We start from the raw sequence: 56,941 nt of genomic DNA, 5'->3' as shown, positions 1-56,941 counted from the left end.
GGTTCGAATGGTATATTAGGCTTTAATTAAAATACAAATAATTTAGGTAACGGTAATTTTATTTTTGCTCTGAAATAGGCTATGTTTATTATGATATTGCAATATGTCAATGTCCAAAGAAAGATACCAAATGATTTCACTGAGTTTAATGTAATAAAATAAGATTTGAGAATTAAATTTAGAACTAGTGGCTTGTAGGGGCACTGGCCCCTATAATATTCTAGTAATTATTTTGTACAAATTATTAGTCTCATGGGTTACCCTAACTTGAATAATTGTTTAACATTTTTATATATTATAGCCTAATATGTATGATAGTTATTACATAGCTGCATTAAGCATTTTGATGTCTGCTCTGTTTAAAATAAAAATTCCAAAGGACTGTTTATGCGGTGTGTTTATAATTTAAACTTTCTAATCGTAATACAACTAAAGAACATTTTCAATATTAATCTTTATGACTATTAATTAAATACATATAAATTTCGTTGAATATAGACAAATTCACTTCGAAAAAACACATAGAGATAATGTCATCCTCCAAATTGTAAAATGCAAACACTCTCTGTTTTACAGTATCCATATTAAAGTAGATTCCTTGGTCTTTATTTGGTAGTATTTTAACATCATCTGGCCGCTTTACCCGGCTAAAAGCAACATAAAGCTGGCCACTGGGTAAACATTGGTTTTTTTTCCAAATAAATGCCAACTTTTGTGAAGGTTTGGCCTTGCGCTTTATATAGAATAGCGAGAGCTAATCACAATGGGAATTGAATCCTTGTAAACTTAAACGGCATATATTAGCATCTGTAGATATTAGTTTTATTTTGGCATCAAAAATATGTTCCCTTTGCCTACTCCAGTAATTCCTTCTAACTTTTTTCAGACATACTTAACACAACCAATCGTACTCCATTAACTAACTGATTCAGATCCTTAAAATTGTAAAAAAGTCTATTTCAGCTTTATAATACAGTAGTATACATATTACAGTACATATTACAAATTACCATATGCTTTAAATAATGTTAAACCACATGTTTTAAAGTAAACAAAGCAGACATGACCTTGGATTCCCATGCTATTTAAATGAGAATTAATTTATTCCGTAATAACCTTTTGGTGCATAATTAAGGAAAATGGCTAATTTTCCCCAAAATTTCATGCCCAGACCTTTAAAATGAGACCTCTCCCAGCTTTCTACGGCCTCCCGTTCACTCACAATTTCATTGTAAAATTTTGGGCTTACAGAATTAGATATATAGATAGCGGTTTTACAAATCCACGCGACACGCTCTTTCCAATGAGACGTCAATGGTCAAAATCAGAAATGGTGGAGGTGTTCAAAAGACAAATTTCGTGTTGGCGTATTAATTACATAGATTAACAAGGAGAAACATTTTAAATAACTGATAACACATTATTAGGAACATTAACAAACATTATATGAGAAAACACATAAAATAATAGAGAAATTAATATTAATGATGAATGAATGACATGTAACATTACATGAGTACCAAGTTGTTCAGAATTCATGTGATGAGTCAAATGACAAAACTGCCATTGAGATTTAGTTATTTCAGTTACGAAGTTAACACTGTACAAGACAGTCTGTGTAAAATAAAATTTATTTAGCTTTAATCAGTGACATATAGTACGGTGCAATTAGAGCTAAACCTCAACATCCAAAGTAAAAGCTAACTTTTCAACGGTGGTTTAACGTTGAAAAATTTGTAGGTGTTTTTTTTTTTGCCTAAGGCCCTAAACAGTTGCAGGTCTACAGTGTCTATGATGTTTTCACCAAGCGGAATGTACTAACATTAAAGTGGATTTTCTCACCTCTCCAATAAATGGAATTATTAACACTCGATATCATGCATACATTTCTCCATGAAAAAAAATCATAAAAGCTAATACTTTTTACGTAATCCGCCAAAAACGTGAACTGTGATTGTAAAGCAATGTACTGATCTGATCTGAAATTGCATGATTGTGCCATTTTTATTTGCGTAGCCATGCTATGGAAGTGATTAATCTTTTCAGGCACTACTGATATTTTCTTTTGAGCACCCATTATTGAGCGGAGCGGAGCGTAGCAAACTTGCTAACACTAACTCAATAACGGCTGAACATATTTCAGCCAAACTTACCAAAGTTGTTTTGACAAATGTTTGGAAGGTTTAGACGAAACCAATTTCAATTTTTGATAAGGCCTATATAGTTTTAAAGTAATAATTCGAAGTTTTAAATTTTAACACTGGCCTTATAGGTTGTCATGATGGTTACAAAATAACAACGTAAATGTAAACAAAACAAAGAATCATAGCATATACTGTATTTAAAATCAAGCCAATATACAACCTAAACACAGTGCAACGGGTGATGACCATTGATCAAATAATACAGAGAAAGTATTACACGTTATTTGAAAAGTACCACTGATAGAATAGGTACAGTATTTTACAGATTTTATTTATGTAATCTAAATTAGGTTATAACAAATAATATTAAATGTAATTTGTAAGATAAAGATAAATTGTATGTTATGTCATTTGGAATGAAAACAACTACATGAATAATAATCAGTATTAAATAACTAGATTATCTTTGATATTATCAAATCAATATTTTTATCTCAATATAGGCTATTATGAAGATGCGGTCTTATTATTTACTTTAAACAGTACAAGTACACTTCTTATCCTATTGTGAAATTTTATGCGTAAACATTTGAGTGTGCCAAAGTTTACTAAATGTAGCCTATTCACATGTGTTTGATAACAAATATATAATATTGATCTTATGAAAAATGAGAGATAAACAAACTATTTAATACGCTTTTTAACTCTAATAAAGCATATGGTTAAATTAATCTTATACAGTATATTAAATTACTGGACCGAATTACACGCGGTTGGTACCAAATGAAAGATATTATCCTGTAGATGTTCAGAATCCCTTTATAAATTAAAATAAACTAAAAATAAGCACGAAATAGTATATTTCATCACTAGGGCCTAAAGTGAGTCTTTTTGACCCGAGGCCAAGTTTTTGGAAAATGAGCGAGGGCTAAAAAGTCACTAAGTGGTGGCGGGCAGTGTGGTGAACTACTTACAACTATTTACAACAGCTGATTTTTGACCAAGGGGCGAGCTCTCGTGTTATGTAAGTTTGCTATAATCAACAAAACACGTGGTCTACCACTGAATTTAAACAACGCATTCTATACTTCCCAACCTATTGTAAAGTTTGAAATACTTTATATGACAATATCGTGTTGGCAACACACTTGATAGTCATGTTGTATTGATCAGCACGTGTTGGCAACTACTTGGGGTAGGCCTTTATAATTGCCCGAATAAGTAAGCCTAAAGTAGTTTTCGCGTTATCTTTTTACAAGAAAATACCTAATCCGCATAAGAGTGTTACATTAAGGAAAATTTTAGAATGCATTCTCAAAAACTGCATAATATCTGTTTGAAATTAAGACGATCAATTAACTCCCGAAACGCACGAACAACTACTTCTAGTTCTAACAAGTTTTGAGATTATTGAACGTAGGCCAATAATCTTGAAAACGATTTTTGGCTTGCTTGAAAACGATTCTTTTCATGTGTTAAATGTACAAAATTTAAGGTATAGAGAAAACTATTCGTAAAATTCTCTCAAAGCCGACAAGTCTTTAAAAAGTTACATCTGCTAAATATGGATCCATGCAGGATTATTTAATTTCTGCCTGAATTGCCAAATCTGGCCAAGGTTGAGAAAATGAAGATTGGTCTAGTTTAACTAGAACTGTTGGTTCACCAGATGACATTACCTAGCAAAGATAGAAAAAATACTTAAAAATACTGATACAAAGCATGTATGAAATGTCCACATCTTTACTTATGAAACGTTATAGATGTTGATAGTTCTGAGACTGATGAGTTAAATTGATGCAATAGTTGTATTATACCTATAAACATTGTTTTATTTTTTTGTGTTTTTAAAAACCATGAAACGTGATCGCTCCGCTCAATTGGATTTCACTGATGTGAAAGAAAACCAATTTATTAAGGACAACTTCCTAAGATTAATTTATGTAGCAAAAATGTCTAAAATATACTAACACATAGCATGGCGGAAGTACGGTAAAACATAGTTTAAAAACAACAATGCCAACTTGACTCACCTGATAGCTGCAAGGACGACTTGCGACTGTGAAGCACAATCTTCGCTCTCCCTCCCTCCCTCTACATCTCTCCACTCTCCTTTCTCCTGTTATTCCTTTTCTTCCATGCAGATCCTGCAGGACGTATCTATCAGGACTTGTTATTCCTTTTCTTCCATCCTGCAGGACGTATCCATCAGGACTTGTTATTCCTTTTCTTCCATCCTGCAGGACGTATCCATCAGGACTTGTTATTCCTTTTTTTCCATCCTGCAGGACGTATCCATCAGGACTTTTCGTGTTTTCCTCTCAGGCTTTTCCTTTTGTTTGTTTGGGTTTACTTTGTTTTTTTTTCGCTATGTCTGTTCTTTTTGTCATATGATTTATTTGTGTTTGAATATGTTTTGTTGTCAGATGGTTTTTGTAAACATTGGTTTAGTCACAGACAAAGAGAATTAGTTTTTAAATAGAGTTTGTTGAAACAAGATTCATTCAGCTTGATTCAGCTCGGTCTGCCTAGACAATTGCAATCTATATAAATAAAATTAGAGTTTTGTCTGTACATTGCTCAGAATCATACATTTTTAGGTTATTTTTACGTTTTATACATTAAAGAAGCCGAAACAAGTCTCATCTAAATTTCTGTCTGTCTGTCTGTCTGTCTGTCTGACACACTCAAGATGGCATTTTACGCAATCTTCTCCAGGAAAACGAGAGTACCTATCAAGACCCAAGTCATTTTAATGTATTCACTGGATTGGCGAGAGTGTCTTTAGCCATTAAAATATGGTCTCACTACTTTGTAATTAAAATTACGGCCGTTCAAAAATGCAGTTTTGTGCGATTTTAGTCAAGTTTTCTTCCAATTTGTATCACATAATCATCTATGAAACAACGAACAGCTGTTCGGATCAAGATTATTTTTTCTAGCTGTCACTGAAATGTTTACAAATGTTGTTTACAAACACCACAACCATTTCCGATCACGTTTTGAAGGCAAATCCCATTCAAGTGAGATTACGTTTTTATTACATAAAGGATTTAATTAATCGCAAGTGGAATAATATAGTGTAACCGTAAATTAAATAACTAGGCATCATCCACATCCAGGTCAGGAACCAGAAATATGTGTATAAAATTGTTTTGGAGTTTTGATAACCAGAAAGAAGACATTGAATCAAGATTGAATCAGTGTTGTATACGGCTGGGAAACTTAAATTTACTAATGACCGTCGCCAATAGCTTAGAAACAATGTTCCACTCATTGACGGCTCTTCAATGGCGGTTGTGTAAAGTGTAAAGCACAAAATTACAACTGCAGTGGGTGATTGTAACAGAGGTTTACGGATGATGCTGAACTCGATTTTCCAATGTGTCACTTTCTGTTCCTACCATTGACTATATAAAGTCAATAGTTCCTACTCACCGTGTGATGCAATCGCTGGACCATACAGCCAATAGGCCCATAGCCCTTCTCTTGGGTACGTGTGGTACGTATGCTTACCCAATTATTTATAACAACCCTTTCGACAACGATCCTTGATACCGGTACTTTTCCATAGAATACACGGCCTACCTAGGTACTTAAGAAATAAAATTATAAACGTCCAAAAACCCAACGTTGTGTGATTTTTGTCACATTTCCTTATAATGTTAATATATATACCAGCAACCATTGTTTAGAGAATACGTAATCTATTACCGGTAAATAACAGAAAGTTATGTTGTATAAGGTTTTTTTTTCAAACTGACACCGATAAGTTTACATTAAGAGTTGTGTACAAATAAAGCAATTAATGGGAAATAACTTTGATTACCGATAACTTTTTACGAGAAAATCCAAAACCAAGAGATCAATAACCTTGATTAACGCATATAATTGGTCGGCTGTACTACAGTTCTTAACTGTAAACGTTGGTTTTTGGTACGGTACTGGTTCTTTTCCTTTTAACCTTTAGTAGCAGCAAGAATCATTTTTACGTACCAACACATCACAGTAATTTACAAATTAGTTATCGTTGGTGTTGCACCTTATTTATTACAGGCGTAGGCCTATTCAATTTAATTGATGTCTTAACTGTATAATTTTTGCTTTTTCTGTCTGGATTCCAAAATGTTATGCTAAGAAAACTATAACGCATTTTAGTAAAACATTTATTCAGCAAATCATCATGAATTGTTCAAACACTTTGAACGTTGTTTATGTATCAATAGTTCCTGGCCTATTTTGGTAATTTTTATTACAAATTACCAATCTAAATCGTCTATAGTAGGCCTACTGTACTTCATTTCATATAGCAAACCGATTCAGATAGCATTTCGACAGAATTTCGAGTCATCTCCGGTCCAAGCAAATATAAATTGTTATGATCAAATTTTATGGCATTAACAAAGATTTAAAGTACTAATTTTATATGTACCTTTTTATGCTTAAAGCGTAGCAGATTCCCTAATTAAGTTCGGTATTTTTGTGTGTATGTATGATGGTAACGCATTAATGTCCTTGTTTCTCAATGTTTCACGGAAAGGACAAGAGCGCCTTTATAATGAAAATGTCAACCCGAATAAAGTGTTAAATTAAGAGGTTGAGGTAGTACCTTAAATAGGCCTACTTTTAACCATTATGTTATAGTCCTTTAAATTCTGAACAAAATTGTACAAATCCCATTTCCGTATATTTACTCTCACCGCTTACACATGATAAAGGTTGTTGACAAACTTATGGGAGAAAGTATGTGTCAGAATGCTGATACCGTTTATTTAGTTTAATCATTGGATATAACATATGGACCAAAACAAGATCCGGGTGACATTTAATTGCGAAGCATTAGCTTTGGCTTGAAACTGTCAGATACTGTATTTGCGAAGGAATAGTTTTGTCAGCATATCTGAAAGTATGCAAACCAACTGCTGTGCTTTATATAAGAATGTTTTAACTGACTATGATAAGATCCCCGTGCGTAGAACGGGCACACAGCTAGTACTAAAATAAAACTACAACAACTAGCTGTTACCAGAGAGCACAGAATAGTTTCTATTCTGTACTCTCTGGCTGTTACCCACGGGCTTCATCCCTTCACCCCGTTTGACTTCATAGGTTTTAATAAAACCATTGACTATACACAGAATAAAACTATTGATTGGTTAAGTTAAGCTGAAATAAACAAAACAGAACACAGTAATACAAACAAATAATCACACCTGATTTTAATCTATATATTAATTTGAAACTGTTTTTCTTTGTGACAGCTAATTTGAGAGAACGGCTGGGTGTAGAAACTCGGTAGGGGTCTCTAAAGAAAGGTCTTGGTCTGTAGATGAGCCATCAAAAGAGAAACGTGGCAAATTCCCTTGGGGCTCTGCCCCAGTGGCCTTTAAATTCCCATCCCATGTTATTCTTATGGAGGAAAAACGGGGTTTTGTCACAGCTAATTACAGAGAACGGCTGGGCGTAGAAACTTGGTAGGGGTCTCTAAAGAAAGGTCTTAGTCTGTAGATGAGCCATCAAAAGAGAAACAAGGTAAATTCCCTTGGGGCTCTGCCCCAGAGGCATTTAAAGTTCCCCTTCAGATTTGTTTACATTACGACCATATGCATACATTTACACTGCTTTTGAATGAAACAGCTGTTAATATTTAAATTGTGATTTGATTTAGATTTAACTAAATTTGTCAAAATGAAGTATTTGCAATGGTTTTTTTCTAATTTTAAAATCGATTTTCTTCTGAATCGTGCCATGTTTTGCAATATAATGTTCTATTACCAAATCAGTGGAAAATCCTAATATCACAGTAACTCTTAAAATTATTTCTTATAGAGTTAACTTATATCTATTGTATGGGTTGGTTTCTGCCTTTTTTACCACTTCTTGGAGATTGCACGTAGACGATATTCTTTGACGTATTGCACCAGTAGTAGACGATACTTGGTTGGTGTAACTTTTAAAATTACAATTGAAAAAGTGAGAAATACTGGACAATTTGATATACTACTAGGTGTACAATGCAGTTTTCTGCTTGCAATATTGAGCGGAGCCAGCATATTAATTTAATGTCAATGATATATTTGGTTCGCATTTTAAATAGAATGCCTATTTGCAGTAGGTATCCAAAGTCAATCATATGTCAGGATTAAGTGAATGAATTGTCTACTTGCAGGAACCATATTCTATGTTTCATCTGGTTCTCATAAGTTAAATGTCTACTTTCAGTAACCAATGCTAATGATACATTTGGTTCGCATAAATGGAATGCCAATTTAAAGATTCTAAAGTCAATTGTACGTCCGGTTCACGTAGACGGATTGTTTACTTGTAGTATCCAAACTCAATGGTACATGTAAATCAATAGTCTACTTGCAGTATCCTAAATCATGGTCCATTTATTTCGTTCACTTAAATAAAATGCCGAATTGCAGTATCCGAAGTCAATGGTAGGCTTAGGCCTACTTCTGATTCACTTATATGGGATGTCTATGTGCAGTATTTAAAGTCAATTATGCGTCGGGTTCATGTCAACGAATTGTGTAATTGCAGTATCGAAACTATGAGTGTTATATTTGGTTCACCTTAATGGAATTCCTATTTGTACACTGCAAATAGGAATTGCAGTACATATTCAAAGTCTACATTAATGGCACGTCTTGCTCACATAAAATACTGTAAAAGTTATTTACAGTATCCAAACGCAATATGGTGCATTAGCCTAATTCTGGCAACCCTTATGGTTATTAATTTTGTAGTAAATTATGCTCAATGCTATTAATCAAAAGTAGGAGTGTAGTATAAGAGAAGTTATAAAGTCAATGATAAGAGCTTCGCTACGCTCTGCTCAATAATTTCTATATCCTGCAAATGAATCATGGTAAACCTATGCGATACCTAAATTATTAAAAGACAATAACGTGCATTATTTGAGATCCCAGGTTCGAATCTCCTCGGCGGCCTTAAAGTTTTGCTTCTAATTTTGTTAAAATATGATTTTCTCTTAACTTCACTAATCAGTTTTTTTATCTGAGACATTTATAATTTAATTTTGTGATAAGAATGCATTTTTTATATAAATACATTAACTTTTTGTTTGTAATAATTTCCTAACAGCGAATAATTGAGATAGGCTAATCGATAATATAATTAGGTCTAGTTTTATTTCAGCAGTTAAAAGTAAGAAATATATTGTCAACCACTTTCAAAATTTCCCTTTGGTGCAATACAATTGATCAATACGACTATAATGTAGACTACAAAGAATAAGTGAAAACTTTAGGAATTGGTTTACCGGTACGTTACATAACTAATGGCATCAAAATAAGCAGTTTGCTTAACTTGAAACCTTATTATTCCTAGTAGCTGGAACCTATATATTTTTTCCAACCTAACTTTAGACTACTACATGGCAATGTTTAAAACTATTTTGTAAGTTAGTATCGCAGAGTAAAGCGAGGTGGTAGACAATAGGCCTACCAGTAGGCATATTTGGTTTAAAACGACGTTGTTACATCTTCTCATGAATTTGACAGAGGAGCATATAGTCCTAATTTAATTAATGATTAATTCTTTTTGAAGTGCACACAGCAATATTAGTGTTAATCCTTTGGGATTTTATTGTCTAAGTTACACCATTTAGTTGTAAACCTTATCTGTAAACCAAGTGGTTGTGATTTCATTTCGTAAAATTATTTTGTATTTTTAGCTACAGGTACATTTTTTTACAAATTTACTTGCAAATCAAGGGCAGTGTGATTTTTGTCGGTATAATTATGTTATAGTGTTTTTTAATGTCCTCGTTTTAACTTCTCCTTCTCCACGCTACATAGGCCTAGGCCTAATTAGTTGACTATTCATTGTTAAAAAGAACAGAACGATTATACAATTAAATATAAACGTCATGATTTTAATCACTCAATATATGACTGATTGTTAATCACTTCGTATTACATGCAATTAACTAATATGCTCTTTAGTATTCATCAGATTTTTTCTTTTGTACTGTATTTATAATGTGGTAGATTTGTTGACTAACATATGTCGAGGCTCTTGTTTACTTTTTATTGTTTACTCGCAAATAATGTCATGGCAACCAATTAACCCATAAGGCCCATGTTAAATTTCTAAAAGTTTGCATTCATGTAGGGAATATTCCTATGGTCCGATTTGTACCATTTCAGATTTATACCTTCCCATGGTTGGGTACTATGACTGTGTTAAATTTCGTGAAGATCGCTTCTGCCGTTCAGGAGGAGTATTTGTAATAAAAAAGCAGGAGTGTAGTATAAGAGCTTCGCTCGCTTCGCTCGCTCCGCTCAAAAAATAAAACTTAATTAACACTGTGCTACATTTCTTGAGCAATAATTGAAAGAGCCGATTTGCAAACAATGGAAACAGGAAAGTCATAGAACACAACCAAGTGCAGTAGAAGAAATAGAAATAATGTTTTTTTTTTCATTTGTAATCGTTATTATAGACAACCTAATGCGGCTACGAGTGGGAAAAATTTGTAGAAAACCCTAAAAAACAAGGTCAGCTTTTGAAAAAAGATAAGATATTTACAAAAAATTGTGATTATGTCTAACTGCTGTGTACATCTTGAGTATTTCGTTGTTCGTTTTAAAATAACGCCTGTAATGCTTCGCAATTGCTCGAATTCGAGCAACAGGTACACTAGTAAGGTAATAAATTGAAATAATAACATACAAATAAAGTACAGCTGAGGTATTTTTAACATAGGATATGTGGAAAGTTCCCTTTAGAAAGGAATTACGACCTTAAAGGGCAATTTATGGAATAATGGATAGTTTTGTGCAAGGTTTCTCGCCATGACGAACATTTTAAGTATATGATTTATGGGGAGTGACTTGCAGTTTTCTCAAAAGTTCTTGGGTACTTTGGGATTTATATAGATGAATAACTACTTGATACATGGACAGATTGATTCTCAAATGTTACCATCTTTCTTCTATTACAAACAGTGTGTATGCAGAATGTACCGTTCCACAACCTTTTGAGAGTTTGTGCCTGGTATTCAGACAAATATATTTTACAATAAAACACAGCCCGAACGTAGCCTATCTATCCATGAATTTAATTTTTGACTAAACTCTTAGTAACTAAAGATCCATCTGAGCAACAACATGAAACATGGTAAGATTATTTTAATATGTTCTGTATAATAAATAAGAATTTGTATGCATTAAATTACACGTTTCTAGTTGTCTCCGTTTTAAAATGGTGGATGTTTGGAAATTTTTTAGTAATGTATGTATGAAAATACCAATGTACAATTATATTATTCATGTGATACGGTCAAATTTGTGGCCATCATTAAAGGCCATTATCCAAATAAAAATAAAGGCATATGGCACATAAAAGTGAAGCTCAGAATTTGTAGATTTGCCGAAAACTATTGTTATGAATGACTTCCCTAAGAGTTCTGCCCAACAGGCCAATTTTCAACCGCTACAAAAGAGGCTTGACTAAATTTAAGAAGTTGGGTAAAATATTTTTTATGAACCAACCTATAAGTACTATATCACTTATTTAAGATGGGACTCTGTAATTGATTTTATTGCTACGGTAGGTTGTTAGATCCTTATATGTATCTAATGACTTCAAATATAAAGTAGGGGTTTAAAAACAAGTAAATCTACACTTTTAAATAAGATTTATATTTTCAAATTATGACATGGAGTTAAAGTATTTTTATACACGCATAAGTGCCACTTGTGTAATGTACTTGGATACCTACAGAATTTTTATCTGAATTTAAATAGATAATTTTACACTAATTGGTGAAATACTTTAAGCTGTTTAGCTTTGTTTCTAAAGTAAATAATAAATGTGTGGTTATTTTATAGAGCAGATCTAAAGAGCACAATTATTCTCTTTTTCGTATCCCCCCGTGGCGAAGCATTGTTTAATTATTTTTCTTGCATTTTTCAAACCAAACCTATGGCCATCGGATTATAAATAACCAATTATTTATTACACTTATGGCAACTATTGCCTACATTAACAATTTTCTGTACAACTAATATAACCCACGAAATTCACCTTAAACGATAAATGTACCCTTTACCTTGAGAAAATGTAGGTGTATATGTTCAATCTGAGATAATCGTCTATAATAATAATTATTATCTTTCTACATTGAAACACACAAGAAATTTATTTTTGACATAGTTTCAAAGTAAAAATCAAATGTCAGCCGAAATGGCACTTGCCCGTGAAAGTGATCTGTCAAAGTCACGACAAATGACCGAAGTGAAAGTAGTTCTCCCAGTGACCGACACAAGACTAATCTGTTCTGGTAAGTGATACTGATGCTGTGGTCTGACTGACTAACAGATGACAAATTATAATTACATGACTATATAAATGGTCGATAGATTATGTGTGTATGATTATTTTGCAACAGAGTTATTAGTGCGACTGGATGATAACTCGTAAGTTAATGTAGTGGTTGAGGATGGACTGAACGGTTATCCGCAGTTGTTGAGGGTGGACTAGATGGTTATCCTTGAGAATAACCATCCTTGAGGATAACCTATCCTTGAGGATGACCATCCTTGAGGATAACCTATCCTTGAGGATCACCTATTTTTGTGATCATTGACTGGACGGGGTTATATTTAGGGTCATCTGGGTGGTTATCTCGGTTACTACGGGAAGACTGAATGGTTAACCGATGGTTACTGAGAGTAGAGAATATCTACAGTAATTTATGAGTTTACTATAAGTTTATAGACCGCTGTTAGTGGTTATTAAGCGTAGGCCAGTTGTTCATGGTTGTTGTTGTTTTTCATCAGATTGGATGGTTATTAATTTCTTAGATGGCAAAAGGAAAACAGAAGTAGTACTCACCGTTTGTCAAAATTCTATATGACAATAATCAATAAAAGGGGCGTCATTTGGGGGGATCCTGGATCCTGGGCTAGAGAAAAAAATATGCTGTACTAGCCAATATACAAATATTTTCTCCTGACAAATCCTAAAAAGCACAGCAGACAAAAATCTGTATATTCTTGTACAGTAATTTGAAACAAAAATTATTATTGATTATTGTCTTTGTTTTATTGTCTTAGATAGCACATTACGAGTTTACATAAATTAGTAGTTTTGTTATTCATTTACTTTTTCTGTTTGGTGCTGTACGATAAACCACTTACTTCTAGTTTATATATACACTAGCTGTAACCCGCGGGCTTTGCCCCGTTTAACTTCTTAATTTTCAAGATGATCTCGTTCGCATGGCTCAATCACGTCCTGGTTGAAGTTCGTTCGCTACGCTCACTCACCTTTAGGTTGGAGCTCGTTCGCTACGCTCACTCATCTTTAGATTGGAGCTCGTTCGCTGTGCTCACTTGCCTTCAGGTTAGCTCGTTCGCTACGCTCACTCGCCTCGAGGTTGAAGTTCGTTCGCTACGCTCACTCACCTTTTGGTTACAAATTAGCTGTTGTCATAAATGTAAAAGAAATAATGGTGCTGCACCCTGTTGGTAATCCTTTGTAACTTTAATGCTATTGAACATCATAGAACAGAACCAACTTGTTTAATTGAAACAGCTGTTAAGATTCATTAATTCCATTTAAATATAAGTACTCATAAGATTAACATGGGAAACTCCAGAGCCACTGGGGCGGAGCCCGAGAGTCCGATCAGAATAAAAACAACTTAGTTTTCCTATTTAATGCCTAAAGAATCAGTGTACCAAATTTCAGCCTCCTAGGTAAATGGGAAGTGGGAGAATTAGTGATGAGTGAGTGAGTGAGTGAGTCAGTGAGGGCTTTGCCTTTTATATATATAGATAAAAATTCAGATTTTTTAGAAGCATTGCTTTGTCATTTACTTTTATGAATTATTCAAGCATTAAAATTAAACATGTGTATACATTTTACGTAATTTATTTTGAAAATTGTAGACTACCAATTTAATATAGTTAAATAGAACCTTTTGTACTTTTGTGTCAAATTATTTTATTGGTGATAAAATTTGATTTGCTTTTAAGTTCTTAAATACTTGTATTTGATTTAAAAACCTAAATAAACTGTTATAAACTATAGGCTATGAACAACCGTATTCATTGCTAAATGTTGTACAAGAGAAATTGGTCATGAATCTAATAACAAACATAATATCAATACATCATTGGACTATTGATCACGTTTCTTAGATGACTAACTTAACAACATTAAATTATTGTGTTTCTGTCTGTTTAAATTTAAATAAATTTTACTCATAATTTTTTTTATTTGAAGTGCTTTTGACAATTAAAATAAGCTTAAACCCCTCTTTTTTGTTTCAAAACTGCAAAATTTCCGGTGGGGGACCCCCGGACCCCCCTTGTTTGCTGGGGGGTATTCCATACCCCCCCCCCGGTGTTTGCCCCCCCCCCCAAGGATTTGGTGAAATGACGCCACTGATCAATAGTTAGGGCAATTTATCAGCTATGAAGTATAGTTTTGATTCTTTTGGCCAAGGACATCACGGAATCGTTTGGACCACGTTGGCCTATTTTCCGTTGTGCCAGATTCCATTGTTCTGTGGTTGTGTTGGATCGCATGTGATAATTGTGTAACTCCGTTGTCGCACGTGAGCTCCAATCATCACGCAATAAACACTACCTTTGACTATTCGTTAATTAAACTACACACAGATCGTTGCGTTTATTCGTAAGATTTCTGTATACATCACAGTTCCTTGTACTTGGCACTAGGCTGTATATAGATCACGTCTTGCTTATTTGGTGTAAACTTAAAAAATAATTGCTGTGGCTTTGAAAGTGGGGTGATGACATTAGGGGAAAGCTATATATATAATAGGTTACGTACCTTGGTCCGTCTTCAGTCTTATTTTAGTCAATGGATGACTAGTTTCGGGTACAAAGACCCATTGTCAAATCCTTTTCAAAACATCATGTAGAAGCTAGTCAAAAATCCGACGGAAGTCTTCATCAATATATAAATACAAGTTGACACATAAAGTTCATTATTTAAAAAACACAAGTTACGGAACATATAAGACGATTGATAGGCCGGCCATAATCATCGAACTAAGCTTCGACAGGTTAGTTCTGTCGTGCGAGGAACTAACCTGAAATTACCAAACAGGTTAGTTCAGGTTAGTTCTGTCGTGTCCGCCGTGTAACCTGTGTCGGTTTGTCCCATGTTAAATGTGGCCGGCCTATCAATCGTCTTATATGTTCCGTAACTTGTGTTTTTTAAATAATGAACTTTATGTGTCAACTTGTATTTATATATTGATGAAGACTTCCGTCGGATTTTTGACTAGCTTCTACATGATGTTTTGAAAAGGATTTGACAATGGGTCTTTGTACCCGAAACTAGTCATCCATTGACTAAAATAAGACTGAAGACGGACCAAGGTACGTAACCTATTATATATTCGAATATCAGTCTTGGTGGCAAAAATGTTTAAAAAAGCTATATAGGGATGAAGCTATGCAGTAGGTACAGGTACTACGTTGGAACGTCAGAGCGGGGCCATAGAATTCATAGAATACACTTAATAGCATTATTGCCCTGTTTTTAGAGTGTTACGTTCCCAATTGGCATTATCAAACTATCGTAATTTAGCTAGTTACATATAATTTACAGGTATCGAAAAGAATTAAACCAGCACACGAGTCTCTTTTCCAGCTGCGCCTCGGTTATGGTCGGATAATGAAAATGTTATCAAAGCGACCACTGTGGCGGGTGGTGTTATTTCAGCTTTCAGCCATGGTAAACGGCAATGTAAAACAGGTGCAGCGCTATATTATCTCAATTTTCAGAGGTTTATATATGTAATAATCCATGCCTGCCGTCTTTCTTATTTAAATGAAATAACATGTTTTATTAATTATTTTATGATTTTGTAAATATTGTCCAACTTTGTTAAATACACTTCAAGTTCATTAATTGTCTTTTAGTCTTGTCTTTGAAATTTTAACATTGGTGCCGAACCCCGACTTATAAATAATTATGTAAAGAAATATGTCAATATGAAATTCAGGGAGAGAGAAACATCCTCCAAATAGATATTCCCCTGAAATTGTAAATAATAAGAATGATGAACCCATAGAAAAGAGATAGTCAACCTCCAAAACCCCCTTCTAAGTCAAAAACCACATCTTCAACTTCCAGCAAGCGCCGGTTACTTCAATTGCAACTAGAAGAAATAGAAGAAATGAACAAGCTTGAAAAAATGCAGGAAGAAAAATAATTGCAACGCCAAAGAGAATTAGAGGCTAAAGAAGTAGAACGGCAACGTCAAGCTGGAGCAAGAGAACTAGAACGACAGAGGCAAAGAGAGGAGAGGGAAATGGAACGACTACGTCATGCTGAGGCAAGAGAATTAGAACGACAGAAGTGTCTGCTGAGAGTAAAGACCGAACTTGAGTCTGCTTCGGTCTTGGGAAGTAATCAGTCCGCCTCAGTCTTGGGCAGTCGTCATTTGGCACAAATCTTATATATTTAAAAATTGGTTTTCCTTTTCCGAGTTCGTTTGGCTCTTCTACCCGACCAATTTTCATGACTGATGTCTCAAATTGAAGGTATGCATGCACAGATTTGCCATCAAGCATCGTCATATATTTATCTATAATTTAACTCGGTGTGTACTAAACGAAATTTGCTCCCCATGTGTATTTCTTATGGGAGTTATAAATTTAGTTTTTCTTTGCCAAGTTCGTTTGGCTCTTCTACCCGACCAATTTTCATGATTGAGGTCTCAAATTGAAGGCATGCGCACCAAGTTTTCACATAAAGCATCGGCAAATACAGGGTGATTGGTACTCAGTTTGACAAAAAATTTTTGGTGTAAGGACAAAGTAAATGAAGTGTGATGATGCATATAAAATGTTCCAAGTCTGAAAATTTGCTTCCCAAAAAATTATTTTATGTTTTTCAAAAATAACCATGCTTTTAAACTTGATACAGAGATTTCTCAATTACCTGTATATGGATTTGAGTAGATAATGTCATTTTCGTGTTCTACATCAAATTTTGAACAAGAATAATAGAAAATGACGGAGGATCAGTTGTAAAACTCCATTGTAAATAGATTCAAAAATAAAAATTAAGATGTTTGATAAAAATTTAAAAAAAACAATGGTCTATTGCATTTTTAACACCCTGTATACAAGAAAGTGTCGGAATATATTAAAAACTGCCCCATTTTATAAGCTTTCCAACCATATGCCACACTATTGAGGTTTAGGAAAGCTTCCTAAACCAATGAATGTGAATGGCATCTTCACGCGTTCCGGTAGTGTTATTATTTAAAAGGTAAATTATTGACCAAACCATCAACCTAATACAGTAACGCACTAGCTGATAAGCTATAAGTAGTATTTATAAAAGTGTTTTCTACCCCTTCATTATTATTATACACTTTCATCTAAATCTTTCCTATTTGTCTGCTCGTTGATACGCTAAGTTTCATGGAGAAAAACGTCAAGATTGCTCCTTGTTGTCTGTCGCCTGTCCTGTCGGCCTGGCTTGTCGGGATTCGGGAAGTGAAGTTCAGATCTCAACTACTCAACTCAATCTCAATTTTCGTTGGAAATCGAAACGAAAGAAAAGAAGTCTACTTCTTTACTATATTATAAGCAAGTTTTTGTATTAATTACTTAAGTGTTTCTTACTTTAAGTTGTGAGATTAAATTCCAGGTAAGTTTATAAAATGTTCAAACCATTAATAAAAAAACTTATTACTAGGCTAGCCTTGTTTCGTAATAAACGGTGGTACCAAAAATTAAGTTTGGTATTCGATTTTTAATTTGTTGTTTGCTTATCTGAATGTGACAACACCATTATTGCATACTGTAAGTTAGTTGCAGCATAGTGCAAAATACAATATATGATAATATTGGACGTTTATTTGATTTAATAATTATAATATAAAAAATACCTTAAAGATTAAAGCAAATTAAATATTATTGGTTGCCGTCACAACAAGAAACTGACATCAAATTAAGGAGGTTAAACCATAATAACTTATAGGCTAGGCTAACTAATGTGTTGGGTTGTGAAAACAGTTAAAATGTCAGGGTAGTCCCACTTAAAATTAGTCTTTAATGCTTTCTTTAGCCTTGTGTTTTCCTTTTTTAAAGAGGTATAGAATGCAATATTACTGAAACTATGTTTGCTGTTTTAAAATTAAATAGGTTTAACTTAGGCCTATGCCTATTGAAAAAGCCTTTAAGTTAAGTTAGGCCTTGGCAATCATGCAGTTTGGGCCAAACTGCCTGAGAAGCCTACTTTATCAAAATAAATAAATTTAGTTCAGTCTTTCGCTAGCCTATCTTATGCAGGTGTTAACCCTAGCAGTGGCCAACCGTCGTCTGGTGACGGTTTGACGTTGATGCTTAGAATGGTCAGCCGTCGTCTGGTGACGGTATGGGCCGAAATGATTTTAACGGTAAAAAAAACACTTATAATCAACTCAGATGAGAATAATATATATACCATTCGAACCCGCAGGGGGCCCACGCTTGCGTGGGTACATGGCCTAGCGACCACGCGGACCCTAGCTAGCCCCCAGAGGGGAGGTAACTGTCCGGTGTTGGAATCGGCATTTCAAGTAGGCCACAGACATGGACGACTGGGCATTGGGTCCCAGTGACATTCCTTCATCCAGGATGGGGGGGGTGTTTAGCTCTAGGAGAGATGGAAGTGCATCATAATCTCTAACCTACCTGTGTCTGTGGTTCTTTGGGTTTCGGCCTGCTTGTTGTGTGCGACCAGCATTCTGTGTGGCAAATCCTCGACTTTGGAAGTAGCCTTTCCTGGAGGTGAAAACGGGCAAGTACCCGTAGCTCATGGGGACACTCAAGGGAAACGTAACTTTCCGCAGTGTGAGGGCAACGGTTTGTAGGCACTTATGCAAACCAATCCCTGTCTCTGATCACGGACGGTATGGTTGTCTTGAGTGTGGGGGGTTCTTCCCGGAACCTCAATTGAGTTAAGGGTGTCGCCACCTTTGGTGGATAGGTTCATCCGGGTGGGTTCCACTTCTATACCTGCCTCCTTTTGGGAAACCCTGATGGCCTGGCAGTGATGTTGGGTCTGACGGGCAAACGAAGTAGATCGGGTGCTGGGTCCGAGCCCGCCAGGGGTATACGGGGATCTATCGCTCTGGTTATCTCTGGTTTCCCAGCAACTGGGTAAGGCCTCGATCGGGTAGTGGTGTAAATGGGAGGTTTGGGGTTCGGTCCCCTTCCTTCTGGCTATGATGGCGGGTTCTGCCTGTCAGGGATTAGATAGGTCCCGAGTGTTGCTTGCACTAAATGCGTCGGGGCGCTTCATTATGGTCCTCTAGGGCCTTCTACCTAGTGGAACCCAGGTGGAGTGACGCTTAAACAAGTAGCCGGTATCCCTGGTTAGGATTGAGGGGCAACCCTCTTTCCGAAGGGTCTGCTTCGGCAGCCGGTGAGCCTGATGACCTTAAGTCATCCTCCCATGATGTGCTAAAGGTTGATGCGTAAGCTTCGGCCTACATCATGGGGCCCGGGTATGTCCTGAAGGATAGGTACCGGGTATGCAGTCAGGGGGCTTCGGCTCTCATGACAAGAAATCGAAATCGAATCGAAATCGAATATACCATTCGAAAAATCACATACTGAACTTTCGTTTTATTACATAAACAAACCCTGTAGCAGGTAGGTATATAACAATGTCATGACGATTAGAAATCAAATGAATTTTTGGCGTGGCATGACTTTAGCAGCCGACCCTTGGGAACTGGCAAAACACGTCTTGTTTGGCATTACCCTGCTCGGGTAATTTTCAACTTGGGATGTTGCGGGTAGTACCACTGGATACTACCCAGTAATGTACCATTGATTTTATCTTCATTGTGGTAGTGATATTTTAGAACTAAATATTGATTGGACAACCGGTACGATTTTATGAAAACAGCTGTTTTCGAAATTTATAACAAATGGCCAACCGTCGTCAGGTGACTGTATGGAAAATACAAATCAGGTACATACAGTGTAAGTTATTATTACTAGTCATGTAATATGTCATTTTGAAGAGGAAGAAATGTACTAGAGCTTGTGGTTGTGGCAGCTCTGCGCTCAGGGTTATTTTCGGTTTCTCTCACTAAGACGACGAAAGTGTGTCACTACTGTCAAGATCTCATACATAAAGTGCCTTGTATTCGCCATTGCGTGTTGTTGCCGGTGAGTTTTCGCTATTGTTTTATCCGCGATTGATTACTAAATTCGTTATTATTTCGTATTTTTTGAGAAATGTGTATGTGTAGCCTATTTAACAGTAATCTTCATGTATTTTATTATGCATGAATATTTACTGAATAGTGTCAAATTGTGTTTATAAAAGGTTGTATTTTTCTTTTGGTTGTATTTTGAGGTTTTCCGTTTATTTATATTAGGCTATTATGCCCCTAGCACGTAAAAACAAAAATTTTTACCCAACATGTTATACATTTTTATGTAGGTAGGTAGGCCTAATTGAATACACTACAAGATGTTTATGTTGGTTTGAAGTAAAAACATTTGGTAGGTACAAAAGTTTTATACTAAATACTATGATTTATTTCTCACAAAATCGCTAAAATACAAAAACATTATTTTATTTCTAAATAAAAAATATTTTTACCATAAAATTTATGACTCTTTTTGATTCCTTACTTCATTAGCTGTACGGTTTTCAATTTTTTCGGTTCTCCGTTTGTTATTATATTTTGCCCAATATTTTCCTAACATGTTATATTTCTCTATGTAGGGAATTAGATTGTCTACAAAATGTAGGCCTATATAGGTAATGAATTTCCCATAAAAAAAATCAGTAGAAAAAAAATACCGATGCCGCTTTTGAAATTTAAAAAAAATCAAATTTTTTTTATTTTTTCACTTTACCGAAGAAATGCACTATCTAAATCATTATTATATTACTATTTCTAGATTCTCCTGTTCTTTCCGAACAAAATGAATATGAGGTTGGCTAGGTTTACTTGTACGGTTGAATTTTTACGAATTTAAAAAAAATGGTCTGCAAAATCGCCCAAATGGGTTGGCCATTCCCCACTTCTAACATTGGCCACTGCTAGGGTTAACTTAGTAGGTAAAGTTCAAATGAAGTTGACAATTCAAATTATGCCTACATTTATGGACAAACGATAAGGCTCGGCTGCACTTTAATTTACCTATGTCCTACACTCATTCGATGTATCAAGTTTGGTTAGTTAGGTTAACCTAACCAAATTTACCGAATGATATAATCGATATTCGAATGAGTGTGGGACGTAAACTAAAGTGCAGCCTTAGGCTCTGTTAGCCTACTAATCTCTATCAGCAGCATGGTTGTTTGTAATTTGGTTGAACAGAGGTACTGACAAGTTTGTTGACGTAGGTAGCGCAGCTTTGTTTCAATATTAGCTGTCTTGCTCTTTGCAAAGGAAATTTCCATTAGGCATCAGCTCATTCATAACTTAGGCCCTATTGTCTTCTACCCGCCTGCTCAAAACTATTTAAGTTTCAAAGGTCCTTCCAATGTTATCTCCACCAATCAGACTTAAAAACCAACATTATTTTGTGTACAAAAACATGTTTTTTGGCCAGTGCTGCCGAACATCTTTCTTGAGAAGCATTTGAGAACCTAGTCTGGCCATCTGAGCGGCAAGGATAATTTTTATTAGCTGCGCGGATAAACTGTTTTGAACTGTGCGATACAAAAGATCATGTCAAGTAACTTAGGTCCACAGTTCTTGTATCATTCCAAGTGAGACATCAAAAAAATATTTTTCCAATCACAGAGGGTTTAATATTCTTTGATATATGTTACTGTTATTTGATTAAGTTAATCACCTTATTGCTTGATAGCCTAACTTAAATCCTATAGCAATATGCATGTGTGTTATTTAAAGTAGGCCTACCAATTCACAATATGAAAGCTATTATGACTTGTTGCAGATCAAAAATGTCCGACCAACAACAGTTCTTCCTTAAGTGGAATGATTTCCAGTCAAACATGGTCACATCGTTTAAACACCTGAGAGATGAGAAGAGTTTCACAGATGTTACTTTGGCTTGTGAGGGCCAAACGTGTAAAGCCCATAAGATGGTGTTATCTGCATGCAGCCCCTACTTCAAATCTCTGTTAGAGGTAGGTGTACACCTGAGGTAACCTGGGGTATGTTGGGTAACCTATATAGGTACGTGATTGCTGAATGTACCGGTGCATTAGGACGTTTGAGGTGCCGGTACCGGTATTGCATAAATAACTGGTTGTATACTTGTTGAAATCTAAATTGTTTGAATTTTAAAAACATCACACAAGGTGTGTTTATAGTAAAGATAAAGTTTCATGTCCTGAAACCTGAGATTTCAATCATGTTAGCAAAGAGTGGGTTGGGCTTACCAGTAAGTTATTGTTTGATTAATTGCAGTTTAAATTATGCCTCAGGTCCGACATGTCTATGGTTGACTTGTAGTTGAGCCACTTTTAATGGGTGGAAGTTTTTGGGAAATTTTTTTTTTCTACACTACACATTTATTGTAGTTAGTTTATATGTACTCTTAGACCAGAAAGTCGTTTATAGAAAGGGTTCGGTAAAATCAGTTGGAGTACCCTATAGTAAATTTACCACACTATTTTAAAAAGGGACAATATGAGTTTGTAGGATCTACACCTCATTTAAGCAATTCCATAAATGTTATGACATAGGGGGGTAGCCTATTTAGACAGGCACACTTTCCGTTTACAAAACATATTGGAAAGGTTTAAAAATGTAACCTTTTATCAAAGTTAAATATTTTGTACTGTTAAAATAGACCATATTATCCTCCATTGTTGAAATTGCATGCAAGTAAGTTAACGGGTTGTGATTTACTTACTCTGTATATTTGTTACTTTGGTAGGCTAGTGTGGCTAAAAGCATTCTACCCGACTCATCCATGAATGTGTTTTAACAGTTAACGCAAAAAATCTCTTGCGAGGCTGGATGACCTATGATGCTCCTACCGTTCACACATACTTCCTGGCCTTGTGGCATAATATACAACTGCAATCATTGTCATGTTTTACAAATTAGCAGTTGCAATTTAAATGTAGAGTGCATAACAGCATGACTGCCTTAAAGTTATTTGCTTATTTTTATTGGATTTATAATTTTTACACAGTCAGGTAAGAAGATTGTGAGTGATAACAGGTTGCCCACCGACCTGGAAAACCGGGAATTGTGCGTGATTCTGTATTTAGGTACTACTAAGAATTTTCATTTTACCGAGATCACGCATGACGATGATGACATTTTTGTGATCACGGGAGACAATTATGATGTCCTCATGGCCGTTGAATATGTTAGTGATTTTGCCGTGATCGCCCCTGACAACGATGACATTTCCGTGATCGCGGGAGACAATGATGATGTCCACACGGCCACGGAATATGTTAGTGATACTGTACCTACCTGATGACGTTTCCGTGACCGCTGGAATGGTCTCCACAGGTCTAGAATGGTTGATGTCCACACGGCCTTTGGATATGTTAATGATTTGCCGGAATCGCACATGACGACTAAATGGTGTTTCCATGACCGTGGGAGACTATGACGATGTCCACACAGCAGCGGGATATGTTAGTAATTTTGCTGCGAATGCGCAAAACGACGATTGTGTGTTTCCATGACCGCAGGAGACGATGAAGTTCCCGCATGACGGTGATGGTGTTTCTAATAATTTACTGAATCAACTAACTAAATGTTATTGTTGTTTGTTAAAGGAAAATCCATCAAAACACCCTATCATCATACTGAAAGATGTCCCCTTCAGTCACTTGCAAGCTATTCTGGAGTTCATGTACGCCGGGGAGGTAAATGTGTCGCAAGAACAGCTTCCTGCGTTCCTCAAGACAGCAGACAGACTCAAGGTCAAGGGGCTGGCCGAGGCACCACAAGCCATCAAGCGGGAAGGCTAGACCAACAGACTGTTGACTTTCGATTGAGTTGATTTTGTCGTACGTTCTGTGACTGAATTTTACCACCTTTTTATTGCAATGGGAGCTATCACGAAACAACACAACCTTTATTTATTGTTGTTAATATTGCTGTACAGTTAATTAGTAAGGCGGGAAGGTTCTGTTGTTTCCCCGGTAGCCAGACATCGAGTGTGGTGCACTCATTTTCATTGACTTATTGGATTACTTTGGTAGATTGCATTTAAGTTTTTCATTATCAGTGATTGCATAGTTAACATTTTTTTTGTAGTTCATTAAATTGTAATTGTATCAATCTCATAATTTCTTGTTTTTATATTTGTTTATTTACTTTGTGTAAAAATTTTGTGAACATCCATACTTTTACTTCAAGTCTAAACAAGAACTATTTTTCATTTATCCTTATCCTTAAAATAAAAATTTATTTCATCCTTTTAACATCACTTGAGATATTTACTTTGTATATAGGAATATAAAGTTTGAGGGCACGCTCAAACACATTAAATTTTATTGCAGATATTTTGTATTTTTAGTCATACCAAAGAAAATCACAATTCTACTCATTTCAAGTTTATGTTATGTGGCATTTTTGAACCTTTTTTTGTAAGGCAACAATCCAAACCTTGGTAACCAGATTTTTGTTTTACCACTGTTTTCAATAAACTTTGCACTGTTAGCTAAATAAAATTGGTTGTTTTTATTAATATTTTTTACATAGGCTAATCTTAAGATTGTTTATATTAATTGAAAATCTCGAATTATTTCTTTTAGGTTTGATTAATGAATAAAAGTAAAGTAAACTTAGTACTAAAAAGACATTATAGTCTCAGTTGCAGTTTTTTGTTATTCTTTAGTGTTGAAATTATGCTAAACATTCCTAAATTTTAATGAGATGGTTGTAGCAATACTCATATATATATATAATCATGACACCAGTTTTATTGACAAGCATTCAGCATAAGGCCTAAATCAAGGCAATGTTGTCAAAACAGACCTTAATTAAATCTCAACTGCTCTTTCAATTGATCTGAACATCAGAATTCTTCATTTTAGGACAAGTTATTTTCAACCAGTACGATAGTGGTGAATGTTTTGTAAATGGTGATCATTTAAAGCTTAAGTTTTCAGAACAGCTCTTCTAATTTTATCTTTTTTATTTTTGGTGGATAACTCGTCTAGTTTTTCATGGTAATGAGAAAATATATGTTAGAGTGACAATTTAATAATAAAATACTGTATAGAAAATAATAAGCGCTTTCTTCACAATGTCCTGGTCCCACTTTTTTTTCAAGGAACTGTAGAAGCTCCACACAATGTCTTTCGGACCTTGAGGTACAATTCCATTTTAAGACCCCCAAATCTTTTTACTCTAGACATAAGCATTTTTTATGGAAACCATCACATGTAGGCCTAGTGTAGTAACAGCTATGGGATAGGTCCCGCAGCATGCAACTGGATCTTGTTTTAATTGGTTGAACTATTTATTTGAAAAGGGCATTTTCAAGGTAAAGGTACACATTATGTGACCTTAGGGACTAACTCCTCTGACCTCGATTAAACTTCTGCTGTCCTAAGTTTTCAAATGCAGTGTTTCCATCCGTTTGATTCCTAACTAAGTTCTTGAGGTGTTTAGCATCCATGACAAATCAATTAGAAAAACGATTCACCCATGGTCTCAGATTTTGAGGGAACTTCGCTTGCTTGATAATTTCTTATAGATAAAGAACTATACCGAGTTTTATTTATTTGTCTATCTCTAATGGTTTTAATTTTATAGTCCTTTAACATAATGTCACACACCACAAAACACTCCTAGACCCTGGTCTGGTTGTGATTCACTAATAATTTTGTAATTTGAACCTTTAAAAAGGCAATTACTTACTATCAAACCATTTGTTTAAACGATCTTCAGTACGTGTTGTCCAATTATTAAATTTATGGATGTTTACTCCTTCATAGAAAAAAAATCAATTTTTTCACAAAGACAATTTTATAATTATAAGAATAACCGGTCACTAATTAATACCCTTGGTTAAAGAAAGATTTTACCCAGATCAATCCCTACATTTCATAAATGTGTACTAACGTACTGCATAAGTAAAAAAATAACTATAGTTCGGCCGCTTAGAAAGCGACCTGCGCGCTAATGCTAACCAATGCTAGAGGAGGTCGCTTTCTAAGCGGCCGAACTATAATAGGCTTCTTTGCTGCAACACATAGATTTAGGATTTAACATTTAGAATATGGGAAAAGTAGAGTATTAAATGTCTAGTCGCAGCAGACCTGTGTACTCGGAAAATGTTATGGGTTTAATGTTGACAAACAAATGAAATATGCAACATCATTTATTTCTCATAATATCAACATGGGAATTTCATTAAGCAGGATTGCTGCTTCAGGAACACTGGTATCTAGAATATAAATTGGTAATGATATTTAACAAACCTGTGACACTTAACTTGTAATTTTTATTACAGTAATCCGACATATTGGGCTTCTTTCACTGATTATAGTACAGAAAGTCGCTAATTGCTGCTTTTACTTACTTTTTCTGCACGATTTTTTTTTTTTTTTTTGTCGCACACCAGTATTCTAACCAGACAACACAAAAGAGCGTGCGTTTATTATGCACGCAATCCATGTACGTTTAGAAATAGGTTGGCAACACTTAAAGACATTACGATTACGATCAGCTGGTGCAGTTTTTCCCATTTCGTTCAATGTTTGGATTTAAGCTAACCTAAAAACGTGTTGAAAGACAGTGTTTGAAAGACAAATTATTTATAAGATTTGTAGTAACTGTAGGAAAAATATAATGTGTAAGATGAGTTATGAGTGCAAACTGCCTTTAAATAGGTTGGCAACACTTAAAGACATTACGATCAGCTGGCGCAGTTTTTCCCATTTCATTCAATGTTTGGATTTAACCTAACCTAAAAACGTGCTGTACAGTGTTTGAAAGACAAATCTAATATATAAAATTCTCGTGTCACAGTGTTTGTCTGCAAACTCCTCCGGAACGACTTCACCGATCGTTATGAAATTTGGTGTGTAAATTCTGTAGGTATGCGAATCGGACGTAAACTATTTCCCGTTTCGAAATTCTTAAAAGGGCTCCGCCCCAGTGGCTCTGGAGTTTCCCATGTTAACCTTATGAGAAATGGAATTAATGAATCTTAACAGCTGTTTCAATTAAACAAGTTGGTTCTGTTCTATGATGTTCAATAGCATTAAAGTTACAAGGATTACCAACAGGGTGCAGCACTATTATTTCTTTTACATTTATGACAACAGCTAATTTGCAACCAAAAGGTGAGTGAGCGTAGCGAACGAACTTCAACCTGGAGGCGAGTTAGCGTAGCGAACGCGCTAACCTGAAGGCAAGTGAGCGCAGCGAACGAGCTCCAACCTAAAGGTGAGTGAGCGTAGCGAACGAGCTCCAACCCAAAGGTGAGTGAGCGTAGCGAACAAACTTCAACCTGGAGGCGAGTTAGCGTAGCGAACGAGCTAACCTGAAGGCAAGTGAGCGCAGCGAACGAGCTCCAACCTAAAGGTGAGTGAGCGTAGCGAACGAGCTCCAACCCAAAGGTGAGTGAGCGTAGCGAACGAACTTCAACCAGGACGTGATTGAGCGATGCGAACGAGATCATCTTGAAAATTAAACGTAACGGTACTTTCTTTCCATCGGTCTGTCTTAGGGGAAACCTATAACTTAGGCGATACGAAGTTCGCCGGGTCAGCTAGTTATTTATAAGATTTTCAGTAACTTTAGGAAAAATATAATGTGTAAGATGAGTTACAAAATAGTACAGTCCTATAGTTGCAAACTGCCTTTTCTGCACTTAGACTCGTATTAGATACTGAAGTAGACATCCCATCTATATGGACTATCTGTTGCAAATTGTTTAGTAAAAAAGAATATGGTTCTGTGAGCCTTTAAAATTCTATTTTATACCTTACTTTTTGTAGCTGGCCAAGTTGATGGGTAATAACAGTTTCTCACAATAAGTCATTCCATTAGTTTCACTTCATAAAAAAGTGTATTTGTCAGAAATTATTGATTTAGATCAGCACTATATGTCGGTGGCTCACATCAACTTTGACAATTTTGATGAAATATCTGGTGACAAATTTAACATGTGAATGGAATGCCTAGTTGTATCAATAGTCAAAGGTTATACTTGCATAGCTGTAAGCGGAAGTTTTGTTATAAGCCTGCTACACACATTAAATTCAGTATGTCAGTTCTAAGAACAATCAATTCACATACAAAGTCATCACTTAGGGTCAATTTGGCTTGTCAGTCAAGTTGTTCAGATAGAACTGAGAAGCTATCATGCTATAAGCAGGATTGAATGTGTTTCGGGGGCTTTACTTATGTGGCCCTTTATAGTTGAAAGAGTCTATGAAGATTCTTCGGATTCTCCTTGCCTTTTCTAGCATCAATGCCAATTAATTTTTTATTCTAAGAGTGTTTTGGGGTTTGTTTAAAGACAGAGCCAAATTCAAATGTTGGAAAATTTATTCCGTACAGAGTTACAATAAGGGTACATTGCTAAAAATCATTTCATTGGTAAAAAATAACAGTTACACAATACAATAAATGTTACTAGCATAACCAGTTACCCGTAACTATACAAACACATCTAACATGTAAAAAACTAGTTCTCTGGTAGATATGGTGGCTTTAAGAGCAACTGTACAACTTTTGTTTTTTCCCAATCATCTAGAACTGTTGTTCCTATACAAATCAGTTTTTAGATTGATTTTCTTGTGCTTCATCAGTAGTAAAAGTTGTACAGAGTCTTGACTGAACTACCTAATGACAGCACAATATTGTAACATCACATTTGGGGTTTTAGTTTAGATTTCAACTATGAATGATAAAAGTATATAAAATAAATACAAAGACATGTATGTAAATATACATAATAAATGACAGAAATTAGTGTGAGGAAACATATTATGGCAGTGAATAAACGTTAAGCAAAACTTTTTTCCAAAATGGTACAATGCTTACAAATATAAAATATTAGATTTTACTGATATAATACTAAAGCGATTAATGTGTAATCCATATTGCCTAAGAATAAGAACTGACACAAACACAGAAAATAAAATTGCAATGCTTTGCTAGCTGCAATAACGCACTAGTTTTTTGTTGAAAACATTTTAATGTCTGTAAAGATTTTTTATTGTTTGTAGCTTAAATTTTGCCATCCACTTTTTGTTGTAAACATGTTTACAGAACTTGTTTCCAGTTTTTGTTTAAGCTAGGGTTTGAAAAATAACCAGTCTGTTGTGAACTCCTCTGTAAACAAGTTTTACTTTGCAATAATTTTCACTTTCCTATTTTCAAACAGTAAAAACATATTTGAAATGAATTCACCAAATTCGAGTATCATGGAAATCTGCTTGAATCCATTGCTAATTCTATGATAAAAAGGTTAGCCTATAGAAATCTTTATACAATGAACTGTCCATAAAATAACATTTAGCAACAATGAACAAATAACAACAAGCATGGCAACATGACATTTTAACTTAAAACATCAATGCTTAAACTCAGGAAATGCTGGCAACTTTATAACATTTTAAACAAAGCACAACAAATACTATTTAGGAGATCTGAGGAGATCACTCAAAGAAAAGAATTGTATCAGAACAGAAATTGATTATTCAAATATTTTTATTTAAAAAATGTGTTTAATGTTTTTTATGCATTTGATTTTGTTTATTAAGGTAATCTGTGGAACCTTTGACTAGTCAATGTTTTAACATAGATAATATTATGTTCACATCATTATACAACAAGGAAAAAACTAACAACTTTTCCTCCCACAATATAAAGGAACTACAAGAAATTCCAAATATGGATCATTTAACTCCTTTTTGAAATGTTGATCAAGTTTCTATTCCTGGATTAAAATGTTCCTGTCATTTGATCCCCACCCCTTAAAAATCCTAAATTATGAACAGCTGAAGTGTGTTTAATAATTTTTTTTTTTTTTTTTTATCAAAACCAAAACTACTGTATTTTAGTTTTGGTTTTGCTGAACTTTATATGATGTATTGGTTTTACTTTAGTGTGGGATTAATTTAGTTTTTAGTTATACATTTTAGAGTGGAGGTTTGCATTCGGAAAATAAATTATTAGACAAGTATAATTTGTACAGCAAAAAAATCAAACACAGTTCTCCATTAAATATCCAAGCCTTAACCCATCCCGAGCGGAGTGTTGGCTATATATAATATAGCCTATACAAAAGTCAATCTGAAGGTCCCAAGCATACGACACATTGGTCAAAACGTGTAAACATCATTTAGGTATTTTAAAGTTGTTTCTTGGCTGTTAACAATTATTACCTTATTACCTTAATCAATATTGTTGATGTGATCACTTTTTTTTCATTTTTGTGGTATATTTCTGATTGGTGGGTTGGTATCACTAAACTCCTAACATCTGTTGTTTACAAGACCGGCTGGCTGAGTCATTCACATGTTATTGTTTTGCTCAGACCAGTCTGTTTACGTGTTCTTGAGTGAAGTAAATCCAGCGAGATAAGATTAGTGGAATATATTCAGAGCATGAGAATTTCTTGTGTTGGTTACTGAAAATGAGTTTAGATTGAATGATCCGAATCAATATTGTTTCTTGTATTATAATTGGATAAGTCTGTTTTGTCTTTTGAATGAAAAAGACAAATTGTTCATATTGTGTAATCATGTTTTTTTTTTATTTCATTAATCTTTTAAACAGGTTATTAAAGATAAATCTTTTTCCTAAGCAAAATTGACAAGGGTTAGACGTATATGTACGGGTCAATGCATTCCTTAGTAAGCGTTAGACATATATATATATATAGCCTACTCCGCAAAAATTATGGTCATAAAACTTGTAAAAAATTATTTTGATAAAAATGTGTCTACAAACAACTGTAACCATCAGGTAGAAAAACATCAAAATAAATTTGTTCAACCCCATCCAAATTATTGATCGCGTAGTGAGTAGGGCTTTGCCCTGCTGCAGCCGCTCGGGAAGTGTTTAACAAACCAATATGAAACCAAAATATTAAAATACAATAAAAATACAGTATATAGAGTAAACTTTGAAATAAGACACTTTTGATCTCATAACAAACAAATAAAAGTAAAATCCCTCTAAACTAAACAAATAAACATAATTGCATTGCAACAATCACAATAAAATGTAATCAGCTAAACCTAATAAACAACCTTAATATCCTAAGCTACGCTTCGTATTATGTCTACATGATGAAACCATCGCCATGAAAAACTAATTGCATTGTACACATTTAAAGCAGTATGACATTCATGATTCAATACTGATTGCCAACTAAAATATAATATTATGTCTAGGCTGTGGAAAATCATTGACTTTGGATACTGTAAATAGACTTAACATCTTTTATAAAATCTTTAAACCTTTTTGATGTGTGGTGACACTAGTGTGTTGATATCGACAAAATGTGTCCTTTTAAAAAGGATACATTTTACACCTTTAACTCTTTGAGTGCCGCCGTGTCTCGCTCCGAGACGCACCATTGTCGTAGCTTGAGTGCCGAGCGTCTCATAGGGAGACGGTCTAGGTTGAGCAAGAAATGCCCTTGTATACAACCGACCATTTATTATTGCGAGGGTAAACTTCAAAACAGTTTGGGCTCTACAGGGGGTGACTTGCTCGAAAGTTTTTCAGCTTTTAATATGGATGGGTCCTAAACATTCAACCTAGAAAAACACTTCTGTAATAAATAAGGGTATTTAAACCGTTTTACTTAGGTAATTCAACAGATTCTACACAGCCTAAACATTGAAACTTGACATAAATACTAGCTAAGATGAACAAGTAGGTACCACAGATAATACTACAAATGAAATACCATCAAGTGTCTATAAAAATGTCCACCAGTACAAAATCCAAATATGGCTATTATTGTCAGACACACAAAATTATAAAGTGGTTTTAATTACCTGTATTACATCGAGAACATAATACAGTTTTACAAATTGTTTAAACTGTTGATAAATTAGTCTTCAAATATCAGTTCTCAAGTGAGATCTAAGACAAGATAACAACTTAGTCCTAAACCTCAAATAAAAACCAACAGTAAAATTGTTGTAAACGTTAAAGGAATGTTTAGAAATAAAAGAACAATTATAAAGTTTTATCACTTTGTTCTCTTGAGAACATTGGAGACACAAATTTATAATCTATTACCATTATTAAAAATATATTATGTTTATATCAACTTGTTTCTATATTATGCAGGGTAAACATAATTCTACCTTAGGTTGAAAAATTATGCATTATAAGTCCTGTGGTCTATTTCCTGCAGCCTCAGTGAATATGCATTTGAATTTTATGTTTGATGTTGTCTACTGAACCTCTCTTATGCAGAATTTATTGGTACTGAGTGTTGATTTTGGCTTCTAGCAAAGAGTAGGTAAGCATGGTACAATATAAGTAATAACTAATACAATTTTGATACATTTTCTGAAATATGATCATTCATAGAGGAGAAATTAATCTGCAATTATTAAGTAGCAAACTTGAAGCAGTATTTTCTTACTCAGTTTCATTTAAGTGCAGTTTTATAGCACTGCACTCGAACGATATACGAGGTAAATTTTAGTTTCATACCTATGCTAATGTAAATTAGTAAATTCTTACTTCTAAATATGGTGTTTTGGCACCTATTTCCAGCAACATAAGTTTAAGCTTTAATTCCAATTATGAAAATCGTTCTGCCCTTTAATCAACATTAGGACTTATTAAAAACACATTAATTTGTTTAGAAGAAGAAGAAGAAAAAAAGTGTTTATTGAAATAAAATATCAATACAGTGTTTTTACTTTAATTTGTTTATAGACAACAATATTTTTTGTCCAACCAACCAAATGAATAGTCTGATTCTAATCATTAAAGTTGCAAAAATTTTGTTAAAATTTGTTTCTAGCAAGTAATACACACTACCCAAGGCTGCAGGGGATGACTAGATCTAGACACTGCTCGACGTGACGGAAGCAGGAGCTCGGAAGTCATGATCGAGGGTCGGAAGGTATACGCGGCGTGACTCCTCTATGCCTGCGCGACACAGTGGACATGACTCACACCTCACCGCGCACTCGCTGCATGCCACAACATGCGCGCAAGGGAAGAACGCCGTGTCTATGGAAGCATCCATACAGATCCTGTTTACATTGTAAATTTATTATTTAAAATATGAAAATATTCAGACTTACCACTAGTATTGTGAGTGGTATGAGGAAAATTTAAATTAACAACATATTTATAAATTATTATTACAGTATGCACCAGTGAGAAGAAAACAGGTTATTGTTAAACATTTTAAGAACAATTTTGGATTTATTTTTTATTTAAGAAGAGTTTGGCAGCCTCTTTTCAACCTTACATTTGCTATGGACATGTACGAGGAACGTATACTGCAAAGCAAGGGGTGAGCCGTTACAGTACAAGGGTGAACTGTAATGGTACAAAGTAGCGACATCGACCAGGATCCGATCCGAACCCATGATATCAGGCCCGAATTCCGTGGCACTACTGGTAATGACTCACCTAATTGATTACTACTACTAATTCAGTTGATGCTAAAAAGGAAAGTGTTCAAGACAACTTCACGTTGGCTATTGAATAGTACTTGAGAAACAATCAGTCAAAGTTGTATGTTATTTGTAATCTCTGTGTTGTGTGTTACCTGCATGTTAGAGCGTCCAGTAACCTGGCTAGCCGTTCACTAGTCTGACTCGAGCTGCAGTCGGCCGGCGCATTATTAGCAGCAGACGACGTCTCTGGCTGGTACAAAGCTCGTCTGGCGTTATCATGCACTTCCCTGCATGTGCGTCGGATATCAAACACATACTGCTTACCAAGAGGGCTCGACTCGTTGAACATAGATACTATGGTGCCCTGTAAAACATTTACAAACTGTAAAAATAAATCATTTCTGATGGTATGATGATAATATGGCCTTTGGATTAACAATAATTACAATTATTTGTTGAATACCTGCATATGGTATTCACAAATTTGACTCAGCAAAAATTAATGCTGGTAGTAACTAAGATAGTAAAAAAACATCCCAGTACAGCATGATGATGTGATTGAAATTAGTTTTTGAGTGCTATCTGTGAATTACTGCAACAATTAGGCATTTGTACTATTTGACTATTTCCAATAATTTTAACAAGGCTGAAAACAAATATGTGGTAGTCTCATAGTATCTCATAGACACTACACGCAAGGAAGCATAATATGTACAATATTTTTGTCCCAGTTAGTTAATATTAGTGTGTAAAACTATTTCTTGCCAGCCTATTTTACAGGTGTGACAAACATAACTTTCAGGTAAAGACAAAATAACGTATTTTATTACATTTGAATCAAGATCGTACCTTAAGGTCTCGCACAAACTGGGCAGTGACTGCGCCTCGCACAGTTTCACACGAGTAGAAGGCATGTTTCTCCGTCAACGCTCGGTACACTTCTGTAGCCAGCAGTGTGCTGTCACACTTGACGTCAAGTGTGGTAGACTGGTGGTTGACGTCATCATAGTGCAGCTGGAACGTGCGTCGCTGACTCACTGCGCTGTGAATCGCTGTGTAAGGTATACTGCAACAATTACGCAAAATGTAACTCTTAAACTCTACTACATGTTAGTTTTAAGTGGTTCATCAACTCACCCAATAATATGATTTATGTTAGAACATAAGAGGATTTTCTGTCAATATTCAGATATTCTTTAGTTGTAATTTGATGTCCTTATGACTTACCCTTTGATTGTACTTTGCATAAAAAAGAGAAATTTAAACAAAAACCATCACACATAGGAATACAATTTTTTAATCAATTACCAATAAAAATCAAAAATGAAACAGATGACAACAGATTGAAAAACGCTCTAAAATACATTTGACACAAAAGGCTCTTTAAAAATTTTAAAGATTTTTGGGCTAAGCAATACCAGCATTGACTTGAAATGTTTAAGGCCTATTACTGTTTCAGTGAAGTATATATTTGTTTTCAGTAAAGTATATTTTTGTTTTATACTTGAGAGATGACTGTATTATTTTGATGTTTTGTTCTTGTGTATTGTATTTGTCTTTTATTTGAGTTTATATTTTATGTAATGATGAATTTGACACCATTCTTATACAATATATACTAATGAATAAAGATGTTTTAAATTGAATATTAGGTATATTTATACTAAACTGAAGGATTGGTTTTGCAAATTTTGGAAAAATCCAAGTTTGAGCTTTAGCCTACAACGAGTTACCGACTCACCTCTGACAGCCCTGGGTGTTGGGGCAGTACACGTTGATGCCTTGTGGTCCGATACCCAAAGTTGTACTCTTACAATTGAACAATTCCTCCCCAAACTCGTTCAGAGTTGCGATCTCCTTCAACAACCAGTACTCAGACGAGCTGCTCCTCATTCCCTGAAACACAAGTCTCACTGAGTAAAAATATTAAATCACTTATCGATTCAGATATGAAACAGTACTGTAAGAGTTTACTTGGGTGCTGACTCCTTTCCCATGCTTTGAATTAGGGCTGACAACACCGAACACATTGGTTTGTTAGATTTCTGAGGTAAGGAACCATGGTAAGGGACAGACACTTTCACCAGAGTGAGCTCATTGGTGAGATGTTCCAATGATCAATGGGCTCTGAAGCACACAACCGGGAGCACAATGTGGCCGACATGCCTAGTGACAAGGTAACCTGCACCTTTGCACAATCAATTAATGCTAAATACCACATTTATTTTACTTTGGAATATCCTAATGTGTTTGTTTATACAGTTATCAGCAAACCTAGCACCATGGACTTGCACACTTGTCAATAAAATGTAGATAAATAGTGAATTCTAGAACAGCAACAATACAAATAATAAATACATCCAGTCTCCTCCTCAGTTGTACTTAAATAATTAAACCTCTTGCAAGGACAACTGATGTGATAAATTAATTTTCTAGGAAGCTCAGTTATATCTAGGTCACTGTGATTTAAAAATCTAACTAAGACAAAAGTTTGTGCGATCTTTGAAGCAACAACCTTATACTGGATCGTAATGTAAAATTCCTTTCATTGCAAAACTGTCTGAAAGTGGGAGTCGTGTAGGCACTTCAAGGGGGTGTGGCGGTGTTGATGTTGACACCACAGGGGCAAATTATCAGCTTACTAACAGTTTGTTTTTGTTCACATTTGATGTTTATGATTTTTTTTACAACTAGGTAAATTACTAGCAGAGTACCCGTCCTTCATATGGGGCTTATTGCAGTTATACTCTTAACTTAGCGTTAGCAATGGGGGAAGACACAGTTTGATAAAATTGGCTTCTTTAAATTTACGGTGTACCATAGTATGACACATCTACCATAGCCAAATTGTTCTACCACTTCACCTAGACAGTAGAGAAAAAATTAATTATTAAAAATTCGCAAAATATCATAAATTATTCATGCAATTAAAAACATGAACATGACTGTAAACAATCCTGCTTTGATAGTTCTCATTGTCACAGTTTTTTTTGCTGCTTAGTTCAAATCAGCTGTTTTCATAAATGAAGAAAAACAACAATAGTGCTGCACCCTTTTGGTAAATCTTGTAACTTTTTAACACTTTTGCATATCATAGAACCAACTTTTTCCGTTGAAACAGATGACTAAATTATTTAATTCCCTTTAAATATGAATAAGGTTAACATGTTGAACTACAGAGCCAATGGGGCGAAGCCCGAAAGGATGTTTGAGATAAGAATATGCCTATATGTTAACCGGGAATATGAGCTATCATCATGCCAAATTTCAGCCCAATCCGTCCAGTAGTTAATGTGCGATAGAACTTCAAACAAACACATAAACTTTCGCATTTATAATATTAGTAAGATTTATGGTCCAATGTAATAGCACATTACTCACAGAAGTTTGAACAAAATAACAAATATAAGTGGTAACGTTATGGATCCGCTCAGACCTAAGGTACTCTGTAAAGTAATAAATTTAGATATGGTTATGTTTTTATGCTGAATTGTTATTTAGATGTCCATATTGTGGTTTTAGGAGGAGAAAATATAGTTTTTATCATTTTTTATGCAGAAAAAATAAGTAAGTTGTAGAAAAATACCTACTGAAGAGTTTTATTTTCTTACATGTATAAGAACAGAAATTAAATTAGTAAGCATATTTTCTGTGACATTGGTGTTTTCAGTGGAATATACCTACTTAATACAATAAGGATTTTAAAGCTTATGTTCCAGCGAAGTGACGATTGGTAATTTAAAAGGACGTTAGGCCTCCCTTTATGCCTTCGCCCCTGGTTGTGTTTGTTTTATTTCTGGAGAGTACTTTCAAAGGTCCAGTGTTGCTCATTAACGATATAATTTATTTTTCAATTAATTGTAGTTTAATAGCTGGTCATATTGTAAATAAGGGACAAAACAAAAAGATATAAGAGATAAAATGAAAGTATGTCTTATTTATTTTAGGTTTATACAGGCAACAATGTGGAAACAGAAACAAAAAATTTTGAAAATTGTAACTACTTTTTTGCTTTTGCTTTCTCAATGACATTCTTAGTTGTAAAAACTTAAATTGTTGAAGAGTTAAATATTTACCCACAATAGCAAACAAAAACAAAACAATAAACAGCATTTGCTAAGTGAGTAAGAGTCTAATCAAGGCAACTTTACAGTGTACAGAAATCTTTGAAGGTCATTGATAACAGGTGTGATAGGACCAAGACTGTTTTCACAAGATTGAAGTAAACGATTGCTCATGTTTCTGCTTCTTTCATGAGGGAAACAAGCATTTTTCTCTGTAAAAATCTCTATTATTGCTTAGGACTTTGGGTTTTCTATAAGTATTCTTATAGTAAACACAATAAGTTAACCATGAATCAGGTTTCTAAATAAAATTTGAGGAATTGAGAATGATTGGCATACAAACAATTTAGAATAAAACCTTCAGTATTCAATAGTCAATTATACAACTAAAAAAATGAATAAAATTAGAGTTATTCTGAACAAAAAATCTGTTATTATGTATCATATCCCCTAACCCTAGCATTGGATTATAATCCACACAAAAGAGTCATCATACATTTTGCCACTTTTGAGAGAGATTTAGAGAAGAGGCTTGTTTTAATTTTGGTTTAGTAATCTCAAATACAAATTTTTAAAATATCTGTTCTGAATTCTTTTTAAATTGGAGGCAATAATTGGAAGTAACATTTAAAAACATTGTATTTATCCGTCAATTAATTAATTTGGTATTCAATTAAACAGTGTGGCTCTATGAGAATATACTGTTGTAATTTTAAATGAGTATTGTTTACGAGAACTTTCATAAGTTTGATCACATCTACAATTTTAATCGGATGTTACGACTGTGCCCGGCAGTTACATGTATGGTAATGAATGCAAAACACAATCAACTACGTGAGTCTATTATGCAGTAAAGAATAGACTGTGACTACAATATGCGGATACTCCCTGCAGCTACTGGAACAATCTTTGGAAGAACAATATCAGAGTTTAATGAACATTAAAATTAATAATATGCTTAAAGTAGCTTGCTAATTAACGAAAATATATTTTTTGTAAATTGGAAACAGTTTAATTAATAACGGGCTGATCTACTATTTTATATTTGGAACCATCTGAAATAGCTGGGGGTTAATTTCTTTTTACACATAACAATTAAACAAAAATAGTTTAATCAGATTATACTTTAATAAAACTAACCCGCAAGTCTCTGTGAAATCTGACTACCGACTCAAGGTTTTCCTGTGATGCTCCGTCCATCATCAGTTGGCACCACTGAGTGTAGAGACACAGCGGAGGAGACTCAGGCTCCAGATCACCCGTCTCAGCCTGTGCTATCAGTGCTACCAACCTCACAGCCATCTCTGTGTTGGTCACCTTCAGTCGTCCCTCAAGCAGGTCTAAACGGGCGTGCAGGTAGAATTGGTGTCTGTGAAAAGAGATTAAAATGTTTAGGATCTCTATAATCTGAAAGAATTATTCTTTTGAAGAGATAAAATGTCAAAAAAGCCTTTTATGAGCATAAATGCAAGGTTTTTATTTCCAAACTAAGTCCAAAAGCTCTTTTATACAATCATTGTTATATGTATAATAAAGTGTAGAAAATAACAAAGTCTGTGTTTTTTAGTACCAGTATTGTTGGTTTTGACTCCTGGTTAATAGTAATTCATTTGAAAAAAATAATTATGAACCAGCATGTGTAGGTTTCATTTTAGTTCAGAGTTCTGTCAATATTTTTTTTTTATTTCCTGTACCATTTTCATGAATAGTTCCAGTAGCTTTAAAGTATGTTCTGTTCCATTGAATTTGTTAAAATATTTATTTTTTATACACATTAGTAAAAAGAGAAAACAAAGATATCTATTATTGTAAAAAAAAAATTATTATTCAAATTATTGTATACAGATTTAATATATTTTCCACATTTTTATTTATAATAGTTGCTCTGGCTGCGGAGGAAAGAGAACAGAGAAGACAATGCGGTTATTCACTGCAAACTGTTGGATGATTAGGCGCTTCTTTATGTAAATCAATTTGATCATTGTCCACGTCAAAATGAAAAATACTTTAAAGATGAATTATTTTATAATAAGGCTCCTTCCAAAATAGATTCACAAAATTATACAAAACAGTTGTATTAATTCCTGTGCTTTTTAATTATAGTAAAATGAGCTAATATGTAAACAGTTAGAAGACTTGTTTACAAAATTAAAAAGGTTAGACAACTTAAAGTAAATCCACATCAAGAAAAACACACTGTCACTTTTCATGCAATATAAATAATCTATGATAAAACCAGAAGGTCAACCAAAGAAAAATGTAATTTCTGACAAATATCTAATATTTTAAATATGGTTAAATGCAATCCTTTAATTACGAGTTCATGCCCTTAGGGGTTTAGCAAAAAAATAAAAATTTTCAGGAAGTTCCTCATTATGACTTTTTATTCGAGTATGCAGTTGACAGGTGTGCGGCTTACAGTTTTCTCAAAAGCTGGTGTTCCTTAATAGCTTTATACATAGATTTCAAAATAGTCTCCACTTAATTATTACAACGCAACATCCTAAAAAGTTTACTTTTTAATGCCTAACCAGATTAACCAAATTATGGGAAAAGGTCAAAGTAACAGGTAAACAGGAAAGCCATGTCAATCAAACAGACTCAACAATCAGAAGTAATCCATTCACACATTTGCATTGAACACTGAAACGAAGCTTGACTGGTTTACATGAAATCTACTTTCTGCGACTAGACGGAGAACGACGCGGCCATTACTGTCAGTTTATGGGTCTCTGAGGATCGTAATGTCTCACTAAGCTGAACTTTAATAACACGGTTAAGCTTGTTTGACTTTACAGCTCTTGTGTTAAATTGAAGCTAACTTGTTTATGATTTGGTCGATAAAGTATATTTTAAAAAGACATTTTTATTTATTTTATTATTTATTTATTTTTCTCATGATAAATTCTTTTGTATAACACATTAAAGATTTAAGGAAACACGCTTTGCAAAATTTTGTTACAAGTAGGCTACTTTTTTTGTATCCAAGTAAAAGATAAATATTTTCATCAATCTTCATAAGAAAATAAAAAATAACACAAAACAGAAACTTATAAAATAGCCAAGTTTATGACAGCTTTTGTAAACGTATATTATCGTTTCCTAAATTCTAATTTAGTAAATTAAGAAAGTAAATTTTAACCTTCAAAAAGTATTTTTTAGCCCAGCAGGCCTTATTCTATTGAAGTATTAACCTTTCATAACAAGCTGTAATTTAATTATTCCTGGTGGAAACCCTGTCTTCAAAGTACGAGAGAAGCAGGATTTCAAATGAGTTGTGCCAATGGTTGCGCTTTAAATTTGGATTTGTGACGGGGAGATTTGGTTCTTTTTCGTTAATTCACTATTACTACTTTTTTAATTGCAATTCTGATATATTTAACAGCTAGCCCAGTCTATGAATATATCAATTAAAAAAAAGTAAAACTATTCTAAACTAACCTAACCAATCAAACTTGCTGATTATGAAAACATTCTGGTTAGTGAACAAGCTGAATTGCAATAAAAAAAGTAGTGATTTAACGGAAAAGGACCAGAGATTTTATTCTTTTAAACTATAATGTATGTTAAACCAACCAAGGACATTGTACATAATTCTTTTTTGCAAGTACAGTATATCTAACTGTTGATTTATTTGCATATATCCTAATGTTTTAACACTGTTGATAAGCCATAATTATTAATTAACAACCCCAAAAAAATATAACAAATTTAAAACCGTTAGCCAGTGTTGCCAACGCAGATTGAGCCTGATGGATAGGGTCAAGTTGACAATAATGAGTTGTAATGATGCATGAGCATGATTCATTGATTCTGTTACTCCAAAGTCTGTCCTGCCCTTGTACTGGGTCAATTGTTGATCCATCCTTATATATAATACGTGAAGGCGTTTTCTACGAAAGACTACTCCTCCGTTGATAATGGATGGATTTTTACAAACGATGTGTCAAAATTAAGTATTTTTTGTGTAGACGCCCCCTTTCACCAATTCCTGTAATAAAAGTCCTCGGGCTTTGCCCCACAGGCCATCAAAATCCCAATGTATTTCTTATGATGAAATGATTTTGTTTACTTAAACAGACGAATAATTTGTATTAATTACAGCTGTTCATAGTAAATACATGATACACACAAGAGCGTTCGTTTTCAGAGTGAGTGAGTTTTCAGTTTCGATAACTGGAGTGGAGTGATTGATTACATTATCTTTGAGTTAATTTCTTTAAGTCATCGAAAATTATGACTGTTATTCGATTTGAAATAACGCCTGTAATACTTTTCATATGCTCGAATTCGAGCACCAGGTGCACTAGTATCTTCCTAATGTATGTCACTCTATCATTCAATGTAATATTCATAATAGGTCTTTGATACCCTTTTATTATTTACATTATAAAAATGAATTAGGCCTACTGCCAAATTTGTAAGTGTGTCAGCAGTAATTTGCATGAGAAAATATGTACTGACGTGGAAAGCGCCAGAACAATGACAAAAATTATTGAGAACTTAAAGCAGATGTGAAAATGAAATAACATCAATGATGATATTAATGTGGCCATCATGACAGTTTTAAGGACATACAGAAAATAGGATAGCCACTTTAAATCGAGGTGTTAAAAACTTATAAATTATTTCAATAAATGTAAAGGGTTTAAAAAGTTAATAAATCAAATCAACATAGGGTATTCAATAACTCTGACTTACTCTGGGAGGAAGAATATGGAATATCATGTCTTAAATTAGCCTAATATAATTTAGATTGTTCAGTATCAAAAACAAGCTTGAAAATCCATATGAATTAGAGTAAGAGATGTACAATTCAAATTGGTATTAACTGGTAACATACAAAGCTTGTAATATGGTAGCTGATCTTTTTAAAATTTGTAAACTCTATATATTCTGTAAAAATAAAACATTACATCACACCTCAAACAACCAAACTATAAGTTAAAAAATAAATTAAAGAATTGCATATAAATAAAAACTCTTGAACAAAAAATAATAACTCAACAAAATCACATAATTATTCCACAGCTTAAAAATTCATCCTTCTAATTTGGATGAAAATTTTCCTAGTAAGTTAATCAGGAATGTTAAAAAACCAAAACATACTTTGGGTTTGTAAACACAAAGAGAGTGCATAGGTTGACACCACTTATACGTACTTTCAAGTTAACGCTATGAAGTTATCGGTAATTTAGTTGATGATATCACAGGGTCAACGCACTCGGATAACACTTGAGTACACAACAACCGGCAACTCCAAAACAGGGCAAAAAAATGTTAGACCAAAGCTATGTTTGATACCGAGTCGGACTAAATAATCAAAGGTGAATGTAACTCTGTTTTCTGTAGATTTTTCGAACCACATTATTTTCTTTTGCTTCCTTGCTCTGTGGCAAGGAAAGGATAAAGCAATTAGTATGTTGTGTATTATTACACCTTTGGCATTTTTTTAAGATTTTTAAAGAGGTCCAAACCCTGGTCTTATTACTTATCTAACCACTACTGTTACTATACTACTAGTGTACATAACTATCAAACTTTAGTTATACAGCATCATTAATTGAGAGCAAAATGACGAATAGAATGTGGATTCAGAACGAGCTCGCTTGGAATCGAACCAGCGACCTTCAGATTTAAAGGCAAGCACTTTGACTACTCGATTACCCAGATTGATAAAATTTCTTAGTAATTTTATCAGAGATAATCAACGTAATTTTTAATCTACATAAACAATTTTCCTTGCCTTATTTATTTCATCCTTCGTTGGGTCCATAAAAATGCTTTTGAAAAAGAGGGACCAAATAACCAAGAATATCAAAAAGTTAAACAATTGGTTCCAAAAACATTTTAAAATCATGACATACAAGCTTATCATACGAGACATTATCAACAATCTACAATGCCAGATTAGATCAGTGGTGTGAATGACACATGGGAGAGGTATTCTCACAAGTGTTGTACATCACGTGCACACAGCATGGTACACATAGCAACAACACGTGCAACACTCATGCATTGTGAGCCTGAACCCTAAACTCATCCACACTGTTAACAATGTAGCTGTTCAGTTCAAGGTCTGTTTAACCCAACAGAGCTTGATAAACAGGTGAATTTTATAAACTTGTAAATATTAATTAAACAATGAGTTTGATATTGGTACAAAAAGAGCCAACTATTCTTCTTTTATCTAACGAGATATTTGACTAGGCCTAAGTGCAAGAGCAAAATATATTCTATGGTAAAATCCTTGTTTTAGCGAATTTCCCATATAGGGAATAAGCTATTACCGTAGGTCTCATGGTATGACCTAGACCCGGGACCGATTTACTTTTTTTTTTGAGGACCCCAGAGGCCAAGAACACCATCCGTTCAAATTCATATATATGTATTTATATATGTGTCCGTTAGCGCGATAACTCGAGCAAAATTGATCCGATTTTGATGAAATTTGGTACAAACGTGTAAACTTACATTTATTCGAACGAGTTCGCGAACCAGCATAATCGGACCATGGGATCAGGGGTTTATGGGGGGTTTTATGGGGTAAAAATGGGTTTTTCTCATTTTTGACCTTAAAAACTTTAAATTTCAAAATTTCTCTCTAGACCATTTTGAAGAGCTTAAAAAAACAAATAATTTGGTATATTGAAGTGTTTTTGAATGTTCATTGACTACGTAGAAATTAAAAAAAAAATGTAAATTTAAACTTTATTCTTATGGAGAATAAATAAACTGTTCTAGTTTGCTTGTTTATGGATATATTTTAATCAAATTTGGCAATTTGGTTTATTTCATTCTAAGCTATCAATATTTCAATTGAAAGAAACACACCTCAACATCTTCCCCGTAGCAGCAAACCTAACTACTCACTAAAATTAATGTTATTTTAATAGGAAATAAATCTGAAACTTTATAGGGAATATTTTAGTAGAAATCAAGCCGGGTAAATGGAAATTCGCTTAGTATGCAGGTTTGCTGCGACGGGGGTATTTCATTATGTCCCAGTTTTATTAGATTAACCTATAAACAAAATCAATTTTATTACTGTTTTTACTTTTTTATCTAATGAGACTTTTGCCGTAATGTAACAGCAAATATCTTCATTTCAACTATATTTTACTATATGTTTCTTTTGTTGTCTGAGATTAGACTTGGACTGTAGCTCCGTCCTGTGATCTAACTACAAGGAGGTCAAGAATTGTGGATATTAATAGGCATGCACTGTGGATGCAATACTCTCTGATGTGGATTAATGTCCACACTAGTGAGTACAGCTATCCAAATAATTAGACCAATTCATTAATACCAAGGCAAAAATGTGGTTCGGATTCCACAATAAACCATAGGTCCCTTAAGTAGTTGCCATTAGCTGTATGGGCTATTAATTAACAGCTGTGTCTAAGGAATATCTCGGCCTTAGTCACTAATAAGACTACAAAATCGTACCACTCATCCTACACTCATCTCCATTCATACTTGGCTTCAAATACCTACTTTGTATGGTCGCCATTTCAATGAAAAAGTAAGTAAGTATTCCTTAATAAAACAGTCCTAATAGATTTTCAATATTTTTCAACTAGACCCTAAGGTTTTAGTTTTGATAAATGGTTATCTTTATGCCTATAGATAAAAAGCTTGTCTTAGTATCAAAGCTACACAAGGCACATCATTCCAATCTACACGCATATTTCCCTTACAATCCTTTCTTAAATATATCATACGAGCTGCTATACCCGTGCTTCGCAACGGACAGAAAACGTGGAAAAGAATAATGTTGTTCTTTAATTTAATCTGCTGTCTAAAATCATTGTAAAATTCTTTTCTTATTTCCAACCTAAAGCTCCAACCTCCAACCTAAAGGTGAGTGAGCGTATGGATCAAACTTCAACCAGGACGTGATTGAGCCATGCGAACGAGATAATCTTGAAAATTAAGAAGTTAAACGGGGCAAAGCCCGCGGGTTACAGCTAGTTACTTTTAAATCTGGTAAGTAGTGGATACCACCATTTTGGTTTTGATTAATTTTAAATCTTGTGTAGGCTGATATGAGAAAAACTGACCAAATCTTCGAGTAAAACTTTGACATACATGATTTACCAGATTTACCTTCATCTCCCTTAATTACACATCTTTTAACTTATTATTGACATTTTAAATTTCAATTTTGAAGTTGCAAAAATACTAATTATTAAATTTAAATATCTTTATATTAAACTCTTCTTTATATTAAATCACAAATCCTTTCATCTTCAGTTTTTTCACTCACTATAAATCATTAGCAAAACTAAGTCAGCTGTAATAAACTTTTGAAATAAATATTGCTGTGCCTTATCAATACAGTCTTTTGAAATATTAAAGAAACTATATCTATAGGTACTATAAAAAATTGCCGGAGTTGATACAGCAACGGTTATACATTTTTTTTCTATAATCATTGACATAGTTTTAGAATAAATAATCCATGATAAAAGGTTAGATTAAAATAAACCTACCTCATATTTATGCAAAATATTATATTTAATTTCTTTGTATCAGCTGTCTGAAATTGTGAAATATGCAGTTTAGCAGTTATTCTTGTTTATATTTAAATGTCAAAGCAAATGTAAACAAACATTGTTAGTGTTCTCATCACATCCATGGAGACCAATCAATATTTACTTTTAAAATGTTCACCTCAGAACTTTTAAAGCCAAAGGGGCAAAGCCTACGGTCAGTATCGAAATGTGAATAGTCCTATAATGGTCCTTGGTATGGTAGCTATATTTTTGTAAAGTTTAAGCCCAGTTGGTTCAGTAGTTTTTGCACCTATTAGTAATACACATACAGACAGACACCATTAGATTTTTATATAATAGTATAGATTGTTAAATTGGTTTTATGTTAATGAGTAATTTGTAACATAGATTTTTCGCCTATAATACATCATATTTTCAAACAAAGTAATTTTTGGATGGACAATTATATCCTAACTGTAGTTTTAATTAAAAATAAATTATAGTTTTTTATAAATACCCCCGGCCCTGCCGCAGCAAACCTGCAGACTAAGTGAATTTCAACTTGTCTGAAGACATTTTTACTCAAATATTTCCATAAATAAGATAAATATTTATTCCCAATTTAAATGACATTAGATTTAACGAGTGCTTAGGTTTGCTGCTACGGAGAAGGTTAAAAGTGTTTTTGACCAAATAATAATAGTATAGGATGAAATAAATAAATATGCAAAATTTTATCAACGCATATCCATAAACAAGTAAACTACAACAGTTTTAATTTTACCTTTAAGTATAACATGGAAATTTTAAGCTTACACTTTTTTTTCTCTGTAACCTCTAGGCACCCAACAGAGCTTCAATATACTAAATTAATTATTTTTTTAAGCTCTACAAAACGGCTTAGAAAGAAATTGCAAAATTTTATGTTTTTAGGGTAAAAAATGGGAAAAACTCATTTTCACCCCATAAATCCCCGTTCCCATGGTCCGATCATGCTGGTTCGCGAACTTGTCCGAATAAATGTAGGTTTACACATTTATACCAAATTGCATCAAAATCGGATCATTTTTGCTCGAGTTATCGTGCTAACGGATACAAATATAAATAAATATATATAGGCTATATATTTATATGAATTTAGACGAATGGTGTTTTTGGCCTCTGGGGACTTCAAAACGAAATAGGAAATCGGCCCCGGGTCCAGGTCTTACTATGAGACCTACGGTAATAGCTTATTCCCTATATAGGAAATTCGCTAAAAGGTGATTAAATAAGATGCATAAATTTCAAAATTTATATGACTGTACAGAATTGATTGTAACGCAAAATAAATTACCCAGCTTATAATGTAGATAGGTACTGATAATGGATTGATACTGATCAAGAAAAATTAACTCGAATTGATGTAGAAGAGAGTAAGAGTATTTGTATTGGCAATAATAATTACTAGGGCACCTGTTGCTTGAATTCGAGCAATTTCAAAGTATTACAGGCGTTATTTAAAAACAAATAACAGTCATAATTACCGATGACTTAAAAGACTCAACTCAAAGATGAAGTAAACAATCACACTCCAGTTCTCGAAACTGAAAACGAACTTGCTCTGAAAACAAACGCTCTTGTGTGTATATGATGTGTTTATTAACAGCTGTAATTAATAAGAATTATTTGTCTGTTTAGGTAAACAAAATCTTTTCTTCACAAGAAGTTTAAGTAGTATTGCATTGGGATTTTGATGGGCTGTAGGGCGAAACCTGAGGACTTTTTTTACCGGAGTTTTCTCTACACAAAAAGTACTTAATTTTGACACGTCGTTAGTAAAAATCCGTCCATTATTAACGGAGGAGTAGTGTTTCGTAGAAATCGCCTTCAGGTATTATATATAAGGATTTATTGTCAAGTCTTGCTAGGAAACTCTTTATTAAAGGAACCAGACTTATTTAACAGATGTTAAAATAAAAATACAAATTCCGGCTTTGCTCTGGAAGTATAATAAGTCCTGCAGTCTATGGTTAACATTTAAAACTACGTTCATATGTTTAGTTGTAAAAACAGGTAATTAAGTTTGATCGAATGTCAACAGATGTCGTTCCCCGACTTTGGCCCTTACCTGTACTTAAGTGATGCCTTTCTGTATTTAGACATCTACGTGAAAATACCTTCAATTTGACACCTCAAACGTTAAAATCCGTCAAGCCGTTATCGAGTTACGACTGTAAAAAGTAAACTGCTTGCGTATTAATATATAGATTATAGACTATTTTAATCAGGATTTGTTGTACAAATATAAAATGTACATTGACTAAATATGTTTATGGTGAAAAGTTAATCTACAAAACTCAATAACCACAGATAAATGATTAAGATAACATAATAATTTCAACATCTGTACATAAAATGTAAAAATCACTTTTAAAATACACATACAAATAATTTTTACATTGAATATTTGTAAATTAAGAATCCTCATGAAGTTAACAGTACGGTAGTGAATGAACTCTAAACCAGTCCTTTTAGGTCACAGATGTTTTGAGCCTTGAAAGTGGAGATTAAATGAATGAATGAATAATAATTTCGGTGAGGCAGATGCATTTGACCTTTGAACTTATTCGGCATTGACATGGTGAAAACATGACAAACACTGATTACTACTTCTGACCGTAATTGGCAAGCCTAATTGATGAGACATAACTTTAAAAAATTGCTCATCGGTCTTATAATAAACCTATAAGGAAACTGATACACAATCTCCTTTCTACATTTAAAACTAGGCATTAATAAAATGTTACATTTTTGTGGTTAAAAATTGTATTTTTTTAAGGTCTATGTAATGATATAATTTTGTTGGTATTACCATTCAATTAGTAGCCTTTATTAATATTTTCCCCTTATGCTTAGTCCTGATTAAACCTTACTTTTTTTATATATGAAGGAGGGTTATTTTATTTGGTAAATATGTTTGGTTGTCCAATAAGGTACAAATGTGTTTATAAAATTATTAAAAAAAACATATAAATAAATGTATCTTCATATTTTATAAGTTTTTTTTACAAGGTCCCTATTCTTAAACTCATAACAACAAAAATTAATATTGTTTCATTTTTATTTATATAAGCATTTATGGACTTTTATCTCTAATTCAATAAGTTGGCTATTTCAAAAATTAAAATAGGCCTAGCCCTACAATTTTCTGATTCAGGCGACAAATTTAAAATTTAAATGCCTGTTTCAGAATGATGAGTTCTGACAGGTCAGCCAAGCAGAGAACAAGATATTGATTACAATAGCGGCGAGCCTTGACAGGGATTTTTCGGGAAATTTTACTGGGACCCGGTCACGCCACAAGCCCTACCACACGGGCCCTCCTATCATAACAATATTTATGAGTATTGCCAAGAAATTACTAAAAACTTAGTTTTTTGTGAGTCAGTAGTGAAATGTTTGTGCCTGGCATCAACTCACCTCCTGCCAACACTACTGTGCAAAGCGCAAGTAAGCTTAGATAGAAATACCTGTGATAATGTTTTCAAAAATTATTGGGAGAAAGGGGCTGATTACAAACTTGCGGGGGGAGGGGGGGGCTCTTATCACCGCCACTGATTAATTAACTAGCCAGTGAGTCAGCACAATGATTGCTTCTAGCAGATTAGGAGTGTAATAATATTATTTGTTAACAACTTCTATAGGAAAAAGATTGTACCTCTCAAATGGCTTGTAAAACTTTAGGGGAAAATTGAGACAGCAAAAATTACTTTTGAAAAAATCTCAATTTTGGAAGAAATTATATTCAGAGGCCCCCCCAAATTATAAACAAAATATTATGACTATGTTGGTTGGATGGATATAATAATTTTGTTACTATGGCAAAGCTTCCAGCAGATTAAGAATGCATCTTCATCAGCAATAATTTACATGTTTGGATAAAAAAAATAGTAATTTTAAATTAGCCTCCTATCCAATGTAAAATGGTCAAAAACTTCATAAGAAAATCTTAAGACAAAAAATTACCATGTAAGGTAAGAGGAGATTTAGAAAGGTACTTAATTACCATGCAAGTAAGACAACAAAACAAAACTTGTCAGATTTGGAAGGGGAGCAGAAAACGAGGAGAACTTGAAAGAAATAGAACAAAAGTATGAACAGGTTGAGTCTTTTAAATATTTAGGAGTTATTGTCAGCTCAAAATGTGAGGAACACATAGAAATAAAGAACAGAATAAATCTAGCCAGTATAAGTATGTATGCTCTAAACAAATTATTATCATCAAGCATTAGCATTAGCATTTATCTCATCACACTAAACTTAAAATCTACAAAACTATCATAAGACCTGCCCTTCTTTATGGAGCTGAAATCTAGATTATGGATAAAAAACACGGAGCAAAAACTATTTACTTTTGAAAATAAAGTCCTGCGTAAAATCTTTGGCCCTACTAAAGAAGGAGATGTATGGAGAATTAAACATAATGAGGAATTAAGAGACCTGTTCAAGGAGCCAGGTGTAAGTGCAGAGGCTAAAAGCAGGAGGCTTTACTGGACGGGCCACATCATTAGAAGAGAGGAAACTAGCACACTTAATCAAATATGGAAAAGTGGCCCACTAGGGAGGAGACCACAAGGGAGACCGAGGAAACGCTGGACGGATGAAGTAAAGAAAGATATGGCCAGGATGGAAGTCAATGAAAGATACCGCAAGAGACAGGGCGACGTGGAGGCAGTGAGTTAGTGATGCCAAGTACCACTTGGGGTACAAATGGCCATGGGAGTAAGAGTAAGTAAGTAAGGTAAGAGGTTAAATTGTTTTTGTAATCATTCTATTAGTTGGAAAGCCCCAATGGGTGAACTATGATTTGAATATTAAGTAGACTACTGCCTAAATACCTTGTCTAAAGATTTGACTAACCTGGTAGTGTCTTGCAGCAAGAGGTGAGGAGGCACCCAGAACTTGACCCTTAGTTGGAAGCGGTAAGGCGGAACACCAGGCACGCCCTGACGTTCGATGGGGTTGCGTAGGTTGAGCCAAACATCCTGGGCCTTGACACTGTGGTACTTGAGGCCAAAATAGTCTGACTCGTTGCTGATACCCAGACAAGCACACACCTGGAAATGCACAATAGACTAAATACACTAGCCCATTTCAACCAACCGTACTTTTTAACTAAGACTAAATAAAAGTCAAATAGGTCTCATTTATGAAAGATAAGTACTGCAAGATGTCAAAACTAAAACTCCTGCACTAAATATGCTTAGACTTCTTGAGTATATAAGTAGATGGGCATAAGAGTATAGGCCTAATAATTAACAATAAATCTAATCACAGTTCATTTTGTGTTCACTGTAACAATGCTGTAGACTAAATTCATTTATTAAGTATCCATCTTTTTTAGAGCTTAAAAAACTTAAAAATAATCCAATAAGCTAAGTAGGCCTAAGTAATACTGAACAGTAGGCCTAACTTAATTATAAACATTGATGGTAATTTAATTGTTTTAATGCTTAATTGAGCGTAGCAAGTGAAGTTCTTCTATACGCAGACTCTTTTCCCCTACTGCATTTATTTCCTCAAATGCAAACTTCTCCTAGATGGTTGAAGCAATCATTTTCATAGTTTGCGTGGTGATAAAGACCATATCGGTGAGTTGGTGAGTACCAACTTCTATATCAATCAGGCTAGGCCTACGGCATTTAAAAAAATCCTCCTTAAAATTTTGGGTTTTAAATTTGATAGGCCTATGCTTATTTGAGAAAATATTATTGAATTTTCAATAGTAGCCCACTTTCATAAGTGGGACCAAAAACAACCGAATGAGAAAATCAAAATTTGTAACATCAAATTGATATATTGAACTTAGATATCGATATATTTAGGTTTAAGTTAGGTTTTTAAGTTTGATACATTCATTCGGTTTCATATCGGTATATTTAAGTTTGATTTATTCATACGGTTGTAGTAATGTAGTAGGCTACTAGCAACCCCCCCTTGGCTTCGCTCACGAAAATTAAAAAGTTTGCCTAAATGTTCAACCTGAGTACGGCCATTGACTATATAACCACAACGGTTATATAGTCAATGGTATGGCCTACACTTCTTGATTTTAGCGAATTTCCCTATAGGGAAGTAGCTATTACCGTAGGTGGCACGGTAAGTCCTAGACCCAGGACTGATTTACTTTTTCATTTTGATGTTCCCAGAGGCCAAAAGCACCATCCGTTCTAATTTTTATATATGTAAATATGTATAGCCTATATATATATATATATATATATATAGCCTAGGCCTACTTATATACATACGTCTGTGAACGCGATAATCCGATTTTGATGAAATTTGGTTTAAAGGTGTAAGGCGGGATAAACTAGAATGAATTCGTGAACCAGCATGATCTGACCATGGGACGGGGTTTTACGGGAGGTTTTATGGGGTAAAAAATGGTTTATCTCATTATAGTGACCCTCAAAACACAACATTTTCTAATTTCTCTCTAGACCTTTTTAAAGAGCTTAAAGAAACAAATAAATTAGTAACTTATATCAAAGTGTTTTTGTACAATTATTGGTAACGGGGAAAGTTCCAAATATTTTAAATTTATAATTCCCATGTTATTCTTATGGATAATATTATAGGGTACAATGTTGTCGTTTGCTTGTTTATGGATACATTTTTATCGAACTTGGAAAATTTTTTTGGGAAAGCGGTACAAACCCATTTGTGTAATGGATGTGCTGGGAATCGAACCCATCCCTAAAGCACAGAAGTGCGGAACGCTACAGTTATCACTGGGCTAGCAATACACCCGAAGCTTAATAGCTTTATAACCATAAGTATGATTGTGTTTCCCTTTATAGTCTAACAGAACCTCCATAAGTTAGCACTTTGTAAGGTACTTGGTAGATCTGCCTATTGTCTATAAAACGTCTTGGATAGTATAGATATCCCAAAAACAAAACAGCCTGCGCAGAAACGTAAAGATCACGTGGTTCGCGCCGGTAGGTGTGGCGTACCATTCAAACCTGCGCAGCTCGAAATGGCCAAGGGTTCTTTTGTTTCTGGTATGTCTATAGGAACTAACTTTCCTCAAATAAGTTAAGTTGGCCTAAGTAAGTATAAGGCTTATGTAGGCCCTATTAGCCTATGTCGGGATGTAGCTGAAAGATATATTTAAATAATCCAGAATTTAGACAACTTATAGAGTAACTGGGTCTTGTAAGATTGATAATTTACCTTTAAGTAAGTAGGCCTACCTAGGTCTAATGCCGGCTGCACATTACTTTACGTCACACTCATTTGAATGAAAATATCGATCGTTTAACGATTATTTTCAATCGATTTTTAATATTGTTTTAAATTATATATCAGCTGTAGGCCTAACTTAATTATGATCAGTTAAGTTAGTTTATCTTAAATTTGTAAATAAACAAAATTAAAAAATAAGTTATAACTTTTAACGATTTAAAACCAAACAAAGACCAAACTACAAATTATAGCCTCATTCTAGATACTATGGTTCTAGATAGTACTTATGGTGAAAAAGTAAGTACATTAAGTACCGGTAATGTCAAAAAATTTACAAATCCAAAGTGAGAATTTTCAAAAAAGGTATTTTTCAATGCATATAGTGTGGTTTAGATCGTTTCTGACATCTAAAATCCAGCCTACCAGACTTTCAACTCGTATTCTAACTTTCATAGGCTATCTTCGTTACAGACGTCACATTTAGGAGTATCAGGTAGGCCTACTAATCCTTGATCTTGTATCCATTTGAAACATTTTACAGGATAACATAATTTAATACTCTGACTAAATTCTCCATAATTCGTGGTGAAGTTCTATAAAAATGACTTTTAGAATCAAAAACAATGAAATAAACAAAAAAGTAAATATTACAACAAAAACAATGCAATAATCGATGTATGAATGAAAGAATCGAATGAAAATATTGAATCGAAAAAAACCAATCGAATGAGTGTAGGACGTCAAGTAAAGTGCAGCCCATTTTTTTATATTCAAATAGGCCTAGGCCTAATTGAACAGTTCTTACCTTTTCTAAACATTCTTGCCCTTTAGCCTTGGGATCCACTTCCACCTCAATCACAACTGAATTTGGCTGGCTAACTAAACACCACATTTTGCATTTGACAGCTACTACATCAAATCAATGCTGTATTATCAATTAACCATGAAAAATTAACTTTAGCTTTAAAAAAATCCAACCAACAAAAGACTTGTAAGGTAATCTTCCGTGTCATCCAAGATCGCAAGCAAATGCAACTCAACAACTCAACTCGTAAACTGAGAAACTAAAACATCGTCTGCTAAATTGAAAGCTTTGTTTTTATTTACAAAAGACTTTACTGATAAATTTCCCCCTCTCCTAGTCATTTGACTAAAGCTATGTTTGCCAACAGCGCAGAAAACTATATCCCTTCAACTAACACCGAGCGCTGAATAAAGTTTGTTCGATACGTGAAACAGTTGCATGCAATTGGGATGGATTTTATAGAATTATTTAATCATCTCTAACTTTTATAGAATTTATTTAATCATCTCTAACTCCCAAGAAGGTTTATGATCAAAGCTAGGACTTGAATTAACCAAGAGGATAAAATTACTGGATAAAAAATTATTATGTGTCCAAATTGCTATGATGTCGTCATTCTAGAAATCTATTTTCAACTGAAAAGAAAATATGTATGTACACTACATACATACCATTACCAAGTACCAACTGTTGTCATATTTGTATCTAAAGTATTTATTACCACAGAAACATACTAATATAACCCTACTATATATACTAATATAGGGTTATAGTAGTATGTTTTCTGTGTTATTACTAGCTGGCCCGACAGTCGTCGTCCTGTCCCGTGGTTTTATGTCAATGCTCGTTCATTTTCAAGATGAGCTCGTTCACATGGCTCAATCACCTCCTGCTCGTTCATTTTCAAGATGAGCTCGTTCACATGGCTCAATCACCTCCTGGGTTGAAGTTGGTTTGCTACGCTTACTCACCTTCAGGTTGGAGCTCGTTCGCTACGCTAACTCGCCTCTAGCTTTAAGTTCGTTCGCTATGCTCACTCACCTTTTGGTTGCAAATTAGCTGTCGTCATAAATTTAAAAAAATAATAGTGGTGCGTGCACCGGTGCACCCTGTTGGTAAACCTATTAACTTTTTAATGCTATTGAACAAGAACATCACAGAAACAAATTGTTTAGTTGAAACAGCTGCCAAAGATTCTTTAATTCCATTTAAATATGAGTAGGCCTACTCATAAGGTTAACACGTCATGGGAAACTCCAGAGCCACTGGGGCGGAAACCTTTTGACGATCTGCACCAAACCATCCTTGAATGATGCTCAATAATGCCTGAAAGTTTCATTACAATCTATGAGTGGTTTCGGAGTACATAAAGGACAAACATACATTGGATTTTATATACTGTATAGAAGATTAATAATATTACAACATCATGAGCAAATGAATGAATGTTATACATTATTTGTATAATGGTTATATTGTAAATAATTCGGGGCAGAGTAACTTGCTTTTGGGTGGATAATCGAACCCCAAAAACAAAATGTTTACGAATAAAATCCATTCGATTTTTAAGTTTTTGAGCACAGAGAAATAAGGTACACAGGAAACATGTGGCACAGCCATCACTTTCATCTCTAATACAGGGAGCGGCAGAAATATCTGACGGTTTTCAAGCGAGTACAGTCCGGCAGCCGAGTGGAGGGGGGTGGCGGGGAGCGGCTCATTCTCAAGGCCAAGTGACCCCATCATTTGAGTCGCCATGGAGCAGTGGACCAGTATACATCGCACGTTTGCCGTTGAGGCGTTTTTTAAAAATGGCGATTCTGTTGTTGGTACGCAACGTAAGTTTCGTAGGCATTTTAATGTGGCTCGTGGGGAACTTATCCCATCCCGAAACACCATCAAATTGTGGGTGGATACCTTTAGATCACAGGATCAACTGCAAAACGTAGGCCTACAGGCCGTCCAAGGCCAGTGAGTGCGACAAGCTGTGCTAACGAGCCCGCATTGCCCGGCGCGTAGACAAGCTGCTGCTCTTGGCATGTCTGATCGCTCTATTTGACGAATTTTGCACTCAGACCTTCACTTTCACCCATATAAAATAGCAATCGTCGGGTGAAAGTGAAGGTCTGAGTGCAAAATTCGCAGTTTGTCTACGCGCCGGGCGATGCGGGCTCGTTAGCACAGCTTGTCGCACTCGCTCCACGTTCTCCGGCGTCCTCAGTAGGTTAGGTTGAACTATTTTGACGTACTTCCCACGCAAGGACTTAGTCCAGAAAACAGCTGTTTGCCACCAGCTTAATCAAATGGGGTTTCATTGCGTACTACTGTACTGTAATGAGTTTTACCGGACACCAATCAGCTGATTATAGCTATATTTGGGTGGCAATGAGTAGTTATAGACAAAAACATAGAGAGGTTATGACTAGTGATTGTTAGTCCTTTAGTTGGTGAAGGATTGGTACAGATTTAGTACTATGGTGTAAACTATCGTACGTCACTCGTCCAAAATGTGTTTACCGGACTCGTATGGTAATCCCGTACTCGACTTCGTCTCGCACGGGAACGACCACTCTCGTCCGGCAAACACTTATTTTCAGGACTAGTAACGTAATATACTATTACACGAGAAAGGAAGAGCCCGAA

General features: G+C 34.3%; 2 protein-coding genes across 2 annotated transcripts; one reads left to right on the top strand and one right to left on the bottom strand.

Moving 5' to 3' along the window:
* Positions 1-17,667: 17,667 nt before the first annotated feature.
* Positions 17,668-25,364, top strand: LOC128995854 (longitudinals lacking protein-like). The gene is made up of 3 exons (XM_054420879.1): positions 17,668-17,822; positions 22,091-22,283; positions 23,901-25,364. Exons 2-3 carry the CDS (start codon positions 22,098-22,100, stop codon positions 24,093-24,095), a joined length of 381 nt encoding a protein of 126 aa, XP_054276854.1. The 5' UTR covers positions 17,668-17,822; positions 22,091-22,097; the 3' UTR covers positions 24,096-25,364.
* A 3,253-nt stretch (positions 25,365-28,617) lies between these two features.
* LOC128994799 (E3 ubiquitin-protein ligase MYLIP-A) lies at positions 28,618-54,550 on the bottom strand. The gene is made up of 7 exons (XM_054419586.1): positions 54,299-54,550; positions 51,163-51,359; positions 38,903-39,131; positions 35,440-35,594; positions 34,548-34,764; positions 33,851-34,062; positions 28,618-33,326 (listed from the first exon to the last, which is right to left on the bottom strand). Exons 1-7 carry the CDS (start codon positions 54,383-54,385, stop codon positions 33,134-33,136), a joined length of 1,290 nt encoding a protein of 429 aa, XP_054275561.1. The 5' UTR covers positions 54,386-54,550; the 3' UTR covers positions 28,618-33,133.
* Positions 54,551-56,941: the final 2,391 nt, after the last annotated feature.

The sequence above is a fragment of the Macrosteles quadrilineatus genome, unplaced genomic scaffold, assembly GCF_028750875.1.
Source record: "Macrosteles quadrilineatus isolate MER2022 unplaced genomic scaffold, UCM_ALF_1.0 Scaffold_5__1_contigs__length_97177068, whole genome shotgun sequence".
NCBI classification, from domain to species: Eukaryota; Metazoa; Arthropoda; class Insecta; order Hemiptera; family Cicadellidae; genus Macrosteles; species Macrosteles quadrilineatus.
Note: the sequence above shows the minus strand (reverse complement) of the source record. Positions and strands in the feature narration are given on the sequence as shown.

Bases quoted from the DNA above. Each gene is read 5' to 3' on its own strand.
- LOC128994799 (XM_054419586.1), bottom strand. From the start codon at position 54,385: ATGTGGTGTTTAGTTAGCCAGCCAAATTCAGTTGTGATTGAGGTGGAA. The intron at 35,595-38,902 runs GTTAGTTTTATT...CTTGTGTTTCAG, and splicing joins GATTTCACAGAGACTTGCGG to GGAATGAGGAGCAGCTCGTC. The intron at 34,765-35,439 runs GTGAGTCGGTAA...TAATTGTTGCAG, and splicing joins AACACCCAGGGCTGTCAGAG to TATACCTTACACAGCGATTC.
- LOC128995854 (XM_054420879.1), top strand. From the start codon at position 22,098: ATGTCCGACCAACAACAGTTCTTCCTTAAGTGGAATGATTTCCAGTCA. The intron at 22,284-23,900 runs GTAGGTGTACAC...TGTTTGTTAAAG, and splicing joins ACTTCAAATCTCTGTTAGAG to GAAAATCCATCAAAACACCC.